Source organism: Cryptomeria japonica, chromosome 4 (assembly GCF_030272615.1).
Source record: "Cryptomeria japonica chromosome 4, Sugi_1.0, whole genome shotgun sequence".
Taxonomy (NCBI): Eukaryota; Viridiplantae; Streptophyta; class Pinopsida; order Cupressales; family Cupressaceae; genus Cryptomeria; species Cryptomeria japonica.
In genome coordinates, this window is record NC_081408.1 from 148,515,538 (window position 1) to 148,576,485 (window position 60,948).

General features: G+C 33.2%; 2 protein-coding genes across 2 annotated transcripts; both read right to left on the bottom strand.

Moving 5' to 3' along the window:
• Positions 1 to 48,760: 48,760 nt before the first annotated feature.
• Positions 48,761 to 52,361, bottom strand: LOC131037788 (probable disease resistance protein At4g33300). The gene is made up of 5 exons (XM_057969977.2): positions 51,920 to 52,361; positions 51,264 to 51,673; positions 50,339 to 50,694; positions 50,048 to 50,259; positions 48,761 to 49,832 (listed from the first exon to the last, which is right to left on the bottom strand). The coding sequence occupies exons 1-4, from the start codon at positions 52,137 to 52,139 to the stop codon at positions 50,193 to 50,195; spliced, it is 1,053 nt and encodes a 350-aa protein (XP_057825960.2). The 5' UTR covers positions 52,140 to 52,361; the 3' UTR covers positions 48,761 to 49,832; positions 50,048 to 50,192.
• LOC131874968 (probable disease resistance protein At4g33300) lies at positions 49,015 to 50,135 on the bottom strand. Its single transcript, XM_059218946.1, has 2 exons — positions 50,048 to 50,135; positions 49,015 to 49,832 (listed from the first exon to the last, which is right to left on the bottom strand). Exons 1-2 carry the CDS (start codon positions 50,133 to 50,135, stop codon positions 49,015 to 49,017), a joined length of 906 nt encoding a protein of 301 aa, XP_059074929.1.
• Positions 52,362 to 60,948: the final 8,587 nt, after the last annotated feature.

Sequence of the window (60,948 nt, forward strand, 5' to 3'; positions counted from 1 at the left end):
GTAGAATAAAGGTACATTGACCATAGGCAATAGGAAGGTCAACATGACTGAAACTATGATCGCTAAGGCTAGGGGTCTTCCGATGGATGACATCAAGTTCTATAGGGATAGGAAGATTTTAGACGCTTTTGTGAAGAAATTTTTGAAGGATGAGGAGGAGAAAGCTAGACTGGTAAAGGGAATCCATACCTACTACTTGCCAAAGGTAATTAAGCTAATTTGGTGAAGGGTTTTGCTTGCTATTATGGAATTTATCACTCTTGATGGTAGATTTACTAGGGTTTACAGCTATCATTTTGTCATTCTAAACCACTTTCGATATAAAGAGAAAATTTTCATTCCATATTATCTTTTCTATGCCCTAAATGCTGGGATCAAGGATTCAGTATCCAACCCCAATACTAATCCAACAATGCATGAAGGTTTGATGGTGATTCTATATAATCACATCATGAACACTACCGTTGATTTGAACATACATGAGGATTCTGAGTCGGAAGAGGATGTCGATGACTATGAGTATGAGGAAGGCGATGGCTATGACATGGAAGATGAGGTAGAGGATGACCCCAAAAGTGCTGGGTTGAGCAGGAAAAAAAGAAAAATAGGGTAGGAGCTACAGAATAAAGGGTCAGCCAAAAGGAAGAAGAGAGGGGAGGATTAAGATAGCTAGTATGAAGAGGATAATGAGACTGATAATGACATGGATACTAAAAGTGAGGAGGTCCGAATCCTCTAGAGCCAGAAGAAGAAAAGGAAAACTCCTAAAATTAAGGATGTGGGAACCAAGAATCAATCGCCTCTCATGACTGACTCTAAGGATAAGGGCCCAATGGGGGAGGACACAACCATGAATGAAGCTTAGAGCTCTGATGTTAGGGAGGTGGTTCTTGAGGTGAATTTAGAGCCCACTGGAGACAAGACCCAGGAAGATCATCACCTGGATATTGACCTCTACATCGATAAAGGCACATATAGCTTCAACAAGGTGCTCCACTAGATGCAAAAGGAAATTTCTGGCATTAAAACCAATCAAGCCCAGGAAGTAGGTAAAATTGAGACTTTAGAAGCAATTGGCTTGGGTAAATTCAACTCCCTTCTAGATTGTCTCAATAAGCTCACCAAAGCTATTTGTAATGCAGAGGAGATCATCAATGCTAATCGGAATAACTTTCTTAATTTGGAGAATAGAGCAAGGGCTACTGAAAAAATACTTGAAGGAGTCGAGAACACACTCAAAAATATTGGTGAGCAAAGTCATAAGATCCTTAAGGCTGCCTTAGCTAGTATGAAGGCTATTATCAGTAAGCTTGAGAATGGCCATGAGGATAAGGCTTCGATAGGCATCATTGAAGCGAAGGAAGATAGCCCTGAGGATAAGGAGATTGGGCTTGGAAAAAGAACACGTGCGAGAACCAAAAAGATGCAAAGCCAAAGCAAGGAAATTGAGGAAATCAAGTAGCCCGCTGATAATATGGAACAACTAGAGCTGGAAGCAGTTGAGATGCTTTAAAACTTAACCTAACTTTGGGCTCCCTTTGTCAGTCCTATTTGTTTTTGTTAGCTATCTATAGTTTGTTGGCTTTTTTTGTTCATTAGTTGTCCTTTTCTAAGTTACTGTCTTTTGTGTTTTGCTGTGCTTTAATAAATATCTTTTAATCTTTTGGTTGTAATGGGTTTCAAGGGCCCATCAAAACCTGTTTTCCCTTATTAAAAAACATTTAAGGTAGATGAATTCAATGAATCGATTGCAAATCTCAAAGTAAATGCTAACCAAAAGAACATGCATGAACACAAAGCCTCAAATAGTTCCTCATTATTAGAATCACATTCAAAAGCATAAAGTCTCCATTTTATACATATAAAATTATGTTTCTGAAAGTGAAAACATATTGTCAATCTCCCAATATTAACCTTAAAACAACACAAAGTTTCATACTAATCGATTCTCACACATACATGAAAGTGCAAGGGGGATCAATCCTCTCTTCTACATCCTCTCTCTATAGCTATATATTCATAAAAAAAATTTAATTGTTCTTGTAAATACCAGTCTTTAAAAATGACCATTTAGAAAAAATAAAATTGATAAGTTACTTTATTTTAAACCTCATAAAAGCATAACCTGTAGCATCAATAAGGCACCATGTCTTTATTACCTTGGAGTAAAAAATTTCATGATTCCTTGGTCATTTGTTTAATATGGTCGTCGATCATTTCAACTTTCTCTTCTTCTTTGGCTAACACTATAATCACCATCATGAATTCTTTGTCATTGTTGTGGCCTTCTTAGGCCAGAATAGTAAGCCCAAAAATTTTATCCTCTTATGGAATTTTCATTACATTCTCGCTTGGATGCATAACTAGAATAAGACCTTCCCTTTTACGTACCATTATGATTAAGACTCACTGTGGGATGAATTTTCCTATGTTATGTATACATTTTTTTTGTCGATGGATGAGTGCAACAATTTCCCTCTTGTAGGAGAGGATTTTGAATCTCTTCTTGTCCCTTTCCAAAAGATTATAATCACCTATATAGGGTTTCCAATTTGTCAAGTAATCATTTACTAGCTCAATTTCTAAAAAGGGAAGAAGTAAAGAATGTTGCCACCTCTCATTAACCTATCAAGTGCATATAAAGTGCATATCAAGTGCAGGAGATAACTCTCATTAGCCTATCAAGTGCATATATACAAGGCATGATAGTAAAGTCTCATACTTCACTATCACAGATTCTAAACCTGTACTTAAACAAGCTAGCAAGGGTTATTGTCTACACTAAGTCATGTTTTTTAGTCATGATTGCTAAGTGAATTTTGTGCCCAAGACTTGTCTAGGGTACTGGTTTTCCTGTTTACTAGGCAAACATTCAATAGAATTCACCAAAAATGTTACCAGATTTTCACCTATAGGCTCAATCAGGTAGAGCCATCTAAGTTTCAAAGCTTTAATGGTGCATTTTTATTCAAATTATTAGGTATCTTTTGGTCATTTAAATTAAAAAATTCTACCAGAGTACAAAAAGTATTGAAAGCATTGCAATCATACAAGAAAATGAAACATAAATATTTTCAAATCTTTTGAAAGATGTACAATCTTTATTGAATGTGCTAAATACATATGTCTCACACAAAAAGTTGTGAGACTAACTTTTCTCACATGATATAAATTAAAAGCTAAACTATGCACAAATGAGTAAGTGTAAAGAAATGAAGCATGTATAGGAGGTATCTAGTCATTACCTGAATGACTAATATTAGTGGTGTTTGAGCTCCTGGTTGTTCTACTTTGTTTCCTGACCAGCTCCTTATTTCTAGTTGTCTTTTAGTTTCCTCGTATATGAATACAATAGGTCAGAATAGATGTTCTAAGAAATGAATGATTATACCCTACACATGTACATTCACACATGCATACATATGTTAGCCTATATGTGCATCAGGATCAAAGCCAAAGAAGTTCCATCATACACACTCAAAGTAAGCATTTTTTTCTAACTATTTGTTTCATGTGCAGATGCAGGTGTAATTTCATGATATCATGAATGTGGGGTAAAATATGGCTCCCACAAGGGTTGAGCCCAACATGCAAGTAAAATAGTTGTTGCATCTTCCCCTAAGGCTATTTAAGTCTAGAGTCTTATCAAAGGAATAATTAGGTTTAAAAGGGAATACTATTGTTGATCATCGTATTTGATATCAAAAGATTCATTTGATAGAAACTATGGATTTAAATGGTCTCAGAGTATTCATGCTATTCAGAGATAAAATATTAAGCTATTAAAGGGACATGATATTATTTGTCATGAAACCTTTTAGTTTAAACTCAGTCACATTATGCAAGGGGAAGAGAAACTAGTGAGTGATATACACAATGATAAGTTCAGGCATAACAGTGATAACAGATCACAGTGAGCAATACACAATGAAAAGACAAGTGATCAGGAAAGAGCACATTCCTTGACAGTTCAGAACAATGATGGAGGGAAAGATAAGAAGTGCATTCTTCGTCAAAAAATAATGAATGAAAGACCATTCTCAGTTTCAAATACTATGTATAGTCATGAGTGGAAAATGTCATTACACTATATGTATATGCATTCAAAAGTGAAAGAGTTATAGACTTTCAGAAATGCATGAACATTGATAATGAAAGCTATAGCTAGCAATGTTTATCAGATGTCAGTGATTAAGGGGAAATGATCCGAATAGAAAAAATGTCAGTAATCACAATAAGAGAAGGTACATCAACCATGTAATAGTTATCTGAAAGGGTTGCAAGTTTAAAGTACCTAAGGATTCCTGGCATACCAAAAAAATAGAGATACAAATCATAGTCTTATGCATAAAAGACATCCACTCATGATGAGGAATTCTTCAAATGAAAAACAATAGCAATGAGCTAGGTGACAGTAAAAAACAAGAAAAGACATCAGTGATAGAGTTCAAGAGAAGGTTTAGCACCCAAATCCATCAGTAGGTCTGTAATGGACATCATGACAGTCATGAAGACTTTGTACAGTCCAAAACAAAATAACACATCAAAGTCTCAAGAACAAAATCAACAAAATGGTATATGTCTTTTAAAGCAGTCATAGCACAAAATATAGTCCTAGATTTGGTCATTTAAGCTATTATTCAAAAGAGATACAGTAAAAGGAATAGTGGCAATCATGAAGTCTGAAAAAAATCATGAAGATATAGTGATCGAATGTTCATTCTTTAATAGTTGAAGACCAATATAGCAATTAACAGACCAAATATGAAAAGAACCCAAGGTTACTGTCTATAGATATACAAATTATAGGTAATGCAAGACGTTAGACAATGATATGGAAATCAATAATGCGGTCTCAGTAAGAATTCATCATGAAATGGACATCATGACATTCATATGATATAGTAATGAGAGGTGTCAACTTTTTGTTTGTAGTCAATAATAGCCAAAGAGCTTTAAGGAAAGAAGGATATCTTCTGGGTATAACTCCAGCACACCAATCCAGTGAATATTAATGAAAGAAATCATGAATAGCAGTTCTAAAAAGAAGAAAACCCACATCACAAAAGGGTTTAGAATATACAAAGCCATTTGTAATACCTTTCTCAAAACATAATGATTTTCAGATATTTGCATATAGAAAAGAGAATATCTATGAAATGCTAAATTATGTTAAACCTAAGGCAGTGAGAAAAAGATAGTTGTATATTCCTTACTGCTAGATCAGAACCAAGTCTCATATATAGCCAAGAGAAAGGGAAAAATGAATTCATTCAATAGAGGAAGCTTGCATCAAATGGAGTCTCAAGAGTGATATCTATAGAAGGCACAGGGGAACAACTTTCATGTAGATCATGAACCAATGAATTCAGACCTAAACGAGCCACCTACATGAGTATTTATAGAGCATGGTGTCTAGCATGACGGTGGCCATCAAAATCCCTGCAAAGAATGTGGCTAGATAATTTAAAAGCATAGGAATGCAGTGGCTTTCCACCATAGCCTAGACAAAGAAACAACATCCACAGAGAGGGAATTTATATTTTGCGGTCATAAACATAGTGCACAGGAAAAGTAAAGATGCATTAACCATGTCACTATGATATACAATCAAATTTCTGAACACAAAGACTTACCTTGGCAATTTCAGTGTGTGCAAGGCCTGTAAAATCCCGACAAACTCTTCCAGCAAACCTTTATTTTTGCAATATTGGTGGCTCGTGGCATGAACAACAAAAGTCACAAATGAAATATGAGGCCAATGCATGAAAATAAGAATCATTAAACTCTCAGACACCCCCACCACAAAACCCTAGCGGTAGTTGCCAAATTTCTTCCATGGCCACCATGAAAGCCACAAAACCCTAGCCTCGACTTCATCCAGAAGTTTCAGAAAGGCACAAATGAAATATGAGGCCTCAAATGCATGTTTTAGGGTTTGTATACCCTAAAAAATATCTCGAGCCATAGAGGCATTTTTGCCTTAGTTTTTTAAAATAAAACCTTGTAACTAATAATACCGTGGGCTAGGTTATGTAACTTATGCCTTATTATTTGAAAAAATATTTCTTATTTCATATGATTCATTTGTGAACAACGGTTAGAGTGTTGTTTTTATAAAACACTTAACTAGTTGTTATATTTTAAATGCAAAGTTGATACATGAGAGACATTATTCAGTGCAAAGTAGAGGTGGTTAAGGGTTTTCACCAAATGTCTAGGTCAAAATGGAAAAGGAGATTGAGTCAATGAGAGATGCCAAGCATATAGGGAATGTGTTCCAAAGATTTAGGTGTAGTTGAGGGTTATTTGCAATCCATGGAGGGTATCTAGTGGTTGTTTGAGTCAATTTAGGGAAAGTTATTGAGATTTTTAGATGTCATCATGTTTGGCTAAGTCATTTTTGACTTTTTCACACTTTAAGAGAACTTTTGGAGATCGATTCATTGGTTAGATTTGAGGGTTTTTGTTACATCCGACCCCAGTTAGTTTCTAGTGCCTATTTTGTGGGATTTTTGGAGAGAGTGAAGAGTATATATATTCCTTATTGTAACTCATTTTGGAGTTAGTTCTGATTATGCAATTCATTCTTCGTGACTCTTGAAGTCCTTTTTCATTTTTTGCCATTTTTATGTAACTCTTTTGATCATGTATTACAATGGGAATCTTGAAAAATCAATAAGATAAGCTATTTTACCTTCTCAAATTTCTATGTTATTGTATGTGTTTTGAGTGATTGATCCTTTAACTTATGAATTTCTTCATTCCTAGTTATTGTGTCTCATTTCTGGCATCTTTAGACAGAAAAGTATATGCAATTGTAGGTTCTAAGTTGAGTTAAGTTGTATGTTTTTTGAGTTGTGAATGTTACTTTCTTTCAAAATCCACATGCATAGTAGCCTTCTCACAAAATATTGATGCAATTAAATATCTTTATTGAGTTGAGTGTATTAACTTGTTGTTGATTGCGTTGTGTTTACAAGTTGTTATGCATGTCTTGCTTCATATTTAGGTGCATCACCCTTTATTTCTTAAAAAAAAATTTAAAGCTTTTTAGTTCATGTTCTTCCTTACCTTTTACCTCCACAAGTTATTATTATAGGTGATAACAAAATAGAATCAGGTAGGAGCTGACATTATCCAAAGGTTCAGTTCAGTTATAGGTGACCCACAACCTTGGATTGATCCCATGTTTCTCTAGAAAGCTTAGTTTTCAACTTTGCATAGGCTACATTTCTAGGAGATAACAGTAACATATCAAAACATTATTAATAGTTAAGTTTGATTTCAGAAAAACCATCATAGTTTTTTTGTAGAGGGCTCTACTAAGCAGGAATGAGAGAAAAAATTAGGTTCCATGTGCCACAATTTATGTACACTTCACTAATGAAGTTCATTTTGTTTTATTTTTTAAGACTCTTAAGTGACCACCTTACCAATTTCACCTAGAAGGAATGAGATGTATAGATTGTAAAAGGAGACATTTGCTAGAGTTCAACCATCTAATAGTATATGTCGATATAATTTATTCTACATTATGATGTCCCATTTGTGAAATGATCACTTAAAGCTTGAAATTTTCTCCTAATGATATTTGCAATTGTTTATGTCTAAGAACTAGGAGAAAACTACCTTGAGTTCACCAAAACTATGATAAGTTGTTGTAGAGGGGTTCATAATGCACTTATAGGAATAAATAATCAATTTTCATTGACCCATTTTTTTCACAATACCTTGATGGAATTCACCTCATTTTAGGTCTTAGGAATTTAAAGAGATTGAATATACAACTAGTGTATCCTAGAAGGATCAAGAAGTGTGGGTGGTAAAATGAAGACTCATATGAGTCAATGTACACAAGGACCAAGTTGCACATGATTGTACATGGTTCATTCACCATTTCTTGTAGATAAATATCATCAATTATATAGGTACACACATGATCAACTTAAGTAATAATAAATATTGATCTAGAAGCTACCAATTATGTCAAATTGTTGCATAGTTACATCTATATCCTTTAACATTTATTCTAGGTTGGTGTCCTCATTAATAGTAGAACAAGGATAAATGTGCTAGCATATAAAGTAGGATTGGTCACCCCCTTTCTTGTAGATAGATGTCTTCATTATGTTTGGAATAACCTAGAGGTGCTAGAATGAAAAGTAGGACTAGTTGCACATAGTGTGCGTCTTAGTGATGTATGTTCCTAATGAAAACATAGATATGAACTAGAAAATATTTTATTTTAGAAATTGGTGAAACTTCACAGCTAGCATAATTATAACTAGGAACTAATGAAGGAATAAAGTGTACTAGCATATTTCTAGTCTTAGTTGTGGTCCTAACTATTTGTGTTTGTTGATGTTAAGGGAAGCATTTCCCTATACTCTAGTGCTAAAAGAAGAAAGTGTTGTTGAACTTATATATCCTCATTGGGAGAAGCTATACTTTGTATACAAAACATTAAGTGTAGAGTAGCCCATAGTGGTAATACCTATGATATAGATTACCATTTCTGATAAAAGTTATGTTGTATAAGAATATGTTGAGAGCTACCAAAAAGTTCTTTAATATGACTATTATCCAATGTAATGTGAATTTGGCATAGTCAAACTAAGACCTTAAGAATTAGAGTGAATCTAAGAGAGCTCTAGAAATACTTGTAGTTTTGAGAAGACATGTATGATTTCAATGTTTTGTAGATAATTTCTACTATGATTATAGAGTCGCAAAAGATAATTTCTATAAATAGGTAACTAGGGAATAGTTGGTTTTTACTAGATATATTATCATAGACATCATAGTTTGTGTAAGTCACTAATTGAAGATTGCATTTCTTTATCTTTTGCATAAAATAAATGTCTAGAATAGTGCATATGGGATGAAAAAGGGTGTGTATTTGAGAGGTATTAGAAGAAAGGCCCATTCAATTATTTGATTTTAATCTTATTGGAAGTCAATCTTGTAACTAGATGATGATCATCTTGGAAATAAGCACATGATATGGTCCAAATGAGTATGCTTTTCCTTATTGTTTTCTAGCTTGTAATTATAAACTATGCGCAACATTTCTTAGTTAGGGATCTTAACATTTACTTGAGGGTTCCTTGAGTAGATATTTTGTATGTGATGTCCCCACCTTTGTCAACATATGACTAAATTGACACCATTATTCAATATCATGAAGTCTCTAAGAAGAGACCAAATTACAAAGGAGACAACACTTATATGCAAAAGTAAACATCTCATAATCGATATTCATCCAAGCACAAGAAATTCTTATATGCATGGATCATTATCATACTCGATGATATAGAATTAATATTTCCTCACCACAATAGAAGACATAGTAACAGATTAATCAATCAGCAACTAGTCAAAGAAATAACAAATAATTATTGAATTAGAAAGGATTGATTAGCATCATAAACCAATTTGTATTGATTTGAGGATGATATGGCTTAGCAATAATTATGGATGAAAGTGATTAAAAGATAACAAACAATTATTAAGAGATATGTTTTACATATCAACTGATCTACATATACAATGGAACAATACGATTAAGACACTAATACCTGTTCATCAAAGGACACGATTAAGTAAGGGAGGTGCCTCCTCATATCTAAAGGATGTTAGCTTTCATGTTTACGAGATATATAATAGGTATCAAAACCATTCTCTAGACATCATCAAATACTACTTATGTCTATCAATTGTATCCTATTTAGATCTGCCCAATCAAGAATTACTACCTTTGGCATAATAGTTTGCATATTAGAAATTCCACATCAGATATAACACCAAGGCACTACATATTTCTCAGACATAGATCAAAGATAGCAATTAATCTTTCTTCAACATAGACGAAGGGGAACGTTATCGGCATGAGTCCATTGCCAGACCAGACACAACTTAAATAATATTATTGCTATAACCCAAGGAAATAGATTGAAAGCATACATGACATAATCACACATCAAATAGAGAAGCATTCTCTCTTACATTCTGTGAATTGGATATCACATTGCATATTTCTTCAATTTAGATCAGGGATTGTAGTGTCCAAGTATCTTATAAGTTGCAAAATAGACTTGTACATATTAATAAAGATTACCTTGCATATATTTAATTAAGCATTATTTGAGACTTTTGGAGAAAAAGTCTCTTGAAATTGATCTTTGCAAGATAAATGTCCCTAGTGCATAAGCTATAAAATAAGGGGGCATTACACTGGTATCATAGCATAATCCTTCTAGTCTGTGAAATAAATAACATTCTAAAGATAGATGATGAGACCTAACTGAAGGTGTTTGTTAGGACCCGGAGGCAACTGAGGGCGGGGGGGTGAATCAGTTGTCCATTTATTTCATCCTAAATATAACTTAAACAAACTTGATACTTAATACCGGTAAAACAAACTTAATGCTAGTCAATAAATTACAAGTTAATATTAATACTGGTGAAACTTAATGCATGAAACAAAAAGAGAAATAATATCCACAACACATAACACAGAGATTTATACATGGAAACCCTGTAAGGGGAAAAACCACGGTGGGAAACCTTACCCACAATCAGATGATACTACTGCAGATAGTATGTGTGTACAAATTGGGTTTGCACATGCAGAAAGGCCAACTGCCTAGAGCTCACTGCTCAATCACAAGATGGGAGTCACACTGACTACAATTGGATGATAAAATCCAATGATAATGTACTGCTCAAAGTAGCATCTCCAATGCTAGATTCAGTACCGATTAAGCTCTAATAATCACCTTCAAACCTTCCTTGAACCTTCTCTATGGTCTACTCATATGATCTTCAATATTCACACATACCATGTCACATAACCATATACCTATTACATGTCCCTCTGCTTCTTTCATTTATCTCACAAATGAGATCTTACATATATAACAAAACCTAAGACCAAATGTGTAGGTCAGTTAATTAAGAATATTACAATAAAATCAATTACAAGTTAGTCAAGATGTGATGCATCATGTCAAATCAATGTAATTACAACAATACCAATTGATTAAATCATCTCCATAATGTGTCGTGTTGATCTTGAATAGATCAGTCCATAACCTAGACCAATTTGGCGGTAACAACAAATATGTGAGCCCGATTAGACCAATAACCAAAATACCAAAACCAAGTGTCAAAACCATGTCTGCAATATAACCAATTGATCTCTAGATGATAACAAGTCATCCTCACTATCAGTGAACAATATAACCTGTTGGTGAACCAAATACCGGTGACTAATCCCGAGGAAGTAGAGATCAATACAATTTACACCACTATCCCGGTGACTTACAACCAATCACCAACAAAAGGTAGAGGTTATAACATAAAGAATACACTATTTCCAAGATGTCCCAATCTGCATTTAATTTCCAGATTTGTAATTAAATTCACCCCATGTCTTGCTTGGGTTATAATCACCATTTAACCTTTCCAACAACCAACAATAAAAAGTAGTCATGATTAGGGTAGCTTTAACCAGTGGGAATGGCTAAACACCAAGTAATATTGTTATGATAGTTTGTACACAAGTCATACATAGAAAAGGAAGTAATATTGTTATGATAGTTTGTACATCTTGTTGTAAGTGATTTGTCCCAAGGTAGAGGTTATAACATAAAGAATACACTATTTCCAAGATGTCCCAATCTGCATTTAATTTCTAGATTTGTAATTAAATTCACCCCATGTCTTGCTTGGGTTATAATCACCATTTAACCTTTCCAACAACCAACAATAAAAAGTAGTCGTGATTAGGGTAGCTTTAACACTATTATTATTTATATATGGCAAATAGCTATATCTTCCTTAATAGTATATCAAGTGTGACCATATTCTGTTGGTTACTATGGAGTCAGGATCAAGGTTAATACTATAATAATAGATAACAGTGAATAACATTAATTACTAATACCTACCTATTAAGAAATGAAAAAAACATATTATCATAACAAACAATATCAACATTATGTAAGATATTATATAGATTATGTATATAACTAACAGACAGAATATTGTTAGGTGTGAATAACATTAATGAATTATAAAAAGTAAGGTGTGAATAACATTAATGAATTATGTTGACCTTATAGTGTATAATGTATTATCATAATATTAGTGTTAGAATAAGATTAGATGGATGGTAAGATAATATTTAATATATCTCATTGTATATATATTCAACTTCATATATAATTAAATTATTATAGATATTAATAATTGTGTTGGTATCTAGTAATTGGCTACCTTATAATAGTTGTATTTAAATAGGTAGGTCATTATAGATATAAGGTTGATTTATATAGTTAATGCCAATATATAATAACCATAACATAGTTGATGATAATTCCAGGTCTATAACCTTTGAAGTAGTCAAATAGATGAATATTAATGTATATATAATATGTAATAGATTATATACTATTATATGAATCTTACCTTGAATGTAATGACCATATACCGATATACCTCAATATATTATAGCTATATGGTAATAATATAATGAGTCAATATAGTCGTATACATAGTTTTATTTAATGGGTATACCTCAATATCTTAATTAACATGTATATTATTATGTCAATAGTAATATGGGTATACCTCAATATATTGGTAATGCATATATTTGATATATATTAATATCCTAATAATTAAGTTAAATATACATGAAGAAGAACTAGGTATTAATATCCCGCTATACCTTAAATAGTATTAAATATATATCACTATAAGATATTTGGTTAAAGCTAATTATTGGTTGAACGTAATGACCATATACCAATATACCTCAATATATTATAGCTATATGGTAATAATATAATGAGTCAATATAGTCGTATACATAGTTTTATTTAATGGGTATACCTCAATATCTTAATTAACATTTATATTACTATGTCAATAGTAATATGGGTATACCTCAATATATTGGTAATGCATATATTTGATATATATTAATATCCTAGTAATACCATATAGCTATATAATAGTTCCTATATGCAAATAAACTACCATTATTATTAACTATAGTAATAATACAATATATTGAGATAATCTAGAGTATATTCACTGGTATAATATTATAGTAATAAATACAATATAATCTAGAGTATATTCACAATATATATCAGATTAACTAGCTTATAGTAATAATACAATATATTGAGATAATACTAGATATTCCAACATTTTATAGTAGTGTTATTAATAGTAATCTAAAATAGTGACCTGCATTAGGTTCTGTTGTAATCTAAAATAGTGACCTGCATTAGGTTCTGTTGTATAAGGTATTATAATATATGTTATTACTAGATTATCTAATATATATTTGTTATGCAAATAAACTACCATTATTATTAACTATAGTAATAATACAATATATTGAGATAATCTAGAGTATATTCACTGGTATAATATTATAGTAATAAATACAATATAATCTAGAGTATATAGTAATAATTAGCTTTAACCAAATATCTTATAGTGGTATATATTTATAGTTCCTAGTACTATTATTATATATTAAATATATGCATTACCAATATATATCAGATTAACTAGTGCAATAATTAATGGTTATAATAGTGTAATAGTTATATGGTATTACTAGGATATTAATATGTATATTAATATATATCAAATATATGCATATAAATGAGTTAAAAGTGCCTTACTATGCATATCCTTATTAATATTAACATAACCTAAGTTATCTAATAGTTTTTAATATCGGGACTATTATATAGGAACTATAATATAGTTAAATTAATATATAAAACCAGTGAATATACTCTAGATTATCTCAATATATTGTATTATTACTATATAATAGTGTCTTATATTATAGTTTATAATATTAATATCGCTAGTAATATAGTTTTTACTAGTGGTATATATAATAGTTCCTAGTTATCCATGTAGTTAATCTTATAGTTCCTAAGATCGCTATGGGACTCGAGGATCATGGTAAAAGAAAGCAATAAAATAACCATTATAAACTATAATATACTGATCTTATATATTGATGGTTAGCTATAATTATTTTGAATCTATAATATATTGAGGTATATCGGTATATGGTAACTATATTGCACTATAAGGTCAATTATATTATTACCATATAGCTATATTATTTAGTTATATTGTTATTAGTCATTAAAGGCACCTATGTATATAATTCTGCCATTAATAACAATATAGCTATAGTGCCATATAACGTTGACCAATAATTGTTCTCTCTATAATAACAATTTTCCACTAATCTGGGGATTGGTTGATCTACCTATTATTTAATTAATGTTGATTTACAAGAACTTACCACTATTATTAAAGCTAATAGTAAGGTTATGTTATGTAGAAATCTAAGCTAGTGATTAAAAGGTCCATCATTAAGGTTATAATGTCAACCAAATTTAGGGTACCCTAAGTATTTTAATTAACATACTTACAATTAGGTTATATTTCCAGTGTAGATCAATACACATGTGGTAAAGGGTATGTGCTTGTCTTGAATGAATATATAATAGCTACCCTTTAAGTCTATTTCTATTGCAATAAACTATAGTAAGGTATTATACTAATTAAATATAGTTAAACTTATCTAGTATACCTCAACTTATTCTGGGTTAAATGATTAACATATCTTCTTCATGAATATATTAGAGGATATTTATTTAATGTATATAAATTTATATAAATTTTAAGTATTAAATATAGTTACCCATCAAATATAAGTAGGATATTAATATATATCAAATATAGATACTTCTAGTATAATATATTTAACTTAATTATTATACTTTGTTGTACCACATCAAACTTATTCAAACCACTGAATCACTTATTGGTATCTATAAATATTTATTGCTATTAGGGTACCTAGGGTACTGTGGTTATTTTACTGATTGTAAACTATAACTGGTTATCCCACTATACCTTAAATAGTATTAATACATGAAGAAGAACTTTTTCATGTCAGGTAATGTACATAATATTCCCAGTGTACATCATAAGATAGCTTTCATAAAATAAACACCAATATCAGACTAATAAGTAAGAATCATAGCTACCCTTATTACAATTATTAGTCGTTTATAGTGACCTTATTAAACCTATCTTAGAAAAATAATATTATTAGGATCATATTTAAACATGATGTACACTAATTATTAGATCCACATTATAAATGTTGGTTTAAGTTATCATTATCGACTCATTGAGGAAAGAAATTTATTACTCTACCGATCACTTGATGCATTTTGCCAAGGCTCGTCAGCATAGCCACTCCATCGGGATATCGGGGAAATGAGTTTTTAGTTACCCCAATACCCGATGGATTAGGATTAGGGAGACAATGTTGCTTTTATATTAATAGTTATCCCACTATACCTTAAATAGTATTAATACATGAAGAAGAACTTTTTCATGTCAGGTAATGTACATAATATTCCCAGTGTACATCATAAGATAGCTTTCATAAAATAAACCTAATAGTATTATACATTATATTATAGACCTAGGTACCCTAATATAATACATGAAGAAGAACTAGGTACCCTAATAATAGGCTAATAAATTATGTAGTAATAACCTAGGTACCCTAATATATTATAACCAGTATAATATTATTATGATAATATAGTTAAATTAATATATAATACAACAAATATAGTTACCCATCAAATATAAACCTAGGATATTAATAATATTTAAGGTAATTGTGATCCCTAGAAATTACACAAAGGATAGTTTTCATATTATACCAGTATGATTCAGTAATAGTTTTAAATTCCTTAAGGTTCCAATAATCTGAGACAACTGATTCAACAAGGATACTCATAACGATACTCATAAAAGAGTAGTGAGTATATTTGATCTAGTGTCCAATCTAGAGAAAATAATGGTATATATTCTATAGTTTGGGCTTATATACATTATAGTTTGGGTATATTATACAAAATTGTTGCCAATCAGTTAATTTTAATGCGAATACTTATTGATCACAAAGGTGGAGATAAATGTTAATAGTACATACTAATAGAATATATAAGGTTGGACATTAGAGCAAACCTTATTAAGATAGATTTGTTTATTGTTTTGATAATATAACCATTCCAAATATTATACAATTAATGCATAGTAAACTGTACATTGGTATAGAATAAAACTATTATCAAGAACTTAATAAACTTTCTCACCCAATATAGGGTAGGTACACTTTATTATTTCTTAAGTGACTTTTAAATTAATTTTTATTTTAAAATTTAGGCACTTTATTAATTTAATAAAATATATAGTCATCTCATTAATAAACATATTACTAAGGCCTTATTAATAACTATTATTGTACTAGAACAACTATAATAATCTTTCCCTTGTTTAACTAATGAAATCAAAGAGTATTCAGTAAGGATTCTTTCCTCAAGGCATGGGTTATAATCACCATTTAACCTTTCCAACAACCAACAATAAAAATTAGTCCAAGTACTCCAACCCACTATAAAATAAACATGATTTGATGAAAATCAAGTCAACGGCAGTGCTCAAGAATTGACCCCTATGGGAATGGCTAAACACCAACGTTAATAGCTACCTGAATCTAAAGTACTTGCTCACAATATATAGCATAGTTTGGTTGTTGGAAAGGTTATCTAATAATGACTTCCCATCTTGATCAATAAGTATTGCTCAACTATTTGGTTTACATATCTAAGGGTAGCTATGATTCATCATCTTATAAGCCTATTATGAAAACAATCACTTACAACAAGATGTACAAACTATCATAACAATATTACTTCCTTTTCTATGTATAGTGAATAATTTAAAGCTACCATATACCACAGGGGTCAATTCTTGAGCACTGCCGTTGACTTGATTTTCATCAAATCATGTTTATTTTATAGTGGGTTGGAGTACTTGGTGTTTAGCAATAATATAGATATATGCCTTCTAGTCTGATTTCAATACTTTAGGGACAAAATAACATCGTAATGTGGTTATTTTACTGATTGTAAACTATAATGTATATAAGCCTATTATCATCAAGATCGATATATGTCTGCAGTAAACTATAATTAGGGTACCTAGTTCTTCTTATATAATTTATTAGGGTACCTAGTTCTTCTTCATGTATATTTAACTTAATTATAGCCTAAATTAAGTTAAATTAGATAGCAATAACCTAGGTAATGACCCAAATAAATATGAAAACTATCCTTTGTGTAAGATTCATATTAGTCATTTATTTTCTTATATAATTCATGTCAATAAAGGCACCTATGTATATAATTCTGCTTATCACGATATAATCCAAAATACCATAAAATTAACATAGTATAACTCTTGCACTATAATTATTCATAAGGATCAGTATTATAAGGTATAGTGGGATAATATTATTCTATAAGGTTTACTATACAAATGATTCATATAGTTACCTTAAATATTATTATGATATATATTTAATACTATTTAAGGTATAGTGGGATATTAATACCTAGTTCTTCTTCATGTAAATTTAACTTAATTATTAGGATATTAATATATATCAAATATATACGTTACCAATATATTGAGGTATACCCATATTACTATTGACATAGTAATATACATGTTAATTAAGATATTGAGGTATACCCATTAAATAAAACTATGTATACTTTATTCCAATGGCTATCTTTATTAAAATACCCTAATATTATTTAAGGATATTAGGATATTAATATATATCAAATATATTTAATTACTCTAACTATATGTATTACCCTAATATAATACATGAAGAAGAACTAGGTACCCTAATAATAGGCTAATAAATTATGTAGTAATAACCTAGGTACCCTAATATATTATAACCAGTATAATATTATTATGATAATATAGTTAAATTAATATATAATACAACAAATATAGTTACCCATCAAATATATATTATACCTAGGTTTAGAAACTAGGGTAAGATAACCAGTTATATTATTAGGGTACCACAGTATAATTAATTTAACGGATAACCAATATTATATTATAGACCTAGGTACGCTAATAGTATTAATAATAAGCCTATTATTTTACATTACCTAGGTGCTATCTTAATTTGTATATTTAATAGTTCTTCTTGTGAGTATGTTATGGTTATTATATGTTGGCATTAACTATATAACTAGGATATTGGTGTTTTTAGTAAGGTTGTATTCTTTAACTATTATTTATAAGTTTTTCTATGATTCCACCACTATTGTAATTGTAATCTATATAACCTTTGAATTAGTCATAACAGAGTTGATGATAATTCCAGGTCTATAACCTTTGAAGTAGTCAAATAGATGAATATTAATGTATATATAATATGTAATAGATTATATACTATTATATGAATCTTACCTTGAACGTAATGACCATATACCGATATACCTCAATATATTATAGCTATATGGTAATAATATAATGAGTCAATATAGTCATATACATATTTTTATTTAATGGGTATACCTCAATATATTGGTAATGCATATATTTGATATATATTAATATCCTAATAATTAAGTTAAATATACATGAAGAAGAACTAGGTATTAATATCCCACTATACCTTAAATAGTATTAAATATATATCATAATAATATTTAAGGTAACTATATATTTATTAAATACTCTGGTTATCGCCATGGCTTACCTTGTTAAATGTATGAGAAGGTATAGCTTAATATAATAATATTTAAGGTAACTATATATTTAGTTGATATAAATACTCTGGTTATCGCCATGGCCTGTGATGTTCAATATATATAGCTACCTTTTAATCACTAAGGTAAATCATCTTTATTATTAAGATATGGAACTATTATGGTTGGACAACACTACTTCAAAACTGACTATTATATTAAACTACTAAATCAGAATCAAAAAGTCCAATCCAGTTAATATTACCCAATCTAGCTTATACTAATAATATGATAGATGTTCCTAATAAGGTTATGTTATGTAGAAATCTAAGCTAGTGATTAAAAGGTAGCCAATCTAGTTTTATTTCCTGGAGTCCTTATTTCTATCTATAATGTATGGTTAAATGTACATATTTATTAAGTTATCAATAAATATAAGGGATAACCAATATTATATTATACTTTGTTGTATTATATATACATGAGAATAGTCAGTAATAATTAAGTTAAATATACATGAAGAAGAACTAGGTATTAATATCCCACTATACCTTAAATAGTATTAATACATGAAGAAGATCTTTTTCATGTCAGGTAATGTACATAATATTCCTAGTGTACATCATAAGATAGCTTTCATAAAATAAACCTAATAGTATTATACATTATATTATAGACCTAGGTACCCTAATATAATACATGAAGAAGAACTAGGTACCCTAATAATAGGCTAATAAATTATGTAGCAATAACCTAGGTACCCTAATATATTATAGCCTATGGTCTATAATATAATACATGAAGAAGAACTTTTTCATGTCAGGTAATGTAATAGGATATCGGGGAAATGAGTTTTTAGTTAAGCCTATTATTAATACTATTAGGGTACCTAGGTCTATAATATAATATTGACCTTATTATGGCATAAGGTATAAGGTCACCCTTATACCTTAAAGTTATAGGTATAAGGTTTTACAAGAATTTTTAACGTAGTAATTACCAAGGCATGGGTTTTAATAGTATGTTGAGGTAAGTAGAGATGTAACTTTTGAAGAATATATTGCTTTCAAAAGATCTAAAGGTTCGTTAATCAACAATGATGATATTTTTTGAAAGTTTTTATTAAATATGGCTGATTGTTTCCCAAGTTTTTCCCAATTTAAAATCTCTTTTAACTTCTGGTTTGTCAATTTATTCTTGAGAAAGATTTTTTTACTACAACTTAAACATTAAAAATTTTATGAACAAAACAGAAAAGAAAAAGAGCTTACATAATTCTGATGAAGTATCATGCAAAATTACATCCCAATTATATTATAAGTAGTTCTAGAGTTGAACTACAACAAGAATCACACAAGTAAAATGTGCTTAACATCCATGAGTATTATAATTCACTAACCCATGGCAATAGATCCATAATACTAACAATATCCTCCTTTGGCACTGATGGCAACACAAGATGGAAAAACCATCTAAGTGCCAAAACAGAAATGCCAAAAACCAATAATCTCCAAAATAGATCAATACTAGAAATAAAAAATACAGATACAAAGAGTATATATCTCTCCCTCAATGAATAATCTCTCCCCAAAGGATAATGTTGTTTTTACATAGTATCTCTCCCCCTTTGCCATAAAATGCCAAAGCAATACAAATACTAGATACAACCAATTACAATAACCAATTGTTATAACCAACTACTCCCCCTGAGAAGTAGCTCTCCTCCATCAAAGCTGGAAAAAAAGTTTCTTTGTAAATTTTGTCGGTTTGATGCCAAGCATCAACTGTCTAAGTCTCTACCGGTGAGGGTATAACCCCAAGCTTCTCTCTGATATATTCAAAAGTTTCCTTAGGCAAAGTTTAGTAAAGATATTTGCAATCTTCTCTTTAGTATTCACATAAACCAGTCTCACTTCTTTTACTTCAATATTCTCTTTGAGAAAATTATGTTTGATAGAAACATGTTTAATTTTAGAGTGAAATACTAGATTCTTAGATATATCAATTAATGTTGAATTGTCACAATAAATGATTATAAGTTTTTTGCATTTTACCTTTATGTCCTTCAACATTTGCTTGATCCATAATACCTGAGTACAATTAGTTGCTGCTGCAACATATTCTCATTCTGTTGTTGATAATGATGTATAGCTTTGTTTATTACTCAACCATGAAGTCAATCTGCTACCAAGAAAGAATTCCCCGCCGGTGGTGCTCTTTTTTCTATCTACATCTCCTACCCAATTACCATTGATGTATGCACATAAATAAAAAAAATTCATCTTTAGGATACCATAAACCAAGATTTGTTGTGCCTTGTAAATACCGGAAAATCCTTTTCACTGCTGATTCATGATTTTATCTAGTTATACTCTGAAAACTTGAAACAATACACATTGCATCCATTATATCAGGTCTTGTTTGTGTCAAATACAGTAAACCCCCAATCATAGATTTGTATCTTGTCAAATTAATAGGACTTGAATCATCCTTCAATGATAGTTTATCAGTTGTAGTCATAGGAGTACTTACCAGTTCAAAGATTTCCATACCAAATTTCTTCAATAGTTTCTTCAAGTACCTTGTTTGACATATGAAAATGCCTTTATCAGTTTGTGAAATCTACAATCCTAAAAAGAATTGTATCTCCCCAATCATAGACATTTCAAATTCTTCCTACATCTTATAAGAAAAGTCTTTACACAATTCATCTTCTCCAAAAATGATGTCATCAACAAAAACTTCAATAACCAAAATGTCTTCATTATTCACTTTGAAGTATCAGTTGTTGTTAGCATTACCTTTAGTGTAACCAAGCTTCAAAAGATATTTTTCCAATCTAGCATACCAAGCTCTAGGAGCTTGGTTCAATCCATATACAAATTTCCTTAATCTGCAAACCATATCTTTATCATTTGTCAATGAAAATCCATTAGATTGTTCAATGTAAACTTCCTCTTCAAGATCACCATTCAGAAATGCATATTTTACATCCATTTGATATACTTTATAGTTTTTGTGTGCTGCAAATGCAAGAAATGTTCTGACTGCCTCAATTCTAGCTATTGGTGCAAAGGTTTCATTGTAATTAGTTCCCTCTTTCTGTGAATATCCTTTACACACTAATCTTGCTTTGTTTCTGATCACATTACCATCTTCATTAAGTTTATTTCTGAATACCCATTTAGTTCCAATTACATTTTTATCTTTAGGTCGAGGAACCAATGTCCATGTAATATTCTTTTCAATTTGTTCTAATTCATGTTCCATAGCTTTAATCCAATGTTTATCTTTACATGCCTCAATAAAAAACATACCTCTTCATTTGCCAATCTTCCTCTTGTCATAACTCCTCGATACTTATTCCTAGTTATCTGACTTTCAGAGTTATTCAGTCTTACATACCTGGGTGTGTTCACTTACTGTTGTTCTTCAGTCATTGTGGAATTCTCTTATTTTTCCGGTGTGACTGGATCAATATTCTATGCCAGTGCATTCTTTATAGGTTCATTTACAATCATCTCAACTGTTAGTTCAGAATCCATAGACCTTGAATTTCCTCTAAACTATTCATCTATCTTCACATTTGCACTCTCAATGATTTTTTGTAATTTTTTATTAAAACATCTATATGCTTTTCTCTTAGATGAATAACCAAGAAATATACCTTCATCACTTCTAGGATCAAATTTACCAATATACTCATCTCTCCTAATGTAACATTTTCTTCCAAATATTCTAAAGTACTTAAGAGTAGGAGTATTACCAAACCATAATTCATAGGTTGTCTTACCAGTTTCACCTTTGATGTGAACTCTGTTGAAAGTGTAAACTGATGTATTCACTACTTCTCTCCAATACACATGAGGTAGATTTTCTTCTGATATCATGCTTCTAGCTCATCCAGAATAGTTATGTTCTTCCTTTCCACAACACAATTTTGTTGAGGTGCCCGGGGTGCTGATAGTTGTCTTCTAATCCCATTCACTTCACAAAAGGTATTGAACTCCTTAGATGTAAATTCACCTCCTTGATCTGATCTTAAAAATTTGATTTTCTTATTGGTTTCATTCTCTACAAGTGCCTTGAATAATTTGAATTTCCCAAAAGCTTCTAATTTCTCCCTAAGAAAAGTAACCCAACACATTCTAGAATAATCATCAATAATTAGCATGAAATATCTATCTCCTTGTAGACTTCTTGTTCTTGTCAGACCACACAAGTCAGTATGAATTAAATCAAGAATATTATTGGATTTCTCAAAAATACTCTTAAAAGTTGTTCTAACTTTCTTTTGTATTTGACATTCCTTACATACCGGATTCTGAGGTTTTACAATCTTAGGTAAATCCCTTACTGCCTTAGATGAACTAATCTTTATAATGCAATCAAAATTCACATGACATAGTCTTTTATGCCATAACCAACTTTCATCAATATGTGCAATCAAGCATGTCTTTTCATTGTTATTCAAATGAAAGATATTACCTCTAGTTTGATTATCAGTTGCAATTTCCAAACCAGTTTTATTCATGATTTTGCATTCACCATTCTTGAATTGTAACTGAAACCCCTTTTCAACTAATTTACCAACACTCAAAATATTATGCTTCAAACCCTCAACATAATAAAGGTTGTCAGTATTGTGCTTACCATCAAAAGATATAGTGCCTTTTCCTCTGATCAAACAAGCTTTGTCATCTCCAAATCTTACTAGACCTCCATTGTATTCTTGAAAAGATAAGAATTTACTTTTATCACCAGTCATATGATGTGAGCATTCGGAATCTATAGTAACATGATTTGTCTCTATTCTTCTTAAATTTGTATCTCTGATATTCAAGGTTAGGCTTATATGTTCTTTTATCTTCTTCTCGTAATCGTGCATGTCTATCAGAACATCTAGATGCCATATGACTAACCTTATTGGAGTTAAAATATTTAAATGGTTCTTTACCTTCATACTTACTTCCAATAGGACCTTTAGGCATTTTCCTTGCAAATAGTGCTTCAAGCTCTTCAAGTTCCTCATTTTCCCTCCTGATATCTTCAAGTTCTCTTGCATAAATTGCTTTCCAATCAGATTTATCAGATGATGATGATGATGCAGATGATGATGCTTTGAAGTCTAGATCTATTTTAATTGTAGCAACATGACCAAATTCCTCAAGCTCAAATGCTAAAAGTTTGTCAACCAAGGTATCTCTAGATACTGATGTATTAGGCATTGTTCTCAACTCATTAATAGCAGGTACTTTCATTTTGTATGTTGGTGGAAATGCTCTTAAAAATTTAGAAACAATTTCAACTTCACTTAAGGAACCTCCACAACATTGTATTCCCAAAACAATTTCATTAACCCTTTCCATAAAAGAAAAAATTATTTCATATTCTTCCATTTTCAGATTTTCATACCTGACCTGAAAGCATTCCAGTTTTGCAATTTTGGCAGTGGTATCTCCTTCATCCAATGTCTCCAAATTATCCCAAATAGCTTTATTAGTAGATCTATCTGATAATCCCATGATTTATTGATCTAACAAGGCGCTCAAAAGTGCTTCTCTTGCTTTGCAATCATTCTTTGGATCTTTACCCAATGTAGCTGTATTAGGTTGACCTGGTATAGGACCAACATAGCCATTCTATGTAACATCCCATATGTCTCTTCCAATGCAATTCAAATGTGTCTCCATTCTAATCTTCCATATACCATAGTTAGTTCCATCAAGTTTCAAACTGTCCTTCCTGAAAACATTAGTTGCCATAGAATCTCCTCAAGTTGTTAAACTTCTGCAAAAAGAGGACTTAGCTTTGATACTAATTGTTAGGACTTGGAGGCAACTGAGAGGGGGGGTGAATCAAATGTTTATTAATTTCATCCTAAATATAACTTAAATAAACTTGATACTTAATACCAGTAAACCAAACTTAATGTCGATTAACAGATTAACAGTTAATATTAATACCAGTGAAACTTAATGCATGAAACAAAAAGAGAAACAACATCCACAACACATAACACAAAGATTTGTATGTGGAAACCCTCTAAGGGGAAAAACCACAGTGGAAAACCTTAACCACAATCAAATGATACTCCTATAGATAGTATGTGTGTACAAATGAGGTCTACACATACAGAAAGCCCAACCGCCTAGAGCTCACTGCTCAATCACAAGATGGGAGTCACACTGACTACAATTGGATGATTAAATATAATGATAATGTACTGCTTAAAGTAGCATCTCCAATGCTGGATTCAGTACCAGTTAAGCTCTGATAATCACCTTCAAACCTTCCTTGAACCTTCTCTATGGTCTGCTCATATGATCTTCAATATTCGCACATACCATGTCACATAACCATATACCTATTATATGTTCCTCTACTTCTTTCATTTATCTCACAAATGAGATCTTATATATATACCAAAACCTAAGACCAAATGTGTATGTCAGCTAATGAAGAATATTACAATAAAATTAATCACAAGTAAGTCAAGATGTGATGCATCATGTCGGCTCAATGTAATTACAACAATACCAATTGATTAAATCATCTCCATAACGTGTCATGCTGATCTAGAATAGATAATGTATGTCGGTCCATAACCTAGACCAATTTGTCAATAACAACAAATATGTCAGCCCGATTAGACCAATAACCAAAATACCCAAACCAAGTGTCCAAACCAAGTCTTCAACATAACCAAGTGATCTCCAGATAATAGAAAGTCATCCTCAATGCAGGTGAACAATATAACTTGCTGGTGAACCAAATACGAGTGACTATATATAAGTCACTGAACTTGCCGATGCACATAACCAAGGATCTTCAGAAGGATAAGTGTTGATAAGTGTTGAAATCAATGACAAAACCAACACAACACATCCATAATATCAACATTCTCAACATCCAAAGAGAAAACGCATTGAAACCTCTATATTGAAGAAAAGAATCAACTTGTACAAAAATCGTATAGAGCTATTAGAAAATTGACAATTCCTACATCGCTTCCGTGATTTTACACATGGAAACAACATCTTCACATCAAGTCAATAGCACATAGAATCCTTCTCGTGGAAAGAATTCTCATCGTGTATAATGATCTAGCATCACACTCTTCCATCAAATGAGAAAATTGCTATAAAGGAAATATTGAAAATAGTACCATATATAAAATTGTAAAAAGGAAAAATGAAATTAACTCACACAAGAAGGAATAGTACCTTATATAGGTCAATATTACTCAGGTCATAAGTGGCATCAATTTTAGGATGCATAGATCATTAATCGCAGTACATAAGAGTTAATACTACATATGAGTAAAAGTTATATTGATCTGGATGAGTGATTCAATAAAAGGGTCCATCATAGAAAATTAAGAATCTTAAAGGGCTTACCTTATTGAGGTAATAATCTTAAATGGCTTACCTTAGAGAGGTAAGATACTTGGTGTAGGAATGGCTCAATAAAGACCCCATTCCTTCCCAAAGAGTAGATAGGGATGTAAGAATGTGGATAGCAAACATGAGCTGCCAAGTAGAGTAAGAAGGTTGTAGAGAACAACCACTCTTAGGCTTGGTGTAGAAATGGCTAAAAATAGGCTTCTCATTTGTTCCCAAGAAGGAGATTAGAATGGCATACAGGCTTACCTAAGCCACCAAGTAGAGCAAGTAAGTCTCCTAGGTTTGGTGTAGAAATAGCTCAAGGGAAGTCCCCATTCCTTCCAAGCATAAAGAAATGTGGATGAATTATGGCACAAAGAAGGAAATTTCTCTCCAGATTGGCTTAAATGGCTCAAGGAAGCTATCCCCCCCTCAAGTGAACAAAATGTCTCAAGAAAGCTAGTCCCTCTCAAGTTGTGCAATGGCTCAAAGAAAGATAATCCCTCACAAGTTGGGTAGGATGGCTCAAGGAATCCAGTCCCTCCCAAGTTGGATAGAGATGGCTCAAAGAAGCTAGTCTCTCTCAAGTTGGACAAGAATGGCTCAAGGAAGCCAGTTCCTCCAAGTTTCAATAGATGCAATAGAAACTAAGTAGTAATTTATATAATATTTATCATTACATTGATTTATATGATTATATGTTTGGTACTACTAATCTAATTGCATGTTCATCCAAGAAAGAAGACAAGGAGGGAGGACCCATACACACAAATTGAAGAAGTAGAAGTTCAAACATAGTATTAAATTGATATTGGCTTGGCATTTGTTTAGTATTTATTTGTCTAACCCTAAGATAAATATGCATCTATGTGTCTTTGTAAATTTTCTTATATTGTACACGATCTACTTGCAAGATATTGTTTTGATTCAAAACCAAGACTATAGTACTAAAGAGATATTTATATGGCCAAAAGTAACCATCCTAAAAGGAATGTTTCAAAAGGATCAATCTAGATAAAGGGCCTCTTGCACTAAGCAGGGAGGGAGCATCTATTTTACAATGTTATAATCTTCATCAAAAGATTGTCAAATTGCTTGAGGATAAGTAAATTCAAGAGGGGGAGACTGTGATGTCCCCACCCTTGTTAACACATGACTGAATTGACACCATTCTTCAATTTCATGAAGTCTCTAAGAAGAGATGAAATTACAAAGGAGACAACACTTATATGTAGACGTAAAAATCTCATAACTGATATTCATCGAAGATAAGGAATTCCTATATGCACCGATCATTATAACAATCGACAATATAGAATTAATATATCCTCACCACAATAGAAGACAGAGTAGCAGATTAATCACTCAGCAATTCGTCAAAGAAATAACAAATAATCATTAAGTTGGAAAGGTTAGAATAGCATCATAAACCAATCTCTATTGATCCAGAGGGTGATATGGTTTAACAATAATTATGGATGACAACAATTAAGAGATAACAAGAAATTATTAAGACATACGATCTACATATATAATGGAACAATATGATTAAGACACTAATCCTTGTTCATCGAAGGACACGATTAAGTAAGGGGGATGCCTCTTGACATCCAAAGGATGCTACCTTTAACGATTGCAAGCTATATAATGGGTTTCAAAAGAATTCTTTAAATATCATTGAATAATACTTTTGTTTGTCAGTTGTATCTTATTTAGATTTGCCCAACTGAGCATTACTACCTTTGGCATAATAGGTTGCATATTATAAATTCCACATCAGATATAACACTAAGCCACTATATATTTATTAGGCATACATAAAAATAGCCATTTATTTTTCTTCAACACAGGAAAAGGGGAAAGTTATTAGAATGTTGTTGTTAGACCAGACAACTTAAATAAAATTATTGCTATAATGGAAGGAAAGAGATTCAAAGCATATGTTACATAGTCACACATTAGATATAGAAGTATTCTCTCTTCAACTCTGTGAATTGGATATCTCATTACATATACGTTCAATTTAGATAAGAGACTACAGTATCAAAGCATCTTATACGTTGTAAAATGAACTTGTATATATTAATCAAGATCACCTTGCATATATTTAATCAAGCATTATTTGACACTTTTCAAGAAAAAGTCTCTTGGAGTTGATATTTGCAAGATAAATATCCCTATTGCATAAGCTATTAAATAATGGAACATTACATGGGTATTGGGTCACAATCCTACTAGCTTGTGAAATAAATAACATCCCAAAGATCAACCATGAGACCTAATCAAAGGTCTGAAAATCCAAATCGAAATATTACCTATCATCAACCTAGAAAAAGGCATCGTAACCTCAAGTCTATATTGAGGAAAGGAAACTACTTGTACAGAAATCGTACAGAGCTATTACAAAATTGAGAATTCCTCCATCGCTTTTGTGATTTTACACATGGCAATAACAACATCTTCACAACAAATCAAAAGAAGATAGAAGCCTCCTCGCAGAGAAAATTCCTATTGTATATTGTATACAATGATCTAGCATCACACTCTTCCATTAAATGAGAAAATTGCTATGAACACAAATATTGAAATAGTACCATATGTTTAATTGTAAAAAGGAAAAATAAAATTAGCTCGCACATGAAGTAATAGTACCTTATATAGGTCGACATTATTCAAATTATAAGTGGCATCAATATAAGTGTTGAAATGTGAAGTCCAAATTGGACTCTTAGCTAGTAGTGGTTGAGTCATCATGGCTATCTTACCTAGCAGTGGTTGTGTCATCATGGAGTACCCATTAGGCGACACGCTAAAGGTGTCCTGCCGAGAGGCACAAAATTTTTTATGACTTACTATAAATAAAAAGTTTTGTTAATAAACTTTCTATAAATACTAATTTTTGGCATGTGTTTTACATGCAGTTGTGCAAGACATACTTATTATATTTAGTAAGTTGTATTCAAGTAGGACTTTGCAACTCGGTCGTTTTAGGCTGCTTGAAGTCATGTTTTGATGTACAGTTTTGAAATTGTTGTCTCTGTAATTCCCGAGAATAAATACAAAAGACAATACTTGCCCATGGTTTTTTACTGGTATATTTTTACCAGGTTTTCCACACAAATCTAAGTGTTATGTGCTATTGTTCTTCTTTGTAAATATTCTGCACTTGCTATTTTTCTCTCAATTGGTATCAGAGCTTAGGTTATTTGTGTAGAAGTTTTTTGTTTTTAGAAGTGAGCAATGGCTGGAAATAGTATTACCATATTTGAGGTATTAAAGTTTCTAAACTGATATGGGATTTCATGCCTTCTTTGTGTTCCTTCGTCCCTTTGTGGGTTATTTCGCTATGGGGGTTCCCCTCCCTCAGGAGCTCGGGATGCACGTCCTTTGGGCTTTTGTGGTTCGACGCTTGGTGCTTGTTGAGTTGTGGGGTGGTGGAGCATTTATTAGCGTTCTTTGTGGTTGGATCTCTTATGCCCCGTGTTGGATTTTTCTGTTGTGTATAACATGACCAAGCCTGCCTAGGCTTCTATGATCTTGGGGCCCTTTATGTATGCATTTGTTCCCCTCTACGCCCCTGTCTGCAGTGACTGGTGGGTGTTGTCCGTTTTCTGGTGGTTGGTCTTGCCATCTGGGGTTTCTTCCATCGAGATCTGGGTGCAGATGGCGTATCCTTGCTATCCTCCTCTGCGTTTCATGGTGTCCAGCGTGTGCTCCGCTGTGGAGCACTCTATTTTTGCAATTGTGACGGGCTACAGGGGTTTCGGTTGGTGGGGAGTGTGGGGTGTTTTGTTTGAGGCCCTTTTCCTCTTCTCTACTCTCACTCACTGGTGGAGGTGCTTCACATGGGGTTGGTTCCTGTTGAAGGCTTTGGCGCGGCTTTGGGTTCCTCTACTCAGCTTGTCTGGTCCTATGGAGGTGGGCCTCTGTGCCTTTTTTGGTGGTTCCCTTTCCTGCTGTGGGTTTTTGGAGTGGGGTAATATTACACCCCTCTCGGTAAGACTATTTCATGTCTCCTTTCTTTTTTCGTAAGGGTGATGGGAGTGATATTTACTCCACTTCTTGTTTGCCTTCGGAGACGGGCCCGGATATTGCCTTGATCTTTAAAAGATTTTATGCTGATGGGTGTGTGTCAGGACTGGTTTTGGTCTACTTTGAGGGAGATAATATTATTTGTGGAGGTAGGCTTTTTGGTGCTGCGGTGGCAATGTTCTGGAGGAATGTTGAGGGCTAGTTACCCTGCGGGCATTTAATAGAGTGCGCCTTGCCTCTTATGTTCCTTCTATGGTGTTAGATTCTTAATTCTATTGGACGATCTCCATTCTACTCCCATCATGTGATGTCTCAATTTGGCTCAAGTCACTCCAGTCTTTTTGGTTGGACCTTGAGTGGGATTGTCTCTAAGTTGATGGCTGGGACCTATCACCATATGTTCTTTCCTCCTGTGGCTTTGGTCCACAGTGTTTCTACTCACAGATAAACCCCTTGGGTTTATTTGTTCTAGTCCATTCTATGGTTCTTGTTGTGTCTATGGAATTGCTAGGAGCTCCTTTTTTTGCTTGGTCTGTAGGGGCCTTCAGAGTTTTTGTTGTGCTCTCTATTGGATCTATTGTCAAAAGTTTGTAGAAGGCCTTTCAAAAGCTTCCTTTGATTGTCTATTACCTTGGTTGGTTTGATTCTAGTGTAAGGGGTTGTGTCAGGAGAATGGTTTGAGGTGTGTTCCTAAACCTCTTTGTTTTGATTAGTTGATTTTGTTTGCTTGGGACTCTATTCCCACCGGTTGTGGCTCTGATCAAAAGCCTCTTTTCAAAAAAGGTTCTACTATTTTTGGTGTTTATGTTGGTCACTTGGCCTACTTTCTAAAAGGGGGCTTTCTCCTTTTGGTGTCTAGTGGTCTCACTCCTTGTGAGTACCCGTGGTTATTTTAAGGGTACAGGCTCTCTCCTACTTTTATTAATCAAAAAATTATGTGGGATTTTCCCTCAAGTTATATTAGTGATTATAGTCCATGTGAGCTAGTTTGGGATCCAAGAACACTGAGAGGGGGGGCTGAATCAGTGTTCTATCATTAAGATATAATTTTACCCTTTTATAATATAAACATATAAACCGATAAATGAAGAAACATATAACTTGAAGCAAATAAACCATCCACATAAATGAACACCATAACACACAAAATTTATACGTGGAAAACCTCAAAGAGGAAAAACCACTGTGGGATTTGTGACTCACAACATCAGTTCATAGGCCATATGAAAGGACATTACATAAAATGGGGGCCTGCAGATGCAGGAAGGCACACTACCTAGAGCACACTTCTCATCACAAAAAGAGTCTCACTAACTACAAGCTTTCGCTGATATAAAGTAGTACTGATGAACTCACAAAATGCATCTGATATGCCAAAAAGAGTTCTGGTTATAGTTCTGCTCTGTACTGGTTCATAAACCCTGAACACTTCTACCGATATATACTCTCCTCCAAGAATGCTTTCCAAACTATATACAGATCATTGCATGATATAACATTCACATACAAATGATCTACATACATATACTTTGCATTACACAGTCTCCTATATTCTTATTTCAGTCTGTCTAATATATATCTATAATGAACTTAAGAAATTGACTTATATACCCTTTACAAACAATATGCCTTATGTCGGCTTACAATGCATTACAAAACATATACAATGTCAGCGTTAATAATTATAAAATAATTTTTACAAATAAAACTTCCTTCGGGTCCAAGCCTGATGTCGGCTTCACTGAAGTGCTGGATGTCATGCCGGTGTAAACCTGGATTCTCCAATGCTGGTGTCTACCAGTGAATGCCTCCTAGTGTTGGTGTATGCCGATGTATGCTTCCTTATGAATCTTGTTGCCAAGTTATCATGTTTCCATGTTGCCATCAATGACAACATATGAATCCAATCAATGTCAATTGCCAACAATCTCCCCCTTTGGCATTGATGGCAACACTCGTGTGAAAAATGGATTCCCTGTCGGTTCAACCTGAAGTATGCTCCCCTTGAGAAATACACTCATTTCAGATATCCTTTCCATATTTTTCAGTCTGATATTTTTCACATTAGATACACTCCCCCTTTGGCATCAATGCCAAAGACTGGTGAAAGAATTGAAAGAATGAATAAGTACAGATTACTTTACCGGAGCTTGACCAATTTTAAAATTTCTGGGTAATCCTTGTCTAGCAACTATAAATATGTATCCCAGCTGGTTATGAAGGTTTCAGATATGGATACAAGTCCACTCAGTAAGTGTGCAAATGTTTCCTTCTCTTTGAATTCTGCTGGTGTGGGCTTAATAATCATAACCATACATTCCCTTTTATGTACACCGAGTGAATCCAATCTTGGACTCACCAATCCTCTAAGACTCCTTGCTCTCCAAATGATCTTGTCTCTTTCCTTTTCAAAAGCAAAAAAATTGGTTCTCCAAAGACAAAATTTGTCCATCAACAGATGTTGTTAGTGAGGTTAATCCATCAAATGAATTTGCAATATTGGCAACCTTATCATGTAACTCCTTTAATCTGCTATCTACTTTTGGTGTAATAGTTTCTATGTTACAACAGACACTATAGATATTTGTACATTGTTTCGAACAATTCTCAATAAGTATAAATTTTCCTTCAATTTTCTTCTTCTCTGTTTCAATAATCTGACCAAAAGTGGCTCAATTAGCCACAGTAAATCTCTCAAGTGCCTGCCGGTTTGAAATTTGCTGCAAAGATTGAAAGTTGTTAGATATATGCTTAGTTAATGCCTTAAGCTTGCCAAAAGGGCTTGCTTCATTTTTAATCTTACAATAAGGAATTAGCCTGTGCAAAACTGTGATTGAGTGATCTATTATTCCTTTATTTGCCAATCCCTCCTTTAATAGTTTCTAAGTAGCCATCATCATTAACTCAGTGGGACTCATCTCAGTGATTGACTTCTTCTCAACTTGAGAAGTGTCAATTACCAAAACCTTTATTGGGGAATCAATATTAACTGCTGGTATCGTCTCTGTTCCTTTTACCTTATCCTCCTTAGCACTAGTGGCTTCGCCACTTGATGCAGTATCAATTGCTACTGATGGAGTATTATCCACAGTATTGTCAGTACCCTGTAAATTACCTTGTTCACAAGTTGTCTCTGCCGGTATTGACTGTACACTCTCCTTTATTGCCAGTGGTGTCTGTATACTTATAGTTACTTTCGGTGGTGTTTTTATACTTATAGTTACTATCAGTTTATTCAAAATTGGAGCTGAACTATCCAAAATACCTTTTCCTTTAGATCTGTCCAGGATGGTGGAAGTTGTTGCTTTTACAAATTCTTCTTGGGAGGTGAAAAAATTAGGATTGTTTTGGAAGAATTTGGTCCAACCATCTTTGGTCTCATTTACTACCTCATTTACCCTACCCATCATTAGTCTTATTGATCAGGGTTTTCTACTAAAAAATGTTTTGTTTCCAACATCAATACATCGTTTCATTTCCTCATTGTTTATTGAACCACACATACCCAAAAGTTATACTTCCTTAATTTCTCTATCCCTCTTGACTGCATCAAGTCTTCTAGCATCTAATTTATTGTATAGTGATAGAGTAATCCCCTTCAAAATTTCTACTAAGGCTTTCTTACATTTATCTATGTGTAACAAAATTGCCTCTTCAATCTCATTCTGTTCATTATCCTTTAAATCTTCATAATAAATGGATACATTCTTCAAAATTTCATCCTTGGTTATTTCATCAATCAATTCAACACAGGTCATTGTAGCCTTACTAGATTCAGTAGCATCATCACTCTTCTTCTTGTTGTGGGTTACCAGAGTGAATGTGACTGGTTTCCTCTTCTGAATAGGTTTCCTTGTTGGAGGTGGTGGTGCAATAGGTTTTATTACTTTTCTCACAAGCTTCCTCCTTGTCTCCACCTTCTTCTTCACTACCAAAGGCTAGTCAGTTTAATGAATAATAATGAACAACAAATACCCTAACTAGTACTAAGAGGAGGGAGGTGAATCAGTACATACAAAAAATTCTCCACAACTTATCAAGTTAAAACAATGCTAATTGGTTGTCTTCATCACTGAACTTAACCATGGCAATATTGGTTAAACATAGTAAGACTTTAGATAGCTTAAAATAGTAAAAATTAATACTTCAAATATCATTCAACACTTGATAACTACTCCACCCATATACATATGCATGTGTTGTATCAATAATACCATAACCATTAGCTTTGCATGCATAATCACCTAAACAAAGAATACTCAATCATCACATAAAAAATGCACAACTCACGACACAGATTTTTCACGTGGAAACCCAAATGGGAAAAACCATGGTGGGGATGAATACCCACAAGCTTGTTTTGAACTCTTTTGAAGCTCGCTCTATTAGGAGCCTAGTCCGGTTAAAGACTTCACAATAAGGTTCTGCTAGGAACCGATCCTGTTAAAGATCACCTGGTTAAGAGATGGCTATATACCCTATTAAAGGTTGAAACCTTATTAACGGTTACCTCACTAGAGGATTTAAAGAACTCAATGAACTTGAGTCACCTAGTTAGAGGATTTATAACAAGCCTATTAAAGCTACTTGGTCACAGGATTTTCCTTCTGTTGAAATGATTAGAAGTCACCAGGTAAAGCTTTGATTTGATAACAAAACTACTTGCTAAGGCAGATCCCTTTTAGTTCCTCTACTCTGCAATCACACTTTGCAGTTTTCCACTCACTAGTCTAGCAAGTATCTCATCACTCGGATACACACACAACACTTTCCAACAACAACAATATCAAAACTCATCTCCCTTATAGACAAGGATTAGGTTGGTAACATAAACCCTAAACCCTAAGTAGTTTAGGTATACAATTACAAGCAATCCAATCCTGATCATCCAAACACTTTGCATAGAATAAAATAATCTTAAATAGATCACAACTCACTCTGCATTGTCTAATCTTCACCGCATCTAGAAAATGGTAACCCATCACATGCTCTTCATACACCTCTCAGAAAATCGCACATTCCCAAGGTAGGCATTCAATGCATTCGATCTCCATGAGCAAAATCCTCAAGGAAATCCTTCACGTGCACATGGCTGATGTGGCATCCTGATCCTTACTCTTAACATTTACAAAACACCATCGGTTGTAGCACACAGATCATACCAGAAACCCTAAAACTAAAGAGAGACTACCAACCGATAGTGACACATAGTGAACCCCGACACCAGTCCACTCCATCCCAGTTGACCAAAACCGCTTCCAATCTTCATACCGGTGCATACTAGTGTACCTGCTTGAGCACATATTAACATCAATGACAACATACTTTGTTAGCGCTTCATCATATGCCAACAATCTCCCCCTTTGGCATTGATGACAATACTTAGTATATCATTGCTCAGTATCTGTACCATGTTGAATAGCATATACCAGTTGTCATATACCAATTCAAATATCACAACCACCACCATCTGGACTGGTTAGTGTGTACTCTACCATATATCTTCATCATCATATATCTTCTCCCCTATACACTGGATATCTTTTCCCCCATCATATATCTTCTCCCTCTTTGACAACAATGCCAAAGTGGAGGCACAAGCTTCCATACTCCACTATGTTGCTCCCCCTATGGAGTAGAATCCTTCAACACATCAATCCTGAAAGATTTGTCACTTTAATACCTGACTAATGTGGAGCACACAACTTTTAGTTTACTTCATGAAGGGGCAAAACCCCTAATTCACCTCTCAAATAGGTAAATGTAGTCTTCGGTAAGGGCTTAGTGAATATATCTGCTAACTAATCCTTACTGGAAACATGTTATAATACAACCTCTTAGTTTTGAACCTTCTCTCTAAATAAATGATACTTGAGCTCAATATGCTTAGTTCTAGCATGCAATACCGGATTTTTGGAAATATTGATTGCACTAGTATTAGCACAGAAAATACTCACCAGTTCAGATATAGGCACTTTGAAGCCATTCAGTACATGCTTCATCCAGATTGCTTGAGTGTAGTTCATAAATGATGCCACATATTCTACTTTAGTTGTAGACTGAGAAATACAGCTCTGCTTCTTGCTTGTCCAGGAGACTAGTCTTCCACCAAGGAAGAATGCTCCACCGGTTGTGCTCTTCCGATCGTCTACATTACCCACCCAATCTACATCGGTAAATACTTTAAGATTAAAATCACCATTGTATGGATACCACAATCTATAATCAATAGTCCCTTTCAGGTATCTAATAATCCCCTTGACTGCTACCAAGTGGGATTCTCTGGGACTTTTCTGAAAACTAGCTACAATTCCCACTACATGAGCAATATCTGGTCTACTATGCACCACATAGTGCATCTTACTGATCATTTACTGGTACTCCTTCTCATTCACCAATGCTGAATCATCTTCCTTAGTCAATTTACATCTGGTCACCATCGGTCTACCAACCGGTTTGCTCTCCTCCATGCCAAAGGTCTTCAACACCTCTTTGACATACTTGGACTGGAAAATGAAGATTCCATTTCTCATATGTTGAATTTGTAAACCAATGAAGAAATGTATCTCTCCAATGAGAGACATCTCAAACTCTTTCTTCATTTCATCTGCAAATGCATGGCTCATTTCATCATCTCCTCCAAAGATTATGTCTTCTACAAACACTTCATAGATCAAAATCTGATCACCTTTAGATTTCAGGTATATGTTACTATCCTCACTTGTTCTCTGAAATCCTATTTTCACAAGATGAGAGTGTAACCATTCATACCATTCCCTTGGTGCTTGTTTCAATCCATACAGGGCCTTGTGTAATCTACACACCATGTTACTATCTTCTGATAAGGCAAATCCATCTGGTTGCTCAATATAAACTTCCTCTTCTAGGATTCCATTCAAGAACACAAACTTCACATCCATCTGGTATATCTTAAGTCCTTTGAATGTTGCAAATGCAAGTAGGATTCAGACACCTTCCAGTCTAGCCACATGGGCAAAGGTTTCTCCATATTCTTCTCCCTTTTCCTAGGCATATCCCTTCCATACAAGTGTTACCTCATTCCTTACCACTATGCCTTCTTCATTCAGCTTAATCCTGAAGACCCATTTGGTACCTATTGCATTCTTGTGTTCTAGTCTGGGTAACAAGGACCATGTTGCATTCTTTTCTATCTGGTCCAGCTCCTCTTCCATTGCCTTTATCCAGTCCTCATCGGTAAGTGCCTCCCTAGTGGTCTTAGGCTCAAATTCAGAAATCATGCAAGAGTTCTCTTTCACCTTTCTTCTTGTGAGTATCCCTGTATCTTTATCTCCTATGATCTGCTTCAGATCATGATGTAGTTTCACATATCTAGGAATGACTCTAGCTGGTTCTGCTTGCTTTTCCTCTTCTTCTTCATCTCCATCTTCTTCTTCACCTACTGCAGCTTCTACCGGTATAGGAACACTAAGGTCTTTACTTGTTTCTTTTTTAACCAGTTCCTAGAAGGCTACACCCAGTTCATCTTCCACTTTCTCGCTACATATTTCCTCAGGCTCCTCAAGGGATTCATCAACCTTGACGTTGATACTCTCAACAATTTTCTGAGTCGTATTATTGTATCACTTGAGAGCTTTTCTCTTAGTGGAATATCCCATAAATATTCCTTCATCACATTTAGCATCAAACTTGCTCAGATGCTCACCTCTCTTGATGTAACACTTACTACCAAATACTTTAAAGTAACTCATAGTGGGAGTCTTCCCAGTCCAATACTCATAAGGGGTTTTATCTTTACCTTTCTTGATGAGTACCCGGTTCATAATATAGACTGTAGTGCTCATTGCTTCTCTCCAAAAAGTATGAGCTACCTTTCCTTGGATCAGCATTATTCTGGCCACTTGAACTAAAGTCTTGTTATTCCTTTCTGCTATTTCATTCTGTTGTGGTGTTTTTGGGGCAGATAATTGCCTCTTGATGTCGTTCTCTTCATAGTACTTGTTGAACTCATCAGAACTTAATTCACCTCCTTGATTGGTTCTAAGACACTTTGTTTTTCTGTCGCTCTCCTCAACCAATGCTCTAAAGGCTTTGAACTTTTCAAATGCATGAGACTTGCCTTTCAAGAATGTGACCCACATCATTCTTGAGAAGTCATTGATAAGAATCATGAAATATAGATCTCCCTGAATACTTCTTATTTTCATAGGACCACATAGATCGGTGTGCACAAGATCAAGTAAGTTCTCTATTGAAAAAGACTTGCCTTTGAACGTTGAGGAAGACATCTTCCCAAGTTGACATTCTCTACATAAAGCATTCTCCAGTTTGTTCTGTAAAGGCAATCCTCTTACTGCCTTGATCTTACTAGCCTTTACAATATTATCAAAGTTCATATGACAAAGTCTCCTATTCCATATCCAATTGTCATCAAACTTTGACATTAGACACTGACTAATCTTGGCATTCAGCTGAAACAAGTTACCTCTAGTCTGCTTACTAGTGGCAATAAGTTCACCACTCTTTCCAATTATACTATAGACTCCACCTTTGAACTCCAGAATGAGTCCTTTGTCATTTAGCTAAGTAACACTCAAAAGGTTGTGCTTAAGACCTTCTACCCAATAGACATCATCCGCACTGCTCTTTCCATTCAATGAGATGGATCCTTTACCTTTTACCAAGCAAGGTGCATCATTGCCAAATCTGACAACTGCTCCATCATATTCTTCTAGAGACAAAAACTTTCCCCAGTCACCAGTCATGTGGTGAGAACAACCACTATCAATAATCCACTCATTAGAGTTGTCAATGCGAGATACAAGTGCTTTCTTGTCAGACACTTCTTCCTTTATAGCTACAAACACTATATCCTCATTCTCTTCATCCTCAGATTCTTCATCAGTAACACCTTCACCCACTACAACAAGACAATTTCTTCTATTTCCTCCTTTATACTTTCTAAACCTCTTTAGTTTATCTTTATTGTCATTGTTAGGACAGTTAACAACTATATGTCCTATCTTATTGTAGGAAAAAAAATTTAAAGGAAGCTTACCTCTATATTTTCTGGTGCCTTTTGGAAGTCTCTTGGCAAGAACAGCTTCAAACTCCATCAGAATCTCTTTATCATCCATATCTCTACATTGCCTAGATTCATAACTGGTACTTACTTCTTTTCCTTTTTTGGTTTGTGCAGTAGATGCTCTAAAGGCTGACTCAGTCTTCTGAACACTTCCATCATAGAAATTCAACTCATATGCAGTCAACTTTGCAATTATAGAGTCTAAGGATACCTTGGTTTTGTCAATAGATCTTAGCTCCTGAATAGCAACAACTCTGATTGCATAGACTGGTAACAATGATCTCAAAACTTTACTGACAACAGTGGCATCTTCAATTATTCCACTAGTGCTCTTGATATCTCCAACCACAATCTTGATCCTTATGCCATATTGCTGAATGGTTTCCCCTTCAACCATCCTCATGTCTTCAAATTTTCCTCTAAGGCTCTCTTCCTTAGCTTGCTTGACATGCTCATCACTGCCATAAATAGTTTCCAATGTTTCCCATAAATCCTTAAGAGTGTCCTTATCTTGTACATCAATGAACTCAATATCGGACAAACTGCTATTAAGGGCTTCCATGACTTGCCCATTTTCTTGAATCTATCTTTTCTGATCATCGGTTAGAGTGCCAGTGGGGATTACATAGGCATTCTCAACATAGCTCCGATGTTGAGCACCCAAACTCTTAATATAGATCTTCATTCTGTCCTTCCATATTTTGAAGTTATCTCTATTTAACTTAGGACCTTCCCTCTTCATCATTAAAGAAAGATCTTTTACCTCAAGTGGTTAAGCTTATATCACCGAGGACTTGGAGTTGCTCTGATACCAATTGACGAATAATGATGAACAACAAATACCCTAACTGGGACTGAGAGGGGGGGGGGGGGTGAATCAGTACATACAAAAAATTCTCCACAACTTATCAAGTTAAAACAATGCTAATCGGTTGTCTTCATCACCAAACTTAACCATGGCAATACCAGTTAAACATAGTAAGATTTCAGACAACTTAAACTGGTAAAACTGAATACTTCAAATATCATTCAACACTTGATAACTACTTCACCCATATACATATGCATGTGTTGTATCAGTAATACCATAACCATTAGTTTTGAACTCTTTTGAAGCTCGCTTTGTTAGGAGCCTAGTCTGGTTAAAGACTTCACAATAAGGTTCTGCTAGGAACCGATCCTATTAAAGATCACCCAGTTAAGGGATGGCTATATACCCTGTTAAAGGTTGAAACCCTATTAAAGGTTACCTCGATAGAGGATTTAAAGAACTCAATGAACTTGAGTCACCTCGTTAGAGGATTTACAATGAGCCTATTAAAGCTACCCGGTCAAGGGATTTTTCTTTTGTTGAAATGATTAGAAGTCAACAGGTAAAGCTTTGATCTGATAACAAAACTACTTGCTAAGACAAATCCTTTTTAGTTCCTCTACTCTGCAATCACACTCTGCAGTTTTCCACTCACTGGTCTGGCAAGTATCTCATCACTCAAATAGACACACAACATTTCCCAACAAAAACAATATCAAAACTCATCGACCTTATAAACAAGGATTACGTCGGTAACATAAACCCTAAACCCTAATTATTTTAATTTTACAATTACAAGCGGTCCAATCCTGATTGTCCAAAAACTTTGCATAGAATAAAACAATCTTAAATAGATCACAAGTCACTCTGCATCATTTGATCTTCACTACATCTGGAAAACGATAACCCATCATGCGCTCTTCATACACCACTTAGAAAATCGCACATTCCCGAGGTAGGCATTCAATGCATTCAATCTCCACACGTAAAATACTCAAGAAAATCCTTCACGTGCACACAGCTGACATGACATCCTGATCCTTATTCTTAACATTCATAAAACATCATCAGTTGCACTGCACAGATCATACCAAAAACCCTAAAACTGAATAGAGACTAGTAACTGGTAGTGACACTTAGTGAAGCCTGACACCGGTCCACTCCATCCTGATTGACCAAAACTGCTTCCAATCTTCATACTAGTGTACCTACTTGAGCACATATTGACATCAATGACAACATACTTTGTCACTACTTCATCATATGCCAACACAATTTTTTTTCTTTATACCCTTTTGAATGCTAGAGGTTCATTATCCTCTGGATCAGAGTCAGAAGTGACAAAAGAAATGAAAGTTTGGGGCCTCTTTGCCTCAAGAGTACTAACCATTGCCAGTTCCTTTCCCCATTTGGATCTAGAACCCAATTGAGTGTCTATATTATGGATTACATCCTGTATATATGCAGACATCTTATCATTTTTCTTCTCTCTTATTTTCTTCTCAAAGACAATTTTGACTTCAAGAGCCTTTTCTTCAGCAATACCAAAGTGTTTTGTCTTATCATCCAATGGAGCTTCAAGAAACATTTTTGCATAAAGTTCAAAAATGCTATCATCCACTTCATATCCAAGCTTAGTGACCCATATGGTCCTGGGTTCTACTACCTCCATAAGAGTTTCATCAGTCTTGACCATAAAACAGATATCAATGGAGTTTTTGTCCATAATGTGCTTTGATATTATTTCCCTCTGTCTCATCTTTTCCTAAAATGTTTTGAACTAGACCCAAATATTTTCATCCCTACAGGTACCAAGATCAATGATTTCTTCCTTGATTTTCATACCTACCGCTATGTCATGAGCCCAATGCTTCTTCCCTAGACCGGGTAGCTCATTCATGAAGTAAAGCATTAAACAAACAATGAGATTTCAGAACCTAAAAGTTCCTTTCTTAACACTCTTAATCTTTCCAAGATTAAACATTAGTTCACTTCTCAACCATTCACATAAATCACACTTCTCATTATTCTTTAACCTCTGATAAGTAGCACGGATGAAGGAACTAGAAACAGAGTTAAATCGACTTGATTGAGTTACCTTATAGCCAATTATCATGCTGACAAATTTCACATCAATGTCTTTGATTGTGCTAACCCTCATAGATCTTCCATCATGGGTTGCATCAGTGAGCTTCTCAACAACAATGGTGGAAACCTTCTTTCTAGGTTCTTGTCCGACTTTGGGTAAGTTGGTGACTTCTTGAATTATTTCCTTTGTGATCATGTAGGGCTAATCCAGCCAAATGAACTCATTGTGAACCCTTCTTAGAACATATCTGATTACCTCATCTTTGAATTCTTATATGTACAAGATACTGATTAACCCTAGATCCTTGTTGATCTTATATTTCGGCTTGATTATTCCGGAGCTTCCCAGTATCATAGATTGATACATGCCCTTTATCTCTTATATACCTAGATCCTCCAAGGTGTAGTGAATATATGCCCTTACATCTTCAACATACATCACGTTGTCGGGAACCCTAGAGAATGTGCCCTTAGAGTCTTCTTTCTCAGCCATCTAGGGAGCTTCCTTGAAAACGGGTCTCAGCCTATCCTTAACTTTGACAATGATCAGATTTGCAATAAAATTAGGAGCAGATGATCCAAATGCTATTTTGAATAAATACCTGAAAATGATCATCGGTGATTTGATTTCTTCTCCGATGATTGTTGGAAATCCTTTCAAAATTTCTATGTTCACTCTTAGTCACTTGAAATCCGCCTTTGCTTTTCTCTAGATTGCTTAAATGTAGGGTGAGTGAAAATGAATTCACTTTCCCCTTTTCTCAGCGAGTAAACCCTAATCCTTCACTGTCATAAATGCTTCGCGATGTACCCTATCGGATGTTGATTTCATAGTCTTATGTCGGGTAAACCTTCATCAATGATTAAGAAAACTCTCCAGATCTATTCTAGATCTCTTTCAGATCTCCTTTGGGGAATATGCAAGATTTGCAATAGATTTGTCAACCCTTAAGACGTATGCCTCAGTTATCGGTGGAATTTTATGTTGGTGCAGAAATGCTCTGTTCTATCGGTGGAGTTACCGGTGTAGATCCATCTCCACTTGGTTATTTAGACTTGCTAACCCATCTCTTGGTGTGATCTTGTTGTATTTCATCTACCTTTTTCTTTCTTTTCTCATTTGCTATATCATTGCTAACCGGTTGAGTCTTGCTTCTGCAGTACTTAGCAATATGACCTATTTTGTTGCATGCCTAACATGTAACATTGTTCTTCTGAATTGCTTTAACATATCCGGTGTCATTCCTTGACCTACATTGATTAGCCAAATGACCAAACTTTCCACATGCATGAAATTTGACATTCATTCTGCAATCTTCTGATTTATTACCATATTTCTTGCAATTTATGCATTGACCAGGAACAAAATTATAGTTTTGATATCCTCTATTTCTACATTGTTGGGCCATATGTCAAAATTTATTACAAGAAAATCATATACCATTGAATTTGTAAGCATTAGATTGCCTTACCGGTTTCTTCTAGTCTGATGAGTTCTACATATCGGTTGTCTGATCTTCATTTACAGTATCGGAGCTTTCACCTTGTACAAATCAAAGTCCTCTAGAATCATCATTTTTCCTTTGTCTTTTCAATAAGTCATCCAACTGTGCAACACTAATCTTGAATTTTTCTTTATACTCACTTGCAATAGTCAAATGATCTCTCAGAGTAGTTATTTGTATTTCAATCTCTTGTTCATTATTCCAGGAGTGTGCCAAATCAGTTCTCAACAAATTATTCTCATGAGTCAATCTGCCACATTCATCAAATTTGTTCTTCAAAGATATAACAATATTTTCTTCCTTTTTCTTTCTATCCTCAATATATTTTGATAACCTCATAGTCAGGTCTTGCATTTCATTCTTCATGAGAATGTTTGCTTGACTCAATTTCTGACATTGTTCCTTAAGTGCATTTTTCTCTTCATCATCCTAGTTTTGTAAAAGTTCCTTTCTCTTGGCTTGAGCATATGATAACCTTTCTTGTAGGATAAGAATGAATTCATTAGTAGAATTTAATTCATCTTGCAATTTTAAATTCTTCATCCTTTTAGCATCATAATCCTCAAGTTGCTTCTCCATAGCCATGTTCAATGATTCCAGTTTCAAGATCTTCCTCAAGCTATTAAACTTCTTCCGAGGAACTAGGCTATGATACCAATTGTTGGGATCCAAGAAAACTGAGATGGGGGGTAAATCAGTGTTCTTCTTGTAAGATATAATTTTACCCTTTTATAACATACACATATAAACCGGTAAATGAAGAAACATATAACTTTTGAAGCAAATAAACCATCCACATAAATGAACACCATAACACATAGAATTTATACATGGAAAACCTCAAAGAGGAAAAACAATGGTGGGATTTGTGACCCACAATATCAATTCACTGGCCATATGAAAGGATATTATATAGAATGGGGGCCTGCACATGCAGGAAGGCACACTACCTAGAGCACACTTCTCATCACAAAAAGAGTCTCACTTAGTACAAGCTTCTGCTGAAATAAAACAGTACTGATGAACTCACAAAATGCATCTGCAATGCCAAAAAGAGTTCGGGTTATAGTTTTTCTTTGTACCAGTTCATAAACCCTAAACACTTCTACCGGTATCTCCTCTCCTCCAATAATGCTTTCCAAACTATCTGCAGATCATTGCATGATATAACATTTGCATACAAATGATCTACATACATATACTTTGTATTACATAGTCTCCTATAGCCTTATTTCAGTCTATCTAATATATCTATAATGAACTTAACAAACTGAAATATATACCCTTCACAAACAATATGCCTTATGTCGGCTTACAATGCATTACAAAAGATATACAATGTGGGCCTTAATAATTATAAAATGATTTTTACAAATAAAACTTCCTTCGAGTCCAAGCCTAATGTCAGCTTCACAGAAGTGCTGGATGTTGGTGTCGATGTCGGTGCCGGTGCCAGTGCTGATGTAACCCTGTATTCTCCAATGTCGATGTCTACCGGTGAATGCCTCCTAGTGCCGGTGTATGCTAGTATATTCTTCCTTATGAATCTTGTTTCCAAGTTACCATGTTGCCATGTTGCCATCAATGACAACATATGAATCCAATGAGTGTCAATTGCCAACAAGCTAGTAACAGAATTTTTAAAGTATCTTTCTTCTAACTAATTGGATCATTGCTTCCTTAGTGAGTTGTGTTTTGCCTCCTTCATAAATAGATCAAGAACATCCTAAGGTATTATTATTTTTACAATACCTACATTTATAGATAGGGGTGAGTATAGTTAGAGTACACTTCTTTCAACTTTTCCTTTTATCAATAGCACTAATTGTTATAATCTTGTATTTATAAATTTACTTTTAAGAAGAAATATAAGAAGTAAAATACTTTATAGAAAGGATAGTATTGATAAACATAATTCAATATTTCCCTATCTTGGTTCATACTAATTGTGCCCAATGTTAATGAGGAATTTCTTGAGATGGCCTTAATATGAAAGTAACAATATAACTAATTTTTTATTTAGGATACATATACTAAAAATTTGGGATTAAAAAGTATCCATGAGGATTTCTTACATGCATAAAGTCCATAAAGTAGGCATAGCAAATTTTAATTACAATAGGAAAAGCTATTACACATTAATGATTGTAATCCATGAAAATTAATTACCAAGTATATTTACTACTCAATTAGCCTAATTGAAGCTCAAAATATATCACAAAATATATAGGGTTTTGGTGTATAAATCTAGAATTTTATATTTGAGTTTAGACCTCCTTAATTATAAATTTCTTCTTTATCCTAGATAATTAGTAGAGTTCTTTAGACTTCAAGACATTTATTATTTATCCATTGAAAAAATAATTTTTTAAATTAAAAGTAAGATATGTGTATATATAGATGTTCAATGTATATACATATATTTTCAAAATATTGAGGTAGCATAAAAAAATTATAACACCAAAGGCTAAAAGTTTGAAATAATCCAAACTATTTAAATATAAAATTTAAAATAGGAAAGAATTTTAATTTAATTAAATAATTGTAACCATTTAAGTCAGAATCTACCAAAGACTACTCTTATTAATTGTGCTCTAGGTTTCACTTATTCTTTGAAGTACCAAACTCTAGTTGCCTCTTTTCACTTGCATTTATGTGCCTTTTTTTCTCCTCCAAATCTATGCCTAGACATAGTTTGATTGAGTTCATGGAGCTTGGTTCCCTTTTCATATTGGATTTGTTTTCCTACAATTATAAATTTCTCTCAAATAGGTGGAATGCCATGCTTTTGAAGTGGCTCAACCATCCCACTATTCCCTTGTGTTATTGTTGGCAAGAGACACTGCATTGATGATAAAATGTTTCCATCAATGGCAACTTGAGCCAGATATCCAGTCTGCAGTTCATGATTCATTCATTCCAAAAGATTGGTTGATGTCTCGTGAAGTCCGGTGAGAAGAGCGGGTCATCTAGCAAAGTGTACAACATTTAGTTGATGATTCATTTGTGATATGTATTTTATGTTGCAGATCTTCAAGAAGCATTGTGGTAGTGTGATATGCATTATTCCAGGTTTGTGGCCTCCAGTGATAAGTTCTGGGTATGTTGGAAGATTCGATAAACATGTTTTTGGTTAGAATGGTGTTCATTGGCAGTAATGTGGGAAGATTCATTGTGCGGATCATGCAGAGTGATTTTTGTGATTTTTTGTGTGATCGACGATGATGTGCCAACATGTTAGAAGCATGTGGACAATTTTTTTAAGTCCACTTGGTTGTTTTGATCAGATTTGAGCTGACTTGGGTAACACATTTCATTTGCATGTTATGCAGTGTTTGGGCCGACATGGAATAGATCTAATTTGATGTTGCAGATATATTAGACCAATTGATATGATTATTTGGTATGTATTGTTGATGTATGAAGTGTGTATGAGAGATTGTGCGTAGTTTCAGGTACGCGGTTGGAAAATTGGTGCTCCGATATAATACATAATATTAGAATAGAGAAGAGAAAGACTATGTGTTTTGAGCTTAATCGGAAGTGTACTCGGGAATTTTTTAATGCTATTAAATAGTTCAAACCTTCATGTAATCATTTGTAAACATTTTGTAAGGAAGTGAGCCTTCTGCGTTGTAGCCCTTGTAATCGAGCAGTGATCTCTAGGAAGTGTTCCTCAATGCATGTGCTTTCCCCTTATGTAATATTTTTATACTTCTAACATAGTATATTAATATTGTGGTTTTGAATCCCACTGTGGTTTTTCCCTTAACCAGGTTTCCAAGTAAAAGTTTCAGTGTTATGGTGTTGCTGAGCTTGGCTTTGTGTTTCTGCACTTTACTTTTCTTGATTTGCATTAAGTGGTTGAATGATCAGGTTATTAAAGTTGAAAATTGTTGAACACTGATTCACACCCCCCCCCTCTCTCTTAGTGTTCCCTTGATTTTAACAATCATTTGTACATTTATATGGTTGTCTCTCGAACTATATGAAGAAAAAGTTAATCTTTAATGCGCCATTTAAAATTATTTTTGGGTGAGAAAAAAACCACATTCCTTTCCATTCTCGTTCCTATTATTTATTCATTTGATATTTCTTTTTTGTTTCCTTCCTAAGGTTATTATTAATTATCAGTGTCTATATATATCTTTGTATTCATATTTATTATTAATATATTATTCCAACATGTTTAATTATAATTTATATTAATTTACACCTTAACAATCAATTGAAATAGAGGTTTCAATCTAATAATTAGGGTTGCCAACGGTTAATTTTTGGAATTAGAGAAACCATTGGCCCACAATTGATATCTTTTATAGAATGTCTAATAGCTGGTAATAGGTTTAAATATGACTATCATTCCAAAATGTAGGGATTAGCTAAGTGTTAGGCTAAAAAATTGCATCCAATGATAAGTTCACAAACAAGTGATCCATTTGGTTGTGACTCGTGTTTAGGCTTATAGGGTTAGGGTCAAATGACTTCTAAATTGTTGTGAAGATAGCTTTACTAATTTTGCATTGGTTCACCTTTGCACTTGTAAAATCTTTCTATTTTGTTACATTCATGTCACCACAATTGCACTGTTAGTCTAAATGATAACATATAGATATAAATAACACCACATGATAAACTAAAATGAAACCAATTAGTTTACAATATTTTAATTGTTCAACAATTGTAATAATTAATGATTAAATATTTAGTCTATGATGTTAAAAATGTGATTACAATTTCTGTGTTAAATATTCTGTCTCAATTTAAATTACATTGATACATTAAATGTTTAAATCAAAAGAAAAATGGTCTTATTTCAAATTACATCGACAGATTAAATGTTTAGCAAAAGAGAAATTATAAGATTGTTAAAAATGTGATTACAATTTCTGTGTTAAATATTCTGTCTCAATTTAAATTACATTGATACATTAAATGTTTAAATCAAAAGAAAAATGGTCTTATTTCAAATTACATCGACAGATTAAATGTTTAGCAAAAGAGAAATTATAAGATTGTTAAAAATGTGATTACAATTTCTGTGTTAAATATTCTGTCTCAATTTAAATTACACTGATACATTAAATGTTTAAATCAAAAGAAAAATGGTCTTATTTCAAATTACATCGACAGAGTAAATGTTTAGCAAAAGAGAAATTATAAGATTGAGGAGGATGTGACAATATAGCAATGTTTTCTTCCATATATTGGTGTTTCGGTTTATTCTAACAATATAAAATGCCAAGTCTATGTAGACTGAGCCAAATATAATTGCAGTCAAGACGCCTACTGACTTCAGTACCCTCTTCCTGGCCTTCTACGAAACAAGGAAATTCCTTCCGACAGAGAAAATAATTATAATTTTATGCTTAACCCCTTTATGAAATTGTGCTTTTCAGGTTGACTTCAGGATGAGAGGTAAGGAAAAAAGTCAATCATCAAGCCAATCCAAACTGAAATGTGCTTCCGCAATTTCAACTCTAAGCTCTGCAATAGAAATGTTCTTGGCCCGCAACCATTGCTTCCAAACCTTCTCATCACATATAACAAGCTTCAGGGAATTCAGCTCGCAAACAGCTCTTGGTAACCTCGTCAAACGAGAACATTCTCTCATATCAAACTCATTCAATTTCTTTAGGTGCTTAATTTCCTCCGGAAGTTCTCTCAGCCCCTCACAGAATGAAATGTCTAGGTATTCCAACTGTCCAAGTTTTCCTATTGATGGTGGAAGCTCTTTTAGGCCTGGCAATGCCGACAACTTTAACATCTTCAGAGAACTCAGATTTCCAAGGTCGTAGGGTAACTTCTGAATCAAGTGGCAATTGGTAATAGACCACATCTGAGCAGAGGGCATATAACAGAAACTAAGGGGCACCTGCTCCAAATTACTCGAGTGGTCCAGGTTAAAATCTGTCAAGTTTACGTTGATGAATGCAGATGTATATTCAAACCCTTCGCATAAGCTTAAAGACAACTTCTCTATATTTGAAAGTGCTTTGCTTTCTTTCCCAGTAGGGAGTGTAATCAATCTTTCCAAGCGGACACTTTTGAGTTGATTGAGTGAAGATAAGACATCTAGACCTTTTATAGTTCCCTTCTTCTTGCTGTAATTGAATACCATGAGACATTTCAGATTCTTCATGGATCTTAAAAATGGGGGAAGAAAGCATTCACTCGAAGTAAAGTGTAACAAGAGAGCCTCTGCCTCAGAGAAATTCATCTCTTTCCAGTAGTTCTCCTCCGTGGGGCCTGCCAAAATAAATTGGAAAGGAATCCTAAGTAGATGAAAATCATTTTTCATATTGGTTATGGATGCTATTCATTTTGGTTAAGTTCTCATCATATTGAAGTTGAATGCAAGAGATGGAAAATGAGCGAAAAAGAGTGTTTAAGGTTACACTAGGAAAGAACCTTTGACCAACTTCATATAAATGAATATGTAAGATACTTTTGGAATAACCCACCTATGTGAATAGAGAGAAGTTGAGCGTCAAATTCTGTGCCATCAAGAAGCTCCCTTTTCTGTGACAAACACTGCTCCTTCCTAGGCATCACCAACCTCTTCCTGTGGACTACACTCTCTTGGCATCCCAAATGCAAGGCCAATTCTCACATTAAGTTATTCTGAGAAAAATATAGCTCTGAGGTATTTCTGATTGAGATTGCTGCTCTGCTCCTGATCAGTGCGAAAATGTTAATTTAAGGAGTAAAAATGATATTAACAAATCAAGTATATAAAAAAGAAAAGTAATTACCCTGAAGTGCAACTTAAATTCAGAAGATTTTTGCTTGCAAGTTCTGACAAAATGGCAAAGGCATTATGCCACTGGAGATCCCGAACATAAACCCAAATGTCCAACAGTGCATCAGCACAGATTTTCCTGTCCTCTGGAAACAAACCCAAGTCTTGAAAGCATTGTTTAGCAACATCATCTAAGGAATCAATAGTAATCTCAAATAATCTAATGAGTCCTTTTTTGTGACTATCTGATATGCATTCTCCTTTAGAAATCTTTCTCATTGCCGTCTCCCAAGCCTCGTGGGATTTCCCATGCAAAGAGCTTCCGATAACCTTTAGAGCAAGTGGCAAGCCATCACATTCCTCTAGCAGCTGTAATCCAAGAAATGTAACGAACATTTAAGGTATAATATTGGGCAGATAACCTACTTTCAACATCAAAACTATCTAAATTCCTATTCATACGTCAGCAACATATTAGATCTAACCATTTCGTTGACTGGGAGAAAGTTATTTGAAAAATTGTTTATTCATTAGTCTTTTCTGAGCATTCCTTATTTGTCCAAGCCTAAAGACAATAAAAGAATGAGAAAATTGATTGTCGTAATTTACCTATGTTACTTTGTACATGAAGATAATGACCATAACAAATGGGTACTTACACACAGTAAACTAATTTTATCAAAAATAAAATTTTCACTAATTTGACATAAGAATGTGTCCTGTAATTCTGAGTTTTTTAATCATTCACGACATTGTTTTTCATTGTTTTCCATATATGGACACCACCTTCTCCCATTTCAATTAATTTTTTTCTCCACTGTAAATTCTAAATTACTTTTCATGTATCATATGTTTTTTTATCAAAAGTAAATTATAAAGTATAAGATTATAAAAATAATAATAAATCAAAGTTGATTAGATGAAAAGAAAAGATTTACCTGATTTACCAGATTTGCATTTGCGGTGCTTGGAATTGATTTCTGTCCAAAAGCCCAGAAGCAGAACAGCGACAACGCATCCTCTTGGCATAACAATGGTAATTGATAAAACTGAGTAGACAGGGTTGTGGGGATAAAGGAACTGTCTCTAGTTGTTATAACAGTTTTGAATCCTGGCCCATCAAATAGTAAATATTCCAAATCTGCTCTGGACCAAACATCATCCAAAATTAATAATGTTTGCTTCGTTTGCCTTGAAATCAACTGCTTCAGCTGCATGTGCGCATCTTCCAAATTGTGAAATTCTTGTCTCTTCCTTCCAGCAATCTTCTTCCACATAGTCCCCAAAATTCCCTTCAGGTTTGGGGACTCTGACACAGTGATGAAAATCACATTGTTGTCGAAGTATTCTGCTATGGGTAAAAGAACAATTGAATTTTAGACAAATTAGTCTTACCATGCATAAATAAATCTGAAAAATATAAAAAATCTTAAATATCCTAAAATTTGATTGCACAACTGTTCAATATTCTTGTATTTAAATGAGGTACAAAATTAATGTTAGCTGTTTGACTATATTAATATTTAAACACCAAAAACAATTTAATTGATCAACCAGATCACTATATCGATCGTCATCGGGATTAGAATCATACCTCTAATTTGAAGATCATTGCATAGAGCCAGCGCCAGAGTAGTTTTACCTCCACCCGCCATGCATTGCACCGCAACAACTGACGCCTCGTTCTCCATCAGAAGTCCCTTCAAATGCCCAATCCATTTCTCCAACCCCACATAAAATTGAGAATCTGCAGGAACAACACAAGTAGAATTCTCCTCCATTTCAATAGCGTCGATATAATGAACAGAATCCATCAGTTGAGATTTTTGCAAACAGTTAAGTTCTTCTGCAATATCAAAGTTAATTCTGTGTATTCTTCTGTCATCATTTTTCTTATATAAGTACCAAGAAGGAGTGATGCATGTACAAAGAACTTTCGCCGGGATTTCCAAGAAGGCGTGATGCAAGAACCTGGAAATACGTGTTATCTGTTGGCATTCATTATATACAGAGATGCTTACAGCGCAAAAGATTTGCATAAATGTTGTTACTTTTGTTAGTTGTATCGCACTGGGCCGATTTTCTTTCTGTCATATAGATAATAATAGCATCTGTCGTCGCTTGCAAGGAACTCTCACCTGCAATTACTCAGAAAAAACATTTAAAGGCACCTCTTAGTCTGCCATACTTTAATGGGTTTCTTTAATTAGGTGGGAATTATTAACTAATTAATTAAATAATTCATACAAAGTATATTACTTTCTTTCTGCTATTTAATTATTTAACAAAGAAGATAACAATTTTATCATATTTCCCTTATAATTTTATTTCTTTTAGATTATTTAACAATTCAATTATAAGAATAAACTTTAAGAACTTTTTATACAAATATATCAATTACAACTTTCTAAATACATATTTTTAAAAATTTGTTCTAAGCAATTAACTTGATATTTTGAAGTTTTCTCTATTCAAAAGTTTTTAAAAAAAAATTCTTGATTAAATTGTTGAATAGCATTAAAAAAGTAAACTGACAATTGAAAAGTTATAAAATTAGTATCTTCTGAATTAAGTTATTGCAAATATACAAAAAGTAAAATGTTTTATAAAAATCATTTGAAATTGGTTAAATAAATTTGACTAACTAGAAAGATATTATAAAGGAAATAACTTTTAAAAATAACATTCCACTTACATAACCTTAAAAGTTTGCTCTATACAATTAGAGATGGTATTTTTATTTCCTTCTATTGAAAAGACACATATTTTCTTCTTAATTAAGTTATTGAATAGTATAAAGAAAGATTAATGGTATTTGAAAAGTGGTAAAATTATTATCTTTTTAATTAAATTATTGAATGGTAGATTGAGAAATATCACCTCAAATTTTATGGTTTGAGTGTTTCTAAGTACATTGTATTGTCGTACTTATGATAAAGTAGGACAAGAATAAGATATTTAGTCTACCTCCGAAACAACTTTTCAGAAATATCAAATTAATACTACTAAAACAACTTTTCAGAAATATCAAATTAATACTACTAGTTTTTTATGTGAATTAGAAATATTTTCACACACTTGAAAAACATTTGTTTAGAGAAATGATCACAGAAAATTATGATTAATATTTTGAAGAACTTTTGATCAGCGTCATGAAAATGAATATGTAAGAAACTTTTGAATTAAATCGGTTGTCTGAATAGAGAAGTTGAACATCAAATGCTTTCCAATTAAGCAAGTCTCATTTATATGACAGTTGTTATCATTTTTAATTGATCTACAATTAATATATTTCTAATTTGCAAATATTAATTACATTTGAATGACAATATTACTTGGCACAAAACTCCAAAATCCTCAAATGATGCTATTATTAATACATTATACAACACTGTACCACTATAACAAAAATTTAAATTAAAAAAGGATGGAAATGGAGATGGTGGTGGTGATGGGCGACGAGAAAGTGCAATCTGGATGACCCATACCAATCACTGGCTCAACCTACCTTTAGGTAATCTACTTCGTTTCTCAACTATAACGGAACCAGAGCGGGACTAGTTTTCCATAGCGGAAGGTTGCGTGCTTCTGCATGGTAAGTGTCGATCATTCTCTTTTCCATCGTTCTCGTGTGTATCACTCTACAATGATTGAGTGCACAAGAATGGTATTAGTTGGATTGGACTCTGTTGCAAGGTAGAAGCTCATTTACTTATTTTGCTATCAACGCTATTGAATTTGGAGGAAATTTCTCCATTGCGATCTTAATACTGCCAGCCCCCTTTGTGGACCTGCTACATTGCTTATTTGTACCACCTTTATCGGCGCCACTGTTTCCAACATCGAGTGCATTATGTGGGCAGCTCTTCCAAAAATTTACTTGGATAACATCCACCCGGATTCGTGGTTTTTTATCCAACTCGCGCATCATGGTGAAGACATTTCTCAAAGACAGTCTAGGCGTGGTCATTGAAACTGAGATTTCTTCTCTTGGAGCAAAAGCAACAAGTTTCGTGAGGAGCCTGGAGTGCTGATGGGCACCAAGAAGGCCGACGCTCTGGAGAAGGTGCTCAGTAATTATGCTCCCAATGTTGTCCGGGAAGATCGTGAGATACACTATCCTTCATGAAACTTTGGAAGGGAACAATATTCACATTAGAGTAAAGAGTTGTCAGTGCCAGCAACATGTTAAGTATAGAGAATGTCAATCAATTTTGAGTGTTTAACAATTTTGAGTCTAGAAGTAAAAGCTTAGCATGTGTAAACAGTTTAATTATTTTATGCTAACATGTTTAATTATGATTTATATTTCTCTACATTATAATGACTGATTAAAATAAAGGTGTCAATCTTTGAAGTAAGGTTGTTGATACTAAATCAATGGAATTGGAGAAACCACCACCCACTACTAATAACTCTTGTAAAATGTCTAAGAGGAGCTAAGAGGTTTCCTTCACTATCATTCCAAAGTACAATTATCAAGTAGAGGTTAGGGTTACAACTTGCATCTACCAATAAATTCATAGCCAAGAAATCCTTATAGTTATGATTTATAGTCAGAGATATAAGGACAAGGTGAAATGGCTTCAAAACAAATTTCAATGTAGAATTTCTAAGTTTGCATTATTACACCGTTGGACTAACAATACCATTGCATTATCTCACATACTTGTCACTATAGAGCATTAGCTTGTGATTCATCCAAAAAATAATATATATGTCTAAATACCAACTTGACATAAACTAGAATAGAAGCAATGAGTTCATAGCTTGTTTATTAATCAATAATTGTAACAATAAATGATTAAAATTTTAACTCTATAACATTAACCATTAAATCCATATGAACATTTTAGAACCAAGTACAATGAGAGTTTCAATGTTAGGTTTTGAACATTAGTCCAAATTACACCAAGATATCAAGTATTTATTACCAAAAAAAAAGTATATAGTTCACAGAAATGTGGCATGCTTACCTATTAGGGCTAAGATGACTCAACTTAGTCCAATAAGTGGGGCACTTTCTCTTTACTTATTTATTTGTTTGTTTATATTCCTTTGTAAGAACATTATTAATTTTTTAAAAATATATAAAATATTGGTATTCTTAATTGTTAGAATTATTTAATAATGAAATATTTAATTCTAATATATATTTTCTTACACCATGTAGCAATCAATTGGAATAGATGTTTCAATTTTCTTAGTTGGGTTCTAAACACTCAATTGATGGAAGTGGAGAAACCATTGGGTTACTACTAAAAACCCTTATATAATTCCTAACAGGAGTAAGAGGTTTACTTCACTATCATTCCAAAGTTTAGGTATCAACTAAAGGCTAGGGTAACAACATGCATCTAGTGGTAAACTCACAAGCAAGTGATCCATATAATTATGATTAATACTTAGGGATACAAGGGTAGGCTTGAATAATTCCTGAATTGTTCTTGGGATAGAATTACTAATTCTACATTTTTGCACTTTTTCATTTTAAAACAATTATTATTCTTTTAGTGTTGTAAACTGTAATCCCTTTACAATTTCACGCTCTTTTGGGACCATTTCTTTAGTGTGTCCTTCTGGGTAATTTTAAGCCTATTTTTGAAAGAAAGACAAGTGCACAATAATGATTCCAAATTCTAAATCTTACAAGAGAGATAATGAAAAAGAAAATTGCAAACCCTTTAATTGCTATAGATTACATCAAGATATACAAATTCATATTTTAAAAAATGAAATCATAACACCAAATTTATGTGGGAAAACCCTTTTGAGAAAAAAATTCACACTCCAAAAGCCAGACTCAACTGTTCTATAAAAAATAACCAACAGTTACAATACAATGCACAGAGCCAGTGCTCTTTAGAAGTAATTACAATAATAAAGAACACTAGAGAAAATCCCAACTAAAATTACCTTCTTAGAAGATATCCAACCTATCATATAAAATACACTATGAAGCCACATATTTATAGAGTTCAACAAAAATGAAAAGCATCCATGGTTAACAAAAACCCACTCCAACACTAAAAAGATAAGTGGTATAAAAACAACAAGTTTCTATTTCCTTGACATGTTGCACATAGAAACTTTCTAAATCACTTACTCATGACTCACCCATAATGATCGTCCTGCCATCTGCAACACCTACTTAACACAATTTGTCAAAAGTGAAATCCACAATAAATAATAGGTACCAAAAAATAACTCCACTAAACCAGTAACTATCATAGTCATAATGGAAATTTGTCATAGTCCCAACATAGACACCTATTACATAAGTCCCCCCTCTCTAGGATTTCCAAAGTGGGTGCAATGAATACAATAAATAATAAACATGTTTGGACTCTAAGATTGAAAAAAATTAATCCTAACATTCTCCGACTCATCGAAGACCTATCAAGACTCAAAAATTTATCATCTACTCAAGTCCACAAGGGCAATAGAATCGGCACACCATCTAAACTTCCTAGTGCTCATTGGTGTTTTCAATACATCTGCAACATTTTCCAAAGTATCAACATTTTCTATTTTCACCTTTCTATCTTCCACCATATCATGAATAAAATGAAACTGTAAATCAATGTTCTTTGTTTTCGCATGGAAATTAGGATTGTTCGCTAAACAAGCAAGACTCTAGTTGTCACAACAATTACTAGTTTGACCTACATCAAAACCAATATCATAACATATTCTCTTAAGCCAAATGGCTTCCTTACAAGCATGAGTACTTAGCTACCATGTACTTTGCTTCTATAAAAAGCAAAGCTACTACAACCTACTACTTACTCATCAAACTTATAGCACCTCCAAACATCATAAAAACATATCCATTAGTGGATCTACTACTTGCGATGTCATCTACCCAAATAGAATCCACATAAAAAACTAAATGTTGAGTTATAGTAGGATATCCATAAAAACACAAGGAATACTTAGAAGTACCCATCAAATAAATACTATATTCATCTCATCTCAAAGCACCCTATTCCCTACCAGCATTAGCCATAAACTAAGTAAGGATTCCCACTACTTGGGAAATGTATGGCCTAGTATAGAGGATGTCATACAACAAGTTGCCAACAAGACTTTCATAAGGTACTTTAGACATGTCTTCCATCTTAGTTGAATATTTTGGACAATCCTCCTCATAAAATTTTATCACATGCAACACTAGAACAACTAACTTCCTACAAGATGTCATGTTGAATCTCTCCAACATAGAGCTAACATAATTATTCTAGCTCATCCAAAGATCTTTACTAACTCTATCTCTAATGATCTCAATCCCAACAATATATCTTGTTGCACTTAGATATTTAATCTTAAACTATACTATTAATTGAGACTTCAAATTTGAAATCATTCTTTTAACATTACCAATAAACAACATATCATCCACATACAAAACTATGATGAGAATGTGACCATATTTAGATTTATAATACACATAATGGTCAAATTTAGATCTTAGAAAGCCCAAAGACAACACATAGGTGTCAAATTTTTGATACCACATTCTAGGAAACTACTTCAATCCATGAAAAGATTCTTCAACTTACAAAAAAGGTTAACTTTACCTTTTTCAATCAAATTATTTGGGTCAGTGCAAGAAGCTGAGTCCACTTTTTGGCCAAAAAGTGGAAGTGTTTTCCCTAATTTTCAGATTTTGTCTCATTTGAGCTTGAATTTTGAAACATTTGGAGATTGATTCTTGGAAAAAGTTAGGAATATAAAAGATGTCCCTCTAAGTTTAATTTCCAAATCTATAATTTATTTTAATACCCACATAATAAAAAATAACTTTTTGAATGGAGTTCTAAAAACTATGTTTTAAAAATGCCTGTTTCGGGACCATACCATGCATGTGTACGACCCACACTTTTTGACACAATTAAAATTATTTTCTCAAACCGTTTTGGGAAATGGTTTGGAACACACTGAAGATTGATGAGCATATTTTTCTCTATTTTTTTTTAATATATTTTTTTAATTAATTTTTTAATGACCGTAATTGTCTTTTTTAAAAATTGATCTGTACGAACCACATAATTTGACGAAAAATTAACATTTTTGTTTTATTTTTTTTTTAAATAGAAAATAATTTTGTGTAGATTGATGACATATAATTTTTTTTTCAAAATTAATTAAAATAAAAAAGTTATTAAATTAACAAAATTAGTTAATATTTCAAGTTTCTAGACCCAATTTAGTATAAATTAAATGAAAAATAGTTAAAATAATCAATTTTTATATAAATTTATATATTTAGAATTTAGACAGTATAATCTGAAATGGGTTTTAATTTCATATAGAAATTCTCTAATTACAGGCACGTAAAGTATTTCAGAAGTTCATATTTGTGCTTTCATTCAAGGAGATTTGAATTTGTAGGTCCATGTCTCAGATGTGGCCATCCCAGGCCTATCTCGGACCTAATCACAAGGCAAGTGGTGGGTTGTGGAATCAACTTCCACAAAATGGGTCCTCATTTTCAAAACGGGTGCCCATTCCTTTTTTTAACTATTTGAAAGTGGGCCCCTATTTTAGAACAAAATGGGGGCCCATTTATTTTCTCCTCAGGCTCTCGTTACTTTTCAACTCGGGGGCCCGAAGCATAAATGGGCCCCCATTTCTAAGAGCATGTTTTCCAATGTGCGAACTTTCATGAATTTGTGACTCATTACCTTGCACTTACCCATTTGGCTGTGACATGTAAATTTCCTCCTCCAAATCACCATTAAGGAACGTTCTCTTCACATCCATCTTCTTGACTTTCAATTTATATGTTGTTGCAAGCAATAACAAGAATCAAATAGATGTCAACTTAGCTACAAGAGATAATATTTTATCATAATTAGTTCCCTCCAGCTAAGAATACCCCTTCATGACCAACCATGATTTATACTTCTAAACACTACCATCTAGACCTTGTTTCTTCTTGAACACACTTTTACATCCTATGATTTTTTGCCCTTTAGTAAAAGTTACTAGATTGCATGTAGCATTATTCTTCAATGAATCCATCTCTTGAACATTCATGGCTTCCATCCAAGAATCTAGATCAAGTATACCCATAGCCTCTGTAATATTCCTAGGCTCATCAATGTTAAAAATGAAAGAAAATATGTAACTAGAATCTAAAACATAATAACCAAACATTTATGGTGAATATCCAAATCTATTAGGCTATCATTTATCATGAGTAGATGTCCTCAATTATTAAGGTTGAGGTTATTTCTATTCTTTATCTTTTAGAGCTACTTGAGCTCTCCTCATTATTAGGCCCAATAGGAGTGTGTAGTTCATCTTTCATCGAGCTAGGTGGTACCTAAACTGCCTCCTATTTCTATTTTTCTTCCTTCTTTGGCTAAAAAAATAGTAGAAGGTTTCAACTCATGAAGGATCACACTTCTACTATAGAGAACCTTCTCTACAACTAGATCCCAAATCTTGTAACTTTTCACACTAACGCCATGGCTAATAAAGGTACATTTAACTGCCTTGTTCTCTAATTTTGATATTTTCTCACTTCACACATGTGCATATGCCCCACAACCAAATATTTTGAGATGTTTCAATGAGCGCTTCTTACCAAACACCACATACATGAATGTCTTTTATAGAAGTCTAAAAGTAGGAAATTTGTTAATTAAATAATATGAAATGGTTATAACTTTAGTTGAAAACTTATGTTCAAGCACAACACCACTCAACATATTGCTAGACCTCTTCATTAGAATTTTGTTCATCCTCTATGCAACTCCATTTTTTTGTGAGGTTAATAGAGCTCTCTTGTTACTCACAAACCCATGGTCTTTATAGAACTTGCCAGATTTTGTTGAATAAAATACACTACCCTTGTCTTTTATTTTTTGGGAAAAATATAGAAGTGTGTATATATGTTATATATAGAAAATAGTTAAGTACAATAGAGAATCTAGTAAAATATAGGAGTAGGGGTCACCACTCATCTTGGTAACAAAATACCCCTAAAAACTAACCAAGAAGTTTTACAGTATAATTTTGAAACCATAGAGCTAATGGAAAAACTATACAAACCCAACCCATGATACAAAAAGTTTTATATAATCTGCCATGACTACATAGATAAGCAAGGGAAAATGTAGTATAGTCCAAAATACAAAGAATATTACTCTTGATTTGCCAATCTAATCCTTTTAGACACCATATCATTTACCCTTTCCATATTACAAAATGTTTATTGTAGCATTCATTAAGTGCTTACATATTCAACTAACAATGATAGTAATAAATCCTCGGTCAAGATTTCAAAGTGAGAAACCTTTTATTGATTGAATTTGGTTAAGAACAAGAGCCCACATAGTTAATGAGGAGAGCAAGAGCCTTGAATCTATTCCGAATAATTTCTACTTTCCTTGGTCCAATATTATCTAGAAATGAAAACAAAAACTCTACCCAAAGTCTCCTCATTATTATCTTCTATCGACACTTTAAAAGCAAGATAAAGTGAAGCAATTTTAGATTTTATTTAAATATATTCTTTGAGAAATAATCTTCCTATGTCTCCCTACTTATCAAAGAAATCATATCCCCTCACCACCATCTCAAAATCATGATTAAAAATATAATCTACATTCA

Bases quoted from the DNA above. Each gene is read 5' to 3' on its own strand.
- LOC131874968 (XM_059218946.1), bottom strand. From the start codon at position 50,135: ATGCCTAGGAAGGAGCAGTGTTTGTCACAGAAAAGGGAGCTTCTTGAT. The intron at 49,833-50,047 runs GTGGGTTATTCC...TTATTTTGGCAG, and splicing joins ACTTCTCTCTATTCACATAG to GCCCCACGGAGGAGAACTAC.
- LOC131037788 (XM_057969977.2), bottom strand. From the start codon at position 52,139: ATGGATTCTGTTCATTATATCGACGCTATTGAAATGGAGGAGAATTCT. The intron at 50,695-51,263 runs GTAAATCTTTTC...CTTGGATTACAG, and splicing joins ATGCAAATCTGGTAAATCAG to CTGCTAGAGGAATGTGATGG. The intron at 50,260-50,338 runs GTAATTACTTTT...CGCACTGATCAG, and splicing joins AATTTAAGTTGCACTTCAGG to GAGCAGAGCAGCAATCTCAA.